The sequence below is a fragment of the Pagrus pagrus genome, assembly GCF_965226575.1.
Source record: "Pagrus pagrus genome assembly, chromosome: 2".
NCBI lineage: Eukaryota > Metazoa > Chordata > Actinopteri > Spariformes > Sparidae > Pagrus > Pagrus pagrus.
The window spans coordinates 14,241,348-14,313,159 of record NC_140186.1 but is presented as its reverse complement, the minus strand read 5'-3'; the positions used below and the strand labels follow the sequence as shown (position 1 = coordinate 14,313,159).

General features: G+C 38.9%; 4 protein-coding genes across 10 annotated transcripts; 1 reads left to right on the top strand and 3 right to left on the bottom strand.

Moving 5' to 3' along the window:
- Positions 1-20,597: 20,597 nt before the first annotated feature.
- Positions 20,598-42,657, bottom strand: suclg1 (succinate-CoA ligase GDP/ADP-forming subunit alph). Its single transcript, XM_084370089.1, has 9 exons — positions 42,551-42,657; positions 40,035-40,135; positions 37,417-37,533; positions 36,978-37,190; positions 35,910-35,967; positions 34,224-34,307; positions 30,796-30,947; positions 25,823-26,011; positions 20,598-21,064 (listed from the first exon to the last, which is right to left on the bottom strand). Exons 1-9 carry the CDS (start codon positions 42,582-42,584, stop codon positions 21,038-21,040), a joined length of 975 nt encoding a protein of 324 aa, XP_084226215.1. The 5' UTR covers positions 42,585-42,657; the 3' UTR covers positions 20,598-21,037.
- A 2,918-nt stretch (positions 42,658-45,575) lies between these two features.
- On the top strand, positions 45,576-49,960 carry cisd2 (CDGSH iron sulfur domain 2). The gene is made up of 3 exons (XM_084374398.1): positions 45,576-45,823; positions 48,307-48,521; positions 48,820-49,960. The coding sequence occupies exons 1-3, from the start codon at positions 45,721-45,723 to the stop codon at positions 48,907-48,909; spliced, it is 408 nt and encodes a 135-aa protein (XP_084230524.1). The 5' UTR covers positions 45,576-45,720; the 3' UTR covers positions 48,910-49,960.
- Positions 49,961-50,568: 608 nt separating this feature from the next.
- Positions 50,569-61,226, bottom strand: LOC311269848 (sodium/hydrogen exchanger 9B2). Of its 6 annotated transcripts, none has more exons than XM_084374321.1 (14): positions 60,809-60,826; positions 60,423-60,500; positions 59,618-59,883; positions 58,552-58,753; positions 58,269-58,439; positions 56,542-56,684; positions 56,255-56,382; positions 55,113-55,288; positions 54,579-54,685; positions 54,015-54,164; positions 53,743-53,851; positions 52,458-52,594; positions 52,096-52,279; positions 50,569-51,191 (listed from the first exon to the last, which is right to left on the bottom strand). In XM_084374321.1, exons 3-14 carry the CDS (start codon positions 59,750-59,752, stop codon positions 51,130-51,132), a joined length of 1,704 nt encoding a protein of 567 aa, XP_084230447.1. In that variant the 5' UTR covers positions 59,753-59,883; positions 60,423-60,500; positions 60,809-60,826; the 3' UTR covers positions 50,569-51,129. The 6 variants fall into 6 exon arrangements, with proteins under 6 accessions (XP_084230447.1, XP_084230450.1, XP_084230446.1 ...); XM_084374324.1 differs by lacking the exon at positions 60,423-60,500 and adding an exon at positions 60,005-60,068 and having other exon boundaries at positions 60,809-60,824; XM_084374320.1 differs by lacking the exons at positions 60,423-60,500; positions 60,809-60,826 and adding an exon at positions 61,082-61,226.
- A 52-nt stretch (positions 61,227-61,278) lies between these two features.
- Positions 61,279-69,386, bottom strand: bdh2 (3-hydroxybutyrate dehydrogenase, type 2). 2 transcript variants are annotated; one of them, XM_084374377.1, is made up of 10 exons: positions 69,330-69,386; positions 67,498-67,585; positions 66,454-66,532; positions 65,216-65,312; positions 63,474-63,582; positions 63,050-63,110; positions 62,768-62,881; positions 62,374-62,432; positions 62,104-62,196; positions 61,279-61,622 (listed from the first exon to the last, which is right to left on the bottom strand). In XM_084374377.1, exons 2-10 carry the CDS (start codon positions 67,567-67,569, stop codon positions 61,569-61,571), a joined length of 738 nt encoding a protein of 245 aa, XP_084230503.1. In that variant the 5' UTR covers positions 67,570-67,585; positions 69,330-69,386; the 3' UTR covers positions 61,279-61,568. The 2 variants fall into 2 exon arrangements, with proteins under 2 accessions (XP_084230503.1, XP_084230502.1); XM_084374376.1 differs by having other exon boundaries at positions 67,498-67,588; positions 69,330-69,384.
- Between the last annotated feature and the right edge of the window lie 2,426 nt (positions 69,387-71,812).

Sequence of the window (71,812 nt, the reverse complement as noted above, 5' to 3'; positions counted from 1 at the left end):
TCACTTTTCATTTGAAATCCACACCTAGAGAAAATATAAGCTGTTAATTCAGAATTCTCACTGTACAAGGACGACAGGCCTTGCTTCGTCTCCAGTGGGGCATACAGTGGGTCAGCATGCCCCCTAGGCTATTGTTGTTTTCTTTGCTGGCACAAATGGAGGAAACTAACGAGCTGAGGTGACCAGGTTATAATGACACCAAACAATCTAGAAAGTAACATGTGGAAGCATTCTGAATTCAACACGATAGGGAGAAAGAAGATAGAGGTAAGGCTGTTTGCTGACTTTGTGAAATGCTGATGCATCACTGTTCAGTGCCTTAGCTTGTCACTCAAGTGAGGCAGTGAAAGCACTGCGTCAGTTCTACACTGTATTTAAGGGTACATGTGTTGCATTTGAATGAATTCCAACTAAAAACATGTCCGCTCGAATTCATTAGATTCATGAGATTCATGAGAAAGTGACAGCCATATCGTACAACTTGTGGTCTAACGTGTCATTTGACCACATATGAATCCAGAAGTATTTATATTTGTTTCACCGGCTTACTTATTTGTCAGCTTCTGATGTTAGAAAAATTAGGATGGAGGGGGGGTTTAATCGCCGTTAGATGATCAGGAAAGAACCTAATTTCAAGCAAATGCATTTTTTTCTTTTTCTTTTTTTTGTTGACATTGCGTTGATTCAGCTCTGGATAGTATTTTTGATGTTTTTGATTTGGGATTGAATTATATGGTGAGGTGACTCTGTTATTTTGTCCTCCCTCCAGACTTTCAGACTGCACAGGAATTATAAAGTTGTTATTCTCTACTTTTAGAAACACAGTCAGCCACTGGAGCCTTGTCAGCGTGAGCTCAGATAAATCCATATGCATGGGCGCTCCACACACACACACACACACACACACACACACACACACACACACACACAGTCACACACACCATATGGCCATATACTGCAGACAGAAACACTGGCAATAAACTTTGACTTGCCACCACGCACTTGATTTAATTTTTTGACAGCTCAAGTTGATGCTGTGTTTATTTACAGCAAGGGAACTTCTCATTGAGAAGATGTTATCACGTTTATGATCCACAACAGGAACATATTTGAAATGTTTAACGACAAAGGAGCAAGTTTACAGTCATTTACTTCCGAGAGACGTTGATGTAGTTTCCGGGATCAGAAAGTTAAATAAACAAAGAACAAGTTGTCCAGTACAAAACTTCACCTCTACACTTAAACAGAGTAATTATTCATGTTCCTTCAGCTGACAGATGATCGCGAAGGCAGGGCCAAAATTGAGACTTTCTTTTTGGAAACATCTGCTGGGTCATGATTGATTCCCAGGATCAGCATAACCATAATGAGATCCCTTCCATCTCCTTTCTGATTGATTTAAACAACACTGTCAAACGCTTCCTTCCTGGCCAGTGCTAATTTAAAACAGATGGCATCACCCCTTTTTGGCAGGGACCTTGGAACAAGCCGAGCCATTAAAACAAGTGGAGGTATGTATACATTATAATGGTCTCCTGGGATTGTTTTTGTCCTCACAAGGACCCATTGATTACTTGTCAAACGACAGCAGAGGATGTACAGTAGACGTCTAGAGGTCATCTTATCTGAGCGAGCTCATCAGGTGAAGCACTGATCTTTCCTGGAATCTTAACGTGCAGCCGAATGATCACTTCACTTGGATTTATTGCTTTCAAATGGCATCAGTCAAAATACTTTAAAGGTGAATATATCCTGCTAACATTTGAGCTAACTGGCAGGTGTTTCAAAATCAAGCAAGGAACATGCTACATGATTCAAAGACATACCACTGACAGAGCTAAGCGATGCCAAAAGTTTCAAATACAAAGCAGCTTCACAGAACTGGAATCAAGTTTTCAGTCACAGCCATCCTAAAAGAATAACTGAAGAGTCAGTACAAGTTTGAAAACATTCACTTCTCAGGCGTAATTATCACTAATTAAGTCATGAGGGAAAGAAAATCACTTTGAACATTATCTCTTTTTTAACATAAAAGTCTGTGCAAGCACTATGCCATCAGGAAATGCACAGATAAAGGCACTTGAGCAGTCAGCAAGACGCCTTACAGAGTCTGCCAGTATCTCCCTCTGGGTGCAAGCTATCTTGTAGAGCTGCAGCCAAAGCAGTGTGATTGAGCAGGGCAGCTCAATGAATGCAGATATATTTACTCTGAGTGTTGCTCTGGGAAACATCAATCCAATAGGCGTCGTTTCTCCAAAGTTGAGGGAACATTGATCCACAAAACGTGTTAAATCATTTAAGAGTAAGCATTCCTCCAGCAGCACTTACTGTATGTACCAGCCGAAGGGCAAAGCTTTTAAAGAACAAACTAAGTTTGAGCACATTTGGAAAGAAAAGAAAGACATGCTCCATCAACTGCAAAACAGAAGCAGAATACAAATGTATGTGGTGTGTAGATTGTCAGACTTGTCTCACTCACAGGGCCATTTAAAGCTTCATGGCAAACTCACCCTTAAAGGCACAGTATGAAATTTTTGCCAATCGAAACAATAACAAAAGATGTAGTTTGATGATGTTGCAAAGTAGCGTGGGATCATGGGAGGTGTATGTTTAATGTGTTTCATTGACCACAATTTAACATTGAATTAAAGGAGGGATTTCTCTAGGTTTTAAAGATGTAATATGTAACAATTCTGCATTAAAACGTCTAAAAAAGACTAGACTTTGTCGTACATTTTGTTAACTTGTGTACTGACGTTTCCTAAATGTTTCCAACAATGTTCAAACCCAGATAAATCTGTAATTTTGTTCAAGGTAAAGGCGCTTGTTGTTTGGTTGCCTGTCGCTATAATTTCCCAGAGAGTGAAGAAGGAAGTCATCAAACATGACTTAACTTATGAACCTTTGAATAAAACTGTTAGCATTACCTCGTCCGTGGGCATTTCCGCCTGAGTCGTGTCGGATAGATTTTCATAACCAACACCATGACCCCACCCAAACTGACCAAACTCCCAAGACCCCGCTCTACTTAAATCTTTTGTTTTGTTTTGATTGAGAGACCCATAGTGGCAGAAATTATGCATTTTTGGAAACATTTGTGAAAATGTAAGTACACAACTCTAGTTGTTTTTCAGACATCTAAATACGGAAATGTATCATATTTTGCCTTTAAATAACCCTGCTGAAATCATACAATTATGTTTACAACTTAACTTAACTTAACAGAATTGTTTAATATTAGCTCAACGTAATAATAAATATATTCTTATGAAAAGGGGTCATGTAGAGGCTGCTTAAAGCTGAATGACAGAAATAGAAATAGTGGCAACTTTGCTATATTCATGAGCAGGGGATGGAAAATCAATATGAAATACATGCTGAATGTTACAAAGACTTTTTGTTTTTATTTCCTGCTGTTCAAGGCACTTAAACTGATTACTTGCTATGCTAAAATGCCCTGTGACAGGACAGCTAAGGGGACAAATAAAGACATTTCAGCAGCCGTCCTACATGCATGAGTTGTTGTGTTACAGCCGGCTGAATTATACTTTTTTTTTTTCTTTCCCAGTGATTCAGGTGAGTAGTTAGAGTCTGGCAGGTACTGTGTGTTCAAGGGTTTAAAATTGGCCCAGCAGGAAACATGTGCTTTGTGTGCTGTCTGACTCACAGGAACACAGTTGTTGAGGCGACATATTTTGTGTTGTGCCAAATGTTTTCATTTATATAAACACTTGTCTATGAGATGAAGGTATATTTTTCTCAGTACACAACTGACCATATATTTCATCCAGTGGTACTTCAGAGAGGTTTTGTCTTGGTAATACAAAGAGATTAGTATTAGCACTAAGTAACTAAGTACCTTTACTCAAGGACTGTACATTTAAGGTTGAGTACGTACATTTAATGCAACTTTCCATTACATCTCAGAGGCAAATGTTGTACTTTTTACTTCATTACATTTTTTCTGACTGCCTTCGTTACTAGAAACTTTTCAGATTACAAGTTTTCATACCCTTCCTGTCTGGTAAAAAAAAAAGTATCTCCAAATTTGTTGATTTTTCAATGGTAAACTGAAGCATTAAGTGTTCTTTTATGGGTAGAGAAAATTCACCTACTGCTTGAGCTAAATAAAGTATCCCAATTGCTGTAAAATGTTGCTGACAACAGGCTGTTATCCTAGTGATAGCTTTGCCAGGTGTTTATGTACTGTAATGTTGACTTCTGATTGGAGCTGGTGGGGAGGTGTGCTTTACTTCACTAAGGTAACTACAGAGAGGAGAAGGGAAAGAAAAAAAAGAAGAACCGGAGTTTCTGGTGAGTGCTGAGTTTAGTGATTGACCTGAATAGAAACACACAGACACACAGACCCACTGTGCTTGCAAGCTAACAGCTAATGTACAGTTAAGTTACGGTGGCTGTTTGGGGCGAATAAACAAAAATGATCCCGCAGTCATACTCACTTCGCTGGTGGGGAACACACCATTAACCAATCACCATTGCTGATGAAAATCTATCTGACATGAAATGTTCATGCATGAGGTAATGTTTGAGCTTTAGTCACGCCACATTTAGTCTTTTACGCCGACGTCCTTCGTCACTAAATGAAACGCACCATTACCTTGAGTAGACTTGTGGATCTCTCTGGGGTTGAACATTGTTGGAAACATTTGGTATAATGTGAGTACACAGCTCAACAAAATAACTCCAAGGTTTAGTTGTCGTCATCACGGTTGTCCTGACTCAGGCTTGACGAATACAAACTCTGCTGGAAAACTTGAAAGATGTTGGCATGAGTCAGGCAGGATGTATCCACTGAAAGAGCCGTGTATTACACTGTTGAGAGCCACATTAGCAAAGATCGGAGATCAAACTGAAGGCTCTAGTAGAGCATTTGAGGACACTCGTTTATTTTTATCAGCGTTAACGCCAAGGAAGACTCTTGAGTGCTGTAATGAAAAAAGTCCTCCTGCTGTATTTCATCTAGTCATGAAAAGAAGTCATCAACTCATGTTGTTTTCAAATACAGTACACAGCCATTAGCCTGCAGAGACATACGCATACACTGCTGACTGGCACATTGATGTCTTGTGCTTTTTTTCCCCCTTCCAAACATGAATCACAATAACACTGGTTCTTAGAAGAGTTTAAAAAGTTATTGTACCAGAATTCAAAATTAAGACATCAAATTGCATCTCTGTCTTCATCTCTGCTTTGTTTTATTTTACAACAAAAAAAAGCAGTGCACAGTAATGGTAACAGTAACAATACTTTCATTTTTTAATGGGTAATTAGCAGAATGTTAAAGTCTGTATGAAGTGACACTTCAGTGCCTAACTCAGCAGTTCTCCTCCATCACTTCTCATTTCCCCCGGCTGCTGCTGAGAACAGGTAATCTGAGAAATCAGTTTAGCTAATTAGCCTCATAAGGATCTGTAAACCAAAAAAAAAAAGGAAAAGGAAAAGAATATCAGAGATTTTAAATGTTCAAGAATCTTAAGTGGATAGTACTCACAACAACACTCAATAATGTATGAATAACCTTAATGTGTAAACCACAACTGTGGCGAGAAGTTCTCATCCTTTAATGTGAACAAGACGACAAGATGTCTTCAGTGCATCCTTTTCAGTTTCAGCGAGCCGGATTTCTCTCTCGGCTAAGTTGTTATGCAAGTGTTCAGCTCAGACACTTGCTCATTCACAATTCATGCTCATCGCTCGTACACCCACACAGCAAAACCTCTCCACTTCCTCCCCATTTTTTTTTTCTCCTCTCGACTGCTCCCCCAAACTGTAATTTTGAGTCCCGCAACACAAAATATGTCTTCATCATTCCGTTTTGCACTCTGCTAATGGTTTGTGCCTCCTGGTATGTGTGAGGCTCCATGTCACTTCCAGGGGCAGGCTGTCATTTATTCAGCAGAAGTCATTCTGTGTGCTCTTTGCCACATTTTTCTTCTAGTCTTGTTATCCTCTCCACTGTGGGAACAAGAAGAAACCGGTGTATTACTAGCTGTTCTAATCCTTGTCCATATATAACGGCAGGGTGAGTGGAACAAATGTTAAGATACAGTCCAGTGTTCCACAGCCAATTTTGTATAATGGTTGTAGTTATCTAATCAGAGTACTGCTCTCTAGTCACTGTCTGATTGCCTTCAAATTGCTTTCGTCTCCAGCAGAGTGCCATGCAGAACACAGTATGTACAATTCAAATGCCATTATTGAGATGCGAGCGCCCAGGGTAGCAGAAGTGATATCCTTATTAATGTCCCTAACCGATGTCAGCATTTTTAGACTTTTCCCACACATTGGCAGTCAACAAACTGTAAAGTGAAACAGAGCCTTCGCACTGAGAGAAGCAAATTAAAACGCAGTAGGAGCGGTAGCCAGCCATCCTAATTAGCCCATTTTGTTTAACACGCTTGAAAATGATGCTCGTATTTTTCCTTTTTGTGGTGTAAATGCAACATTTCAGGAGAGGGAATATTCGCAAAAACTCAACACCTGGCGAGTCACGCAGGGTCAACGCACACAGGAGAGAAGTTTGTTGTCTCTCAGGAAATGGTGAGAAAACACACAATAAAGCAAGCTGCGAGACCAAGAGATGCACCCTGGGGGATTGGAGTTGTCTTTTGATGTTAGTGTTAAGAGGTGCGGAGATAATAATCCACTTTGGGACTTGGGAGCAGCTTAACATTTTTTCCTACATCATTATGTTAAGTGCCAGGTGATGAGAAGAGCCACCGCTGAAACATGTTGTATACAGAATATAGAATACACAGACAAGACAATAATCACGGTAATATATTTGAGCAAGGACATCACTTTGTTTTGAAAAGTGGTGGAAGCATAAGGTCATCGACAAATGCGATTTTGGGCAATGTAATGGTGGGAGCACTGTGAGGTCAGAGTAGATAATTATGGCAGGAAAGAAATTGCATAATGGTGCATCAAAAGGGCATAGCCTTGACTGCTAAATGCTCAGCATAAAACACACAATAACGTTGTCTGACACAGTAACACGAATCCATGCATCACATCCACATAATCAACACCATGTCAATAGAACAATGCTTATAGTGCATGTCAGACATTTCCTGGTGCAAGCTATTTTTAGAAAAAAAGTAATGTCCCGAGTGTAAATGACACCTACTGTATGTATTTGACCATGTAATTATTAATCACTGTTCATGTTGTTTTATTTTTTGTGAGGTAAACATACTCTTTAGATATATAGGATCCCTTAATATTAGACATGCTTCTTCACAATCTGAGCATGGTGGGGGACACAATTAAGAAAAATTATCCTGGCACTACTTTCCATTAATTCAGGAGAGACAGCAGTTGAGACCAGACTTAGAAAATGGATAACCAGTTTTGTTTTTGTTTTTTCTCACTTGCCTCTCAGGGATACCGTATAGCAGAGTTTTGCATTTAAATAATACAATATAATACAATAGGCTCTTGCTTTTGGCTCGTGGTCCACTGTTTCAGTTTTGTTCCTCCGAGGCAAAACAGTCGGGCGTCCTTCTGTTTGAGCACGAATGTTAAATGATATATATAGGAGAGCATCTCTGCCAAGAAAAGAAAAAAAGAGAATCATCATCATAGAATTGATAAAATATAAAAACCAATACATACAGATACAAAGCTCAGCTACCGTTGCTTTACCTTTCACGTCTTTGATGCTCATATTACACATATGCAGTATACAGTGATAACAATAGCTGATTTACTTCTCAGAGTTGATCATTTTTAAACCATGGTGCCGTGATTTCAGTCAGAATTAGACAAAAGCAAGCTTATCATCTGCAGTTGGTTACCGTTTGCTGGCTGAAATGACAACTGCAGCAGATTTTATCAGTTGTGGCGAGCTAGCTAATTAACTCTAAGTCCATGAGTTGGTTGAAAACACTGCCTGAATTGTCTTAAAAAGAGAGCCTTGTAAAGATTAAGCTGCATGCCGAGGCAAAATATTAGCATCCTCACCAGTTGGCATAAAGGAGCAGCGTCGGTCTTGTATTGTAGGGTAGAATGTGTTATTATTATAGCATGACAAGGGAGAAAAAACGTACTTGGAAGCAACAGAGGTTAGGTTCATGCATTATAGTTTGTATTTTCACTTCTACAAGAGAAGAGGCTTTGAGGATCAGGGGCCTCATTTATAAAAAATGTTCTTTGATTTGTACTTAAGGTTTGTCTCAAGATCATTTGCAATGGTGTGCTTGCTGTATGTCTGATTTATAAAGGTGCAGTGTTTTCTGAGCATGAAAACCTTTTTCTGAAGCAGGTTATAAGAATCCTATTACTAACTTACACACCTGTGATCTATAAATCTCAACCTGCCCTGATATAATGCCAGCACAAATTAGACTTTGGTCAGGAATAGCCATGGATGAAAAGAGAAAACCCAACTTTTTGGAAGACGAGATCGCGTCAATAGCAGAGGAGGTTAAGGCCAAGGTAACACGTATTATTCAGCGGACTAAATGGTGGGTTGACAAACAAAGCCAAACACGCGGGAGTAGGAGTGTGGCACTGCTCAACGTTTTTCATAAAGCTCATACATAAAGTTGGCTCGGAAAATTGACATTGCTGAGATAATATCATTGCCACCTCAAAGACCGGTTTGTATGAATAACTTGTTTTTCCAAAACATTTTCTATTTAAGTCATACTTGCAATCAAAACTGATCCCTTAGTTGGATTTATAAATTAGGACCGAGGACTGCAAGCACTTAGCAATTACTTTACTTTACTCGGTATAAAAAGTAATAACTTATGTTACTCGTTATATTAATGTATTACTTTTACATGGGTAACCTCTCCTCCATGATATAACTTACCCAGCAACATGCTTCTTTAGATCTGCTTCATTTAAAGTCTCTCCACAACTGTTTCCTGCTCTTGAATCCAGTTTCCGTTGTGTAGCTGGGAGTAGACTCCTCATTTCCAGCACCAGTGTTTTATTCGACACACTCTACATTGCTGTGCTGCCATATCAGATGCTTCAGTAAGTTACATGTTGTATTTTTCGATTGAAAGCGTTTTGTTACTTATACAAATTGTGCAACAGACCACAGTGGTCTTTGCATGTTTGACTGAGACAAACCCCTATACTCTTTCCTCCATCCTACAGCTTTTTGGCTAGTAACCAAGGTGACCCGCCCTAAACCGCCACACGTACATGTCATCACAAGACATGTGACTACCGAGGACAAAAAACAAATTGCGTTTTGATATTTGGAGATATCTAGAGCTTGACAGACCTGCCATGACTTGTTTCTGGGGCTAAGCTAAGGCATTTTTTTTCTTACCAAATCAAAATTATGTTATTTCTTTGTCAAATTTTGGACTAACTGCATCATAATTCAGTATCCAATGAGTTTGACTGGCTGTGAAAATTTCTATTCTCCTTATGCATAACTTTTCATCTATTTATATTTTGTTTTGCAGGCAGACATGGGCTTTCATAGATTTCAAATAATAACTACTATCTCTTATCTGACCTCAGCCACTTTAACACAGACGCACACACACAGTGCAAGCACCTGGTTCTACTCCGCTTGATTCTTACAATTTAATTCAATTTGTCCAGAGATGTCCCAAGGCTGTTATGGCCCCATTGACTGATCCCCAGGCTGCGACCTTTAAGTCAGACCTGCAGCACTAATTAATCTCAGCAAAGTGATACATTCACAGGTTGAACCGACACGTAACAAAGGCTGCCTTCATCTCAGGCGCCTAGCAGAGAAAAATACATTTCTCACCAGGAAAGGAAAGCACCCAAACCCTGTGTACATATTCCAACAGCAAATGTATGAAAGCAATACTCCCTGAGCTAGGAGCTTTAAGGAGAGGTTGAACTGATAATAAAGATTTAAATAAATGTCGAGGAGAACCTATGCTCTATCTTGGGGATAGGATATCTCTGGGAACAGTTGGAAGAGAAATTCATGAGACAAATATTTGCACCGAAAGATAAAAGTAAAGAGCCAGGGATTTGAGTCCTACACCTCGCTGAGCACTGCTGGTTTGGTATTCATTTCCCAGCTGGATGAGAGCAGAATTTAGTGGACACATAGATTATTCATCTATGACTCCGGCACAACCACTTACAGCCTTATATCTCAACAACAGACCAGAATGTAAAACTGACTACAACTAGCTCGCAGATTGATGGTGAGCGTGAGATATTTATGAGGCAAACGCACTGTCCTAAAACTTGACGGCACGTCTACTTCAAACCGGAACATATTTTTTTCCCTCTGACTACTATTGATAAACACAGACTGGCATGGAAGACAGGCAGCAGTGCCCGTCTGTTCAGACACAGGGAAGTCAGACATGTTATTGGATCGAATCATTTTTGACAGCACAACTTGATTTTTTTTTTTTATATAGAGCGCGATTGGCAGGAAAAATAACGTTCACTCAATTCCATTTTTGATGTGATCTGGGGATTCTTAAGTAAGTGTGAGTGATGGACTTAAAACACGGATGAATAAGTGATGGCTGGAAATCAGCAGAAAATGAAAAGAAAAGCTCCGAGCCTGTCTCGCTCTCCCCCTCCCGCTCCCGCTTGTTGTCCTCTCTGCTTCGAATGCAGCAAAGCATTTTCAATGAGTTACCATAGAGATGATTATTGCAGTTGCTGTTGTGAAAAATTTGGCTCAAAACCTCAGGGACAGTATCAGCGTGGCAGATATGCAGAGCAAAGGAAAAAAGATAAATAAACAGACATGCTTGAGAGAGACTGGAGGTTTTTCTAGGGTCGACAACATCAAGAGCAGCCAGTCCACCCTCCACAAGAATTAAAAATTATATTAATATTAATTTTGCTTTTAATTTTGAGAACATGAATCTTTCGGAATGGAGAGAGAGTTCGCTCTCCTTCCCTCGGGTATTTATGTATATTTATTTTACAAGAAACTACATCAAATAAAAGTAAGCAGGCGAGGGTCACACCAGGCCTTGGAGAGCTTGTTACCACTTTTGCCTAGGTGCCCTTGAGTAAGACACTTAACTCGGCTGCTCCACCGGAGCCGCTCAGCGGTCAACAGTTGAAGACTGCGGCGGTGCTGAGCTGCTCCCAGGCGTGAATGTGTGCAACTGTACCATGAATGTTAAGCAGGGCATAGCTGGAAAAAGGGTGAGCATGCTCAGCTGACTTTCCCGAGATAAATAAAAGTGCAAAAGAAAAAAAGTGTGTATTTCAGAGCCGTGCCATTTTCAGCACAGCAAGATGTGAGTCAAAGGTTATGACTTATAAAACCAGTCAGAATATAGATAGAAGGTTGTTATAAGCCAGAGAGAAACAAAAAAGAAATCCAAAGGCCTTGACTTAAGCTGGTGAGATTGGAATTTTGCAAATAAAAAGCAATGTCACCTTTGTCTGGTTTTGTCTGGGTTTGGCCTCATAATATAAACAAGTGTGTGACTATGGAGGAATTCAAATTGGTTTAGGTGGTGCAAAGCCTTATGCAGCTGCAGCAAGTAGGTTTAAACAACAAGAATAAGGTTTCACATTAACACCTGTGTTAATAATGAATGAGCTACTGGGCCACCATTAACCCCTCCCACTCTCTGTGCATACATAATTTTGTTATTGGGGAATATTACAAGGTCCCAGGCACTTAAACACTAAATTTACCATGCGAAAATATGCGCTGAAATAAAGTTTCTCTATAAGAAATAGTTGAACTAAGTTTGTGAAGTATGCTTTACTCGACTAATATAATTTGACACTTAGGCAGTTAGCCTAGCTTAGCATAAAGACTGGAAACAAAGGGAAACAGCTGGCCTTATCTCTTCAAAGTTCAAGAGTACTGTTGCCAACATCTCTCAAGCACAATAATTAACATTTTCTCTAAACCGCCATGCAGAAACACATAATTGTGGCATTGACAAAAACGTTTTGCCTTATACCTCCTGTCCGTAGCCCACCCTTTCTAGATAAAAGAGAGATTCGTCCCCCTCAATAACCTTTATCAATGAAAACATATCATTTGAAAGTATATAACAATATACAATGAAATCACTTGTGCTGATTGTGCAAATTAAAGTGTCACGTTTACAAATGTTGAAACACCACGGAAACTCCAACTTTTCTCTGATTCTGAAACATCCACTAGATGCATTTTTTAAAATATTTAGTCCAAAACACAGTATTTTGTGCATTAATGGTGACAGATAAATCACTGATGCATTTATCCATCAAAAAAACACTTATTTCACAGCAGATGCCGTTATCCTTCTACACCGGCTAGATCCTGAGATGACAGCTGTTTCATTGACAGCTTATTTGACCAAATAGGAGTGTCTATGCCCGCCCTAGAGCCTACAACAGTCAATGAGTGATCATGTACAATAGAGACCCGCTCTCTCTTCTTTCCCCTCTCTCACACGCAGCCTCCAGATGACTGATATATTATGTAGCCAATGAGATTTCAAATCCAGCAAAATATAGTTTATATCAGTTTTCTAAGGCCTGAACATGGAAAATATGCAAGTTTATGTAGTTGTATGCGTTTTGCCCTTTGTATGGACTGTTAGCACTATAAGCACTTATTTTTGATTATTTTATATTCACAAAGTTAGTGTAACTGAGGAAATAAAGAACTATAAAGGTATTTTGGGGACCACTTGGGGTCTTGCGTATCAGGCCAATTGCCCGCCTTGCCCAGTTGGTGCTTTCGTTGTCGCAAAACAGAAGGAAAGTGCGAGAGCGAGGGGGGGAACAATATCTAATTCTTTGAATTTAAGGAGCGACAAACGGCCACACACAGTATAGATCTTCCCCCCTTTTTACCTTGAGACACACACAGAACATTAACCACAGCCCAGACTGCTGCGTCAGTTATTGCTCAGGTTTACTCCCCCAGGAAGATGGGGTGTTATAAGACTCCCTGTAGGGTTTAAGGCCAATGAAATTCTGCCATTTTCTTCCTTTTGTTGGCATCAAACCTGTGACCTTTAAATCACTGGAGATTCTTTCTCAGCCTTTTTCCAAAGTGTTGTTATACAGGAGCTGTTTCCTCCTTGGATTTTTGTCTACCTATCAGGCTGCCCATAGAGAGTCCTGACCGTACCTACAAAGGCACTAAATTCAATAAAGGCACAACATAGAGAAAAGCTTAAATTGTGTTAAGTCTTACATTACTGGGTCTGTTGTGCTCACTCGGGGTGTGATGGATCGGCAGCGGTGACTCCCTGCTATAAGGGACTGGATGAGCTGCAGGAGGAGATCACTGCCTTTCTGATGAGACTCTGGGCTGTTAGGAAGCCATTATGTGGCAAAATGCGATGTTCTTCAATCCTCCTCTTATCGAAAGCACAGGTAAGCTTACCTCTGTGCTGTGAGGAACTCCATGGCTGAGATCGATACATCAATCGAGAGACGTTCCCAGCTTGATGCAGCTCTTACCAGTAATCATCCTCTTCGGCTGCCTTTTAGTGAACTAGAAGTCACAATATCTTCATCATCAGTGGGACATCAGTGTTTATGACGTCCCATCGGGGCTCTGAAGAGGACGGCAAGTGAAAGGGCCGAGCTCAGCTATAAATGTCCACAGAACGGCAATGGATCAATAAAAGCATGACACAGTCGAAGAAGCATTTCTACAGAAGTTCCACGGATCCTCTTGAGGCCCGGGCTATTTCGGCTGGTCTCTTTAAAGTTGAAAAATTAATGCACTTTATGATGTGCCTCATCTTCTACAGTATCTAAAGTCCTAGAGCATCGCCCGGAGCGGCTAATCATGACATGTTAAGAGATACATCCATCCTCCGGCAGCCGACAAAAAAAGCGAGTAAACTGAAATTTAAATAAGCATTAAAGGATCAGAGGAACTTAAATTCATTATACATCCCTCTGTAAGCTCAGTTTAATGCATGCAAGCTTCAGTAGTATCTTTACAGCATGAGCAGTATGAGCCGTCCTGTAACCAGGCTCAGGCTTTTGTGTTTTAGCACAATTGGAGGAAAAAAAAAAGAATAAAGATGACGGGACAGGAACACATTATAAGAACCACAATGATCCCGTCAAGGCCTAGCTCTGCTTCTTTAGATTTCATATTCTTGTCAGTCGTGTTCCTATTTTTGCAAACACTATTTGTGTGTGACAAGCGAACTAAAGGCCACCCGTGTACATATCACAAAATATACCCCTGCACATCAAAACCCATCTCTCCTTGGGATTAGCCCGCTCTGCCGTCCTTCCCACTGGGAGGAATCCTGATGAGGCGACGCAGCACCGACTGGTCGCACATGATAACCCAGCATGTGAGCTTGCCATAACAGTCATTATATGGCCACCAGCGGAGACGCATGTAAACTCATTCCTCTGCTTTCAAAACCTTCTCTCTGCTGCGGGGAAGAAACACGAACACGCTTTACAAAGGTATTCTATGTTGTATCTAATGCCTTTAGCCCTTTCTTGATGCATTATAGATGAATTATAAGATATTAATAAGCCACTAATGCATGTATTTGCATCACACGTTTAACAGGGCAATTCAAAGTTCACGTAACTCAAAAAAGTAATTAAGACAGACAAACGAGACACTGAAACATGGTTGAACAGGTTGAAAAATGCATTTATTTTCTCACTTTCCAATTATTAAGGGTCACAGATTTCACTTCAGCGAAGCTATGTGCAATTATGAATGCTAATAAGTCATTAATTGTTTTTCAAGGCTGATAAATCAAGTCTGAAGTTGTAAATGTTAGTAAGATGTTAATAAATGGATGTTGGTCCGGATGCTCGGCAGCTTCTTTCCAGACGTTAAAGGCTCTAAAAACATATTTTATTAGCCTCTTACTATGAGCAATGGGGTCCAACATGAGAACACAGTTTTCTTTAAAAGTTATGACAGTTTTGGGTATATCACAGAAGTGGTTTCTGTATTTCCTGTGTTCTTCCCACTCGTCTGAAATGGACAGAAGCTCACTTGTTAAAATATGATGTCAGGGTGCTTCTCACTTTTTTAGCGAAATATGTCAAATGAAATATGTGAAATATGTCAAATTTGAAGTTTTGAGGGGCTTTACTAAAGGTTTTCCTGTGCAAAAAAAGGAATTAGTGGCAACATTATGAGTACAAAAGAATCGTAATGAAAGTCATGGCCATGAGAATACAAGCCAAGTTGTAATAAGCCAAATATTTCCTCTAATGGAATAGTTCAAGATGCATCTTTTCACTGTTACTTTTTCCAGCAGACTTTGAGACGATCTCTGCCCATGGCGTCCAACAACCATTCCTCCTGACCAGACGGACCGCACCATGGAGGAAGAGAGACGGGATAAGAGCCAAGCTAATCCAGCTTGGTTTTAAGGCTGCTCCACGTGCAGGAAAATTAAATGGATAAATTTGGACTCAGCTGGCCAAGCAAAGGGACAACAGGGACTGTTGTGCCAACATCTTTACAGAGACCTGCCTCCACCACGACATCCTGGATCAAGCAGTCGCAATCAAACGGGGCCGACAGTGTTCTGAGCCAACAGATCAGGACTACAGCTGGACAAGGAGAGGTGAACTGTGTGTTTACAGTGTTGATGCTTTGTGCTCAAATGCTGTCAAAGTGGATGGACAGTGTTCACCTGATGTTGAACTTTTAATGTGAAGATGCCAACCATGTCGTCATCCCCCACAATGCAAATTTAAAAAAGGCACTACGTGTTTCTGTATATATGTATCTTTAACTGTAATAAAAGTCTAGTGCTGGTAAGCCTATAGTTTTTACCGGCAGATTGAACCAGTCAAGCTGTTTCCCTTTCTTTCCAGAATTTGTGCTATGCTAAGCCAAGAGGCTGTTGGCTTTAGCCGTATATTCAAAAGGACAGATATTACAATATATTGTAATGAATTATAGCATATTAATAACTTGAAGGCACAGGTTTGCCTTGTTAGAAAGAAAGAATATTATTTTTATGAAGTATTTAAAAAAAAACTGAATACGAAGCAGCTCTCGCATTGATCATATGCCAATAATATGAATGGATTTATTGAAACGCCAATAATGAAGGAGCAGCTTACTCTTTATATGAAACATTGTCCTTTGTTTTTTTTTTATCATCGTAAGCCAGACAAATAAAACCTTTCCTGTCTGAAGAGGAAACCAATCCACAGATGACTTGGAAAAAAAGAACGGGGCTCTGTTCCAGGATCCCTATACATCCGCTCCTCCATCCTCATCCTTGCCCTCAATTCCCAAAGCAATCTAAAGTCAGCGCTTCTATTAAAACAATACTGCCTCATGCAAATTGCTACTGTCAAGCCCCTTGGTTTTATTTCTCGTCCTCACCGTGGCTCTCCGATGCTTTAATGGAGATCGTGCCAAACACACTTCACAGCATCAGGTCGGATCAATGGTATCAATGGAACAATCTGACAATGATCGCCGCCACATTCAGGCTTAAAAGAGCAATATGTGACACTGAATGAACGAGCACTTCATTCGGGCTGCTGCCAACAAACCAGGTAATTTCAAAAAGGGGCAACAATCTGAACCGCACCTGTGCAGCTTCCACAACTTTTTGATACAGCAACATAATTATCCTAATTGTCAGGTGGCAGCCTGTGCTATTGTTACATTTCAATGGCAATGTTAATGACCTGTCTTACACAGCATGCTAGCGCCTACTCATCCCTGAACACCGCGTGGAAATGTATAAAAAAGCTGTTGCCTCTTAACATAAGATTTATCTTGTCTCTTTCATTACAAACCATTTAATTAAATGACTGATTTACATGCTGGGCACTGTTCAACTTCTCCTCACATACATTAGTCATAAGGTGTTGCAGTGTGTGCAAGGGCACTCGCAGAGTACCCTGTTGAGTTCATTAAGACTGCCGTCTGCTCTCTGGAATATTCTTGTTTCTTTGACTCAGACGACTGACTCGGCCGAAGTCTGCACTTTCTTCGTAATGAGGCCTTTGCTGTGGGTCTGTGGGTGTGTCCCAGTCAGCCATTCATGGCTTTATGAATAATGTTAACTCGACCTAGGTCAGAAAGAATAAATTGTCGGCTCAAGGTCTCCATAAATACACTTGTGATCAGTGATTTGTTAGTGAAGTCCGAGGTCGGAAGTTGTAATGAGAAATGTTCTCCATGTTTCATTAATAGCTCAATGCAAACAAACAGACCTGAACACTAAACTGAGTGCACTCGACTCCAGACCAATTTAATTTCATATGGAGCTTAAAAGGTTTCCATCTCAAGCACAAACTCTGTTCCTTTGAAGGTAGACAATAAAGTATGTGGTGGAGATTTTTTTTTCTACATGACACAAATCCTTTTGAAGTAGTGAGCTTGATCTCACATTGTCTTTTGGTCTTCGGTGCAGCACAAAATAAAACACAGCTCATTTATTTTCTTCAGTATGCTGTAGCCTAGTTATTATCACACGTTGCCGAGCTTAATCTCAAAAGTAACTGTTAATTAAAGTTAAAGTATAAAGTACCAGAAAACTAAAATAAAAGTAAAATTGTATTTCAGTACAGTACTTGTGTAAATGTACTTAATTACATGTACTTACTTAATTACTCAATCACTGCCATTGACCCTGTTGCCACATTCATATCATAATCAAGGTAATATTTCCAACTGTAGAGTGTTCGTCATTCTTGTCATCATTTTCGGAGTCTTATGTGGCGGAAAAGTGAAACAAATAAGAATACATCATCCATCTAATATGACATAAACATGGCATCTGCGCCTGTGTATGTACAGTATGACACTCATTTTCATATTACTGTTATTGCAGTTAATATACAAGAAGTCACATTGCTTTTCCATTTTGCACTTGATGTACAAGATGTGTCACCTCCATCCACAAGTTGTTTCAAGGTTCTGCAGCTGTGAGTGGCTCCTCCTGTAACTTTGGAATTGCATCGTGGGTAGGGTTGCAGCAATATGCTTTATGAAAATTGCTGGTTATCGTACCCACTACATTTGCTTATTTGTTTGATTATGTACGCACACACACACTGTATATACTGTATATATAATTAATGTAAATCAGTCTTGGTGTTGTGTTGGTGTTCATGTTGTTATTTATTGTGTTCTGTCAGAGTGTTTGGACAGATGCTTTGGCAACATTGTTGTTAAACATTTTTCATGCCAATAAAGCCCCCTTTGAATTGAATTGAAAAAAATAAATAAATTATATATATATATATATATATATATATATATATTTAGATTAAAACAGTGAATTACTCACTTGTAGCTGTTTTCATGCAGCCTGTACTATCATAACCAATGAAAACTATAATTCATTTACTTTTTTTCAGGACCATTTTGGTGCCACAGTGAAAGTTTCTTTTTGAACCTGTAATTAATTTGCGCTAACATTGTATTAAGTCAAAAAACACCACCAGAAGGCAAACTTTGGCCTCCTTTACATCTTACATGGGAGTCAAAGCAAAGCAGGAAACCGCTTGGCAACTTCAATGCGAGAAGGAACTTCTGAGCCTCTAAACAAATAAGCTTTCTGTTCCACTGTCAGTCATTATGTTAATTCGCTAATGCAGATTAAAAAGTAATTGTTAACAATGTGTACACAGAATAATCTGCCTTGGCCGACTGCTGTTGAGCAGATAAGAATAGGCTGTAGAGATGTCCAGTGTAGGGCATTATATGCTTCATTACACACTTTTGTTCCTTGCATGTTTATTTAAAAAAGATTCAGCAGGAGCAGAACCGACTGTAACCTTATCTTCCCCTTTCATTTTCCTCCACTCAGTCCAATTTTCAACCCGTGTGCAGTAATGAGATGTTAATTTAACCTATAGCTTTTACGTGCAACTTGGAGGTTTGTCTTAATTAGAGCGCAACCTGCAACTTTGCTCTGAATATTCACACAGGCTGCTTGTTTACAAGCTGGGTTATTAGTGGTAATTTTACATTTTAGCTTGCAATTTACTGTTATTTTTCCTCTACATGTGAAACTTTGGGGAAGAGTGTTGAGAACAATACCTATAATAGCTGTGGTGTGAGCCTTGACAAAAATACATAAAATACAGGATTATTATGAAAATGTTGTGGGTTGAAAAAAGTACTATCACTGCAGCTAATTTCTATTTTTATATGCCAATATATAATATATATTGAAAATGCCTCACCAATTTTTTTTCAGAGCTTACGTTGTAATCATCAACTTACTTATTGTGTCCAAAAAATTCCAAAATGTAAGACGTTCAGTTCCCAGTTACAGGAAACAAAGAAAAGCAGTGAGTCTTCTTCGTTTTTGAAACTGGAACTCGGAACACATCAGAAATGTGGCACAGCAAAATTCACACGTGTCTTGAACAATATGCGGTACGTGAAGCTTGGTGATAAACTGCTGTAGCTGGCGAGCTAACCACCAACATGCTAGCAAGCCAGGAACCTGCTAGCACACATTCACAACAGCTGGCCAAGCTTTTGACTTGACCTTTGGTATGTTGAGTTTTTAATGTATCATTTTGCACATGCAAGCAAAGACAAATTTCTGCTTTTTGCATGCAAAAGGTATGCAATAAAGTATTTTCTATTCAATGGAGGGTGCAACACATTTAATAAGCTAAAATGGCATCCTTCATTTTGGACACAAAGTCAGCATTTGGAACAGGCTGTTGTGGCTGACTGGGTTAAGTCTAGGACTCTTGCTCAAGAGACTGGCATTGGTATCCTGTTTGGAACAAATTATGATACTGTTTCCTTTATTATTTTTACAATATGTTTACTTCCTGTTCTGCATTTCTATTCAGTTTTCTGTAACCGTTTGGTTACGTTAAGGCAACAAAAATTCTTGGTTAGGTTCAGGTTAAAATAGACCGTTGACAACGTTAAACACGTGTTTGAAAGGATTACTATCCCATTTGTGTATTTCTACAGTTTTTTTCCCAAAAGTTACAAAGCTGTGACATCACAAAACCGTCAGTTGCAATGACAGTCCTGGAGCAACATTTCCTATGATGTTCAACACAGCGATATCAGATTGTGCTTAACATGAGTAATCGACTATTTATATTTGTTTCCAGTTTGTCTTCTGATCGACTTATCAGTGAGTTTATTAAACCCTTTTACTCTTAAGCAATCTAAAGATCTGGTCTGCATGGCCCGGTCAGCTAGTGGTACCCAGAGTAAAAACCAAGCATGGTAAAACACCTTTTAGCCATTATGTTGCCCACCATTGGAACCGTTATATTTATTTTATCACACTCGCTGTACTTCCATTACATTTGTCTACGTATTTATCTCTTTATTTTTTATTATTTTGACTGTAAAACACTTTGGATAACCTCTGTGTATGATAAGGTGCTATATAAATAAACTTGCCTTGCTTAACGGAATGAAAACGAAACCAAATGCTATGATTTCACATGTCAACCAAGCAAACTCTGAAGCTTAAGATCCATGTATGAAAAGCACCTTCATCTTAACTCCTCTCCTGTTAACCGATTCTCTACATACAATATGCGACCCACACAGGTTGTGCTGGAAGGCATGTAAACACCAAACCCACTCAACATGTGATACCTTTTGCATTCCCGTCTGTTCTCAGACATATGTCCATTTTTACGCTCACGTTACTTCAAAAAGGAAGGAAACTTGATGAGACCACATCTGTTTTATGAACAAGTACAGCAGGAAAACGATATGAGAAATATTTCTTATTTAGATGGACAGCCAGTGAAATGGGTGATGCATTACAGCAGGAGTATAGCAGAATGAAACAGATCACCAAGGTTACCATGGCATCCTTCCTTTCAGCTGTCGACATTGTGTGGAGGAAGAGAAAACATCTATAAAGCTTTTACATAGTGTAAAATGACTTCTTTAGGATACCATTAAGCCACTATGTTTTATTCTGTCGTTATGTGCAAGGTACAAGTTCATGGCAGAAATTACAATATAAACACTGGCTGTGCGCTTGGTGGTTGAAATAATCAGGTTTACAGATACTGTAGGGCATGTCCACCTACAGAATCAGGCTGCTCATCTCCACTTCTGGGCAGGGAGGGGGGTGAAAGGTCGGGTGCCTCGTCGCACAATTTACAACATCTTCCTCTTCTCAAACTCCTACAGAGATGGACGAGAGAGAGAAGGGAATACGCAACGTGAAATGAAGTGAGATAGACAGAAGTGAATGATTTATTCATGCAGAATTCACACGGCTCTGTTTTGATCCTGTGTATCAGATCTGCTGTTGAGACGGGGGGAAACAGAGGCGGCTCGAGCTTTTGAGAGCCTGTTGTTTTTTTTTCCTGAAGAGTGCAAATCATGTAGCGCCGTACGTGTCACCAAATTCCAGTTAGTGACGCTAAAAACAGCTCACTTCCTGTGATTGATAGAGGCTACATGTGCACAAAAAAAAAAAAATCTGATTTATGTGAGGATACAGTTGCTGGGCTTATCAGCACAGTCCAACCATGTGGCTACAAAATGAGAGAGCATTACGATAGCCATTAAAAACGATGTCGATGATGATAGAACATGTCGTTCCCAGAGAATTTTCCATTCCACAGGGGGAAAGTAACTTAATGCAAATGTCATTTATCAGCTCGTCAGAACACACAAGTACTCCTGCACATATTGGCCCATTCCTCTGTGGCTTGTGGATACCTGAAGGTCTACTGCCACCTAGAGGAGGAAATGTGTTCATATTTCTGAGACGCTTGAAAAGGCAACCTCAGCCTCTCCAACCTCGACTCTCTGGAGAGGTTTAAAAGTATGAGCACAGATGAGTTGGGTTAGAAGAGGGAGTGGCAGAGGGTTCAGTAATTAGGGACAAAGCTGTAGAGGAAATGAGAGGACGTGAAAAAAAGGTAATAGGATGGAAAGGGTGACAAAGAAAAGGAGGAGCAGGGCATTCATTACGTAAAGAGATAGATGCTTTGTTGGCCCAAGGCGGCAGACAGTAGCTCAAGGGTACAAGACAGGAATCATAGCTGTTGTTTGTATGTGACAGAGAGGAGGGAAAAAAGAGCAGACGCCTTGCGTGAGACAGACTGAGACACATGACAAGACGAGTCGAGAGCAAGAAGGGGAGTAAAACGTAGAAAGTAGAGGTTGCCACTCAAAAAGGATGGGTGAAAACACATCTGGATCGAAACTGTAGCGAGCGCAGGAGAACATGACGTGAGAGAAGAGCGAGACATTTACAACAACAGCTTTGACACACCTGAAGTCAGGTGTATGAGGAGTCAGGATCGTAAACAAAAACTTGAGATTAAACACGTTCGCTTTGGTTTTCCTGCATACATGTGCATGCAGGCTACACTGTGAATACTAAGCAGGAGAGGATAAAATTATCTGCTGTTTATGATTATGAGTTCCAGATATTTTGTAAACAAGTAAAAAGGTCATAATTATTCTTCCATGCATATGAATTAAGTCCTGCTCAGATTAACATAAGTTTTTCTGGTATCTTGTCCTTGCACCAGTGCCACTGAAAGCACTGCATATTTAATTATCTTTCAGCATACTGTATGTCATTTCTAATTGTTAGAGGTTTTTTATATATATACACACGTGTTTTTATCCTCTCTTTTCTTCTGGTTGCTTGTTTTTGGTTTTTTTTGATGACGTCATGTATTTCCATGCACCAATCAAGCAACATTTGAATCAGAATCTGATGACAGTTGAGGGGTTGCTTGCTTATGTTATCAGTACTGTCAATCACATAAGATCCAACCCCACCCACACAGTCCTGATGAAGCAGAATCAGTTGAGTTTTTGAGTGTCAAACTCTTAATAAATAATATAATAGGGATGTTTTATCTGAGCTTAATTAGTTATTTAACTGGATAATAAATACTCATTTTCTGAAAACAATTTTTCAAAGGCTTTAGCTTTTAATGGGAATTTTCAGCCAGCTCTGTATCACAGTTTTAGTAGTATATGCAAATGAACAATGTCAAACTCCTCCTGTTTTGCCTGCACACAGAGCACCCCCATCTTTTTTGGTGACAAGAAACCAACAACAGACTTTAGGGCTTTTGAATCCGCATTTTGTAAGTGTGCATCCACGTACACAAAGACTTCAGACCAATCTCAAGAGAGAGTGCTGCCACGATCGAGCGAGGTGTCTCACTAAACACCGAGCAAACTGTCTAAACGAGGCAGTGCTGATAAACTATGAACCAAGATGCAGGGACTACACTGCTGATTGACTGCCCAACATGTTTTCAGAAACATATTTTTGTGTACTGTTTAGAAGCAATACGGAAGATTGTGAACCAAAAGTGGCTGCCATATTGTTTCTGTACTGTATAGAATGGGCTGAAAAAACTCTGATCAAACCATAAAACAAGGCAGAGCTGATCAAATATGAACCACAATCCTGTTTGTTGTCAGCTCCTCTCCTTAAAATGTTTAAGGAACGTATTTTAGCGTATGCCTCAACTATAAAAACAATGTTGTTTGTTAGAGGCTGGCCGCCTCACTGTTTCCAGTTTCAATTGAAATACTTCTTAAAATTATTCCAAATGCTTCTAACAATGTTCAAACCCTGAAAAACATGTAATTTTATTCAAGGCAACTGTGCGGTTATGAAGATATTTCTGGTTTAGATACAAAAAATTAAACTTCCTCCTCCTTTCCTATGAATTGAAAAATTACTTATTTTTCATTTTCCTGCACCCGAGGTCCATGACGAATACAATGTTTCCTCTAATAAATCAGTACTGACAATGTAGATCCAACTACTTCTTTTGACTAATTTCATTTTCCCAGGGGTGCATTAGACAACACAAAACCCAAGGTCTCGGGCAAAAATATAACTTGGGCCGCCAAACTTTTCTTTTACAAAACTGTCAAATGGCTACAAGAAAGTCCTGCATCCTGGTCACGCTAAATTTGTGTTGTGCTTGTGTAACTTTGTCGACGAAAACATCTGCTCAATGCACTCGGATCTAAGAGCCTTATTGTTTTCCAGTTTTAGACCTCTTGTGAAAACTCCAACATCCAACTGTGGCTCGATGTATAATTCATAAACCTTTAATTAAACATGATGATGCATGTATCCACCTTACACAGATACATGTTGTCACCGGTGGTGTCAAGGCTCGTGCAGGTCGGTGACAGCAGAGATGCTCTTCTCACCGAGGTCGTCGCTGTTTGAGCCCACACCTGAAGCGTCTTGTCTACTCGCGTCTCTCTCGTTATTACTTCAATTACGACGGTCAATGAAATTAACAGAGATGTATGAACACAATGTGCAGCAAAATGAGCAACCACGTTGCACGTTTTTCATCATTACACACAATGATTATGAATTAAACTTTGGGGGGGAAGAGGTGTGTAAATCCATATCCGCATGCAGTAGTGCCAGCACTGGTAATGAAAGTATAAGATGATGAATGGGTGTAATACATGCTTTCACTTTTTATACATCTTGTTAACAGTGCTTCCCTAGAGATAAATTGAAATAAAGGGGCAGTGGCGCCAACTCAGCCACTGTCAACACACATTTATTAATTCCTGCCCTTGTCGTCTGCCTTTCTTTACGGCATATTAAAAGTTTAATCTCAACTTGCTACTCCTGCTTTTCCTGTTCCCAGCAAACCTTGTATCGGCTCGGTGATGAAAGACTGTGCCACAAGTTAGCAGCGTCACCAGAGATTTTGCTCTGAAGCCGAAAGAGAAGCATCATTACTGTGTAGCATCTTTATTGGTTATGTGGACGGTCTGCTTTAATTAGCTTTTCATGTGTATAATGCAAATGTGACCTTAGTATTTGTTTGGTTTATTTGTAAGATGGTATTTCTATCAATTTACGCAGTTATGAGTAAAACAGTGGAGCACAGAAATTTAGAGTTGACTGTTTAAATTAAATGAAATATTTTCTTGTATTTTTTTATGTTTCTCAAGCAGACATCGTGTCACATTTTAATTTGGAAGCAACAGTACAGACAGGGACTGAAAATAAAGACTGAGATAAGGAAAAAGAAATGAGATGCAAGTCAGACAGAGATAAGATGAGATTGATGGATGAGGCAGACAAAAACAACAACAGGGGGGAACATCTGAGCCTGATATATTTGGGACTATATTTTAGTGAATAAAACATTGTTTGGAGTGTGTGACTGAGCAGTTTCAAAGTGTGCATAAGTAATGGTGACGAGGCAAAACACAAAATGTGACAATTGAATTTTGGTAATGTAGGTCTCTTGTAAATAAAAGCCTTTTAAAGACAAGGAGTATCTATGTTAGTAATGTTAAGTAATGGATTTTTATTGTTCGCGGGTAGACGTCTACAACATAAAAGTTTGTTCAGGCTAACAAGCTTCACGGCTAACTGAGCTAACTAGCTAAGCAACAAGGTTTTTTGTTTTTTTGCAAAGCAACAAGTAGAGTGGTAGGTCTATCAGGACACTGTGTTATTTCCCAGTAAAATAAGAATCAGTTTAACCAAAATCAGGTAATACCATTATGTAGTCATTTGTATTTTGTACAGTAGTCAGTGAAGTCCGGCCTCAAATTGACTGCAAGAGGGTGGAGCAGAGCTCATGTCACTATCCAATTTGACAGTGGGTGCTGCCCCTCGGCAGGCTTCTGGAAGTTTATCCAATCAAAATGAGTACTTGTGTGTTCTGAGGAGTGTCTCAGACAGAGGATGAACTGAGGGGCTGCATAAAGAGCCACAATAAGATACATTTTTCGGACTGTGAGTCATGCAATACTACTTAAGTGGAGGCCAAGAAAAAAATAAAAACCTGTTAATGAGCATTATAGATCCCCTTTAAGGCACCAAAAGTATATGTACTCATTAGGCAGAAAAGCCCCTCTCGCAGTGTTATCATCTACAACACTATCTTGCTGGAACAAAGGACTCACCTTGAAAATAGTGCTGCCCAGCTGGGCAGGGGACATGCTGACTACAACTCCAGCTGACTGGAGGGCTGCAATCTTCTCTTTGGCTCCACCCTTTCCACCAGCGATGATGGCGCCGGCGTGGCCCATCCTACGGCCGGGAGGAGCAGTTAGCCCTGCGATGAAGGACACCACGGGCTTTGAATTAGCACCCTGGACGTAGACAAGGGAGAGAAAGAAAAACATTAGCGTAAAATGAGTCGAAATGGACAAGGAAAGGTGAAGAAGCTTGAGGGAAGGTGTGAGGATGTGAGAACAGTTAGCAAAGCAACAAAGTGAATAAGAAAGAGGAAGGAATGGAGCAAAAACAAGGAGGACGGACGGATAGTAGAACAGAGAAAATTAGTTTTCTGCACCTGCATTTTATTCATTCATTATAAATTAAACACCTCATGCCCTCCCCATTACAGAGCACCCATGGTAACAGGCTTGTCTAACCAGCCATCTCCGTCTCAGCCTGCATTATTAAAACAAAGGGTCAATCAAGCCATTTAATTGCATGGGTTGGTGTATGACCAGATAGGGGCTCAGGCTCCTGCCATTTCATATCATCTCATTTCTGAGATGGTAATTAGTCATGCAGGCACTGATTAGCTCAGCTGCTGTCTATGCTGCTTGCTCATTGATGGATGTTACGTTCAACAGTTAAGATCATTTCCAAGGTGAAGAGAGCTAATATTTCATCTTCAGCAATAACATCATAACCAGCAAGTGGGATGGAGTGCGTGTGTGTGCACACGTACGGCAGCTAATATTTCATACTTAGGAATAACAACATAATTGTAGAGGACGGCTTCGTGCGCACACATACACACACCTCGTCCTGAGCTTTTAACAAAGGCTGTGGCTCATCTGGCAGGCTGCTTTTCGGAGAGTGAATGTGACATATTCAACAGCCAAAGCAACACAGCGAGGTCCTTCAAAGACACCCACTTCTGCAGACATTCCAGCTCCAAACTCAGACCTGACACTGGCAGGAAGAAGATGGCAGCCACTTATATAAACTGGAGATGACTTTCAATAATTAAGACTAGCAGGACGTATGTCAGCCAGGGAAACGTTGAGGACCTTGGCTAGAAACGCACCGTTAATGAGACATTAACACTTGCACAGTTAGCAGGGAGATGAAGAGAGGGGGAATATCACTTTTAAGTGCTCGAAATATGTTACAAGCATCTGTTCTCTGCGTTGAAAAAAAAAAAAAAAATGTAAGCACAACACAAATTAGCACCAAACCCCGACTCAGTGTTGAGAAGTCAAATCACGTCCTGAATAAACAAACCACCCTCATGTGAATCAAGTCTTAAATCTACCTCAAACGAAAGGGGTTTAATTACTCTATTAATCCCTGCCTCCCTGGATACTAAGTACTCACAATGCATACAGGGAGGGAAGTCATACTATCATTCACTTTACCCGTCTTTTGTCTTCCACTGTTAGCAGTTCAGATATATTACCTTAATTATGAGACCAATAGGGTAGTTCCCCCACCTCAGTTTGCCAACATGACCGGAGGAGGGCTTTGTTCTATGAACACAAAAACAGCCTGCTCCAAGGAGCTGTATTCACAAGTCCAACTGAGACACTTAACGCCCCTATAAACATGACAGACAGGTCGATATGAATAAAACCGGCACGAGCGTGTCCACGTGACGCTTCTCTACCCTTGGTTTTCCTCCTGCCTACAACCTGCGCTCGTCTTTAGTCTTGTTTCTGGAGAATTACAAGGGGTTTAGCTAAGCTCAGTGGAGACAGGCTTGGCTGAAATAAAATAAATAAAGAAATAAAAAAAAAAAGAATCAGTAAACCTCTACGGTAGCTTAGGTGCCAAATACTCTGACCTACTTGATATGCATGAAGCAAATTGTAACATGGTTGTTCTGTGTAAAACCTATTTCTGACTTGAGAAAGCCTGTGAAACTCTGGCGATGACAGGCAGACCTTTGATACAGGTGACTCTTTGAGACCGTATTATGTTGGCAGACACTGATGAAGACTGAACCTTGAAATATGCCCTGCATCATAAAATCTGACAGCACAACCGAGCGGGAAGTATAAGGTTGTTCTCTTGAATTAAGGCTTCAGGAGATAAACAGTCTGCAGTAAGTCAAGTGTAACACTGATGGATACCGAAATCAATACTTCTTCACCTTCTGGTATAATGTGTGTTTCTCAAATAGGAATTCAATATATTTAATGTTGCATGACACAAATCAATCATGACACTGGACCTTTAATTTCACTGAGCAGCCTGTACTTAATGTCTCTCCAATGTGGCAGTATTTGTCAAGTCAATGGGTGGAAAAAAAAATTCTCAATTAACTTCTTCCTGTGAGTAATGGCGTCATACATGAACACAGTTTAGTTTATTTCACATCAGATCATTCTGTCCTTTCCGTGCTTTTGTCATTGGTCTGAAGCGGCCAGGGCTCGGTTGAAGAAAGATGATGTAATGTACTTCTGAGCACCAATCAGGATTGAGCAAAAACTGAACCAAAATCTGATGATAGCCGATAATCGGATTGAATTCTTATTTTGTTTCACTCAGCCTGAATTTCTGTTCGTTTCTCTACCATTTTTATTTCCTTTTGGGTCAGGGAGTTTAAAATGTTTTAATCCAAATGACCCATCTTCCCCATCAATGGCATTTTCAGTAGACATGCTGTGAAATGTTCATGTTATGGTAATTTCTATAAGTTGACTTTCAGGAACCAGTGCAGCTCTCGTGCATTCAACATTTTTGTAAACATTTTCTGTTGCCGTTCTTCATGGATGTAGCCAAGTGGTCAACAAGCTATGATCAGAGTTGTAGTGTTATTACACTACTACTACTACCACTACTACTACTAGTGTCTAGACATTTAATTACTTTATCTTTACTTTACGGGAACACGAAATAATTTTTTTACTATGTGCGAATTAACAAGAGAATTGAAGCAGACATGTAAAAGGAGGGCAGCACAATATGTTCAAAACATCACAGTGTGATTATTTTGACAGATATTGTGATGTGAATTGATAATTTGTTGGAAAGATTATTTTTCAATGAAATTCAAATTTTTAAAGAAAAACTAAAATCATGATGTTGATGTGGCATCTGTTGGGGTCTGTGCAGAACAAGATTCGTAGGCCAGAATCTTTGCAGCGCTACAGTACTTCATTATAATGCTGTTTTGGCACACATTTTACCTTTGGCATTTAGCCGCACTGTGATTACAATTATATCTTGATTAATTGTTTATTTAAAAAGGAACACAAGAGCTACTTTCACAAGTAACTAATAACTTTTACATGCAATTATTTGGTACAGTTATTCAATATCTTCAGAGAGAACTAACAACTGTAACTACTTTTAGCAAACTTGCACAACACTGGCTATGAAGGAAGATGGAGTCACAATTTGTAATCCCACCCACAAAGCTCTGATTTGTCGATTGTTGCTTGAACTTGGGAAATTAGCCTTCAACGGGCACAACACAAGCTGTGTGACCTATTCAAAAAAATTATGAACAAATCTGAAATGTGAGTGGGAGGTCTTATGTGGGCCACAGTCAAACAATTGTAATTAAACCATATCTACAGAGTCCTAAATAAGAGGTTAAACTCCTAATAAATAATATCTAAGAGATGATTTTCTCCAAACTTTAACTCAGTTTTCAGAGGCTTATATGAGATGCTCAAATGAAAGATGAACAAGTTCTGAGTGTAGCTATCAATAAGGCCATACAAGGTGATAATATTGACAAAAAAAGACATCTACCTCTGAAATGCAACATTTTTCTATTAACATTTGCCTTCTAAAAGCAGAATAAAGTTTTTTCCACTTCCAGCTTTCTGTGCCAGTTCAAGGTTACGAATTCATATCACAGGTAAGGTATAGAAAGTTTCTCTTTACAGGAGATCAAAGTGCTAAATCTCATAAAGAAGCGCACGTATTGGATAAATCTTTTTGATCATCAGAGAGCAGATATAATCTATCATCAAGTTTAAGTCTTCACTGTTTTGCAGTATTTATTGATTTTGGCTGAGCTATCCTGCTGCTCTTTTCCAGCAAGACTGTCCTCCACACTAATACAAAATTCACATGAGGGAGCTGCCCTAGGTGAGTGCATCGGTGACGTGAATTCAAATGTATTCAAATTTAGTAAAGTTAAGTTTGCTCCGGACTTTGTGCTCATATTCAAAATAAGGTCCAAACACTCAATTTCATGTACAATGTTCTAGGCAACTGACTTTCAACGGAAGATCTGCAGCTTACTCCCACGCTCTGCTGGGCTTTTTCATGCACGTGTTTCATTTGAGCTGTCCCTCACTGTCGATACTCTGGGTGACTGGGTGGGGGGTGGTTCGTGTTTGTACTTTATTTGTTGAGTGAGAGAAGTTATTCTCCTGAGAGGCCAGCGGGAGATTTGCATTCATTAAAGCAGCCGAGGGCAAATCAAGTCCATTTCTCAACTCCAGAGAGCCATAAGCACGCTCGCATACACAGAAACAAACACGTGCACGCTGAAAACATTTATAGATTACAAGTCATCTGCAAGGAGCAAAATGGCAAGAAGAGGCCTGCTGAAGTTAAAAATGTAAATTACAAGTTCTCAGCCTGTGTAAGCCGAGTGGCCCTGTGAATCATTCCTTCATCCCATCTGTCACTCTTTGTCTTCATCATACGGATAAAAAAAAAAATTCGGGAGGAAGCCTGAAGACTGAAGATGCTACCAAAAAGACACTTTCATAAAGTTCCACTTTGTTCTAGACTTATAATAGTTTCCAGTATTCACTGCAGCTGATAGATCTGAAAGGGCATGACTAAGAGCTAAATCAGAAAAGGATGAATTTTTTATACGAACAGATATATCTGCAGAGGTGAAGCGCTGTAGCAGACATATCACAAGGAAAGTGAAGTAAAATAATGGGTGTCCAGTGTGTTATTTTCTTACAGAGTTGTGCTGTTTGAGATACTCTGCTGCATTCTCCTCGGCGTTGCCTCCGATTTCTCCAATAAGGATGATGCCCTCCGTCTTGGGATCCTGCAGAAACACCTCCAGACAGTCTATGAAGTTTGTGCCGTTGAATGGATCGCCGCCAATACCTTGCAGGAGACAAAGCAAACACTTGCTGTATACTCGAGACTCTCAGAGGAGGATTCCTGTGAATATTTGAGGATCACATAGCTGCTGAGTTGAATAAGAAGCAGCTTTATGCCTGTAACATATCACTTACTGGCTTGATTTAGTTCTAGTATAAAGACGTAGTGTGAATTTATTGTTTGTTACTGTTTTAGCTTATCTAAGTTTAGTTATTCATACTGACAAGTATTTCTTAAAATGCACAGGCTGTAATTTTTGGCACTAGGGGTCTCTCAATAAAATAATAAAATCAAAAGTCGTAGTTTGTTGATGTCATGTTTAGTGTGAGAACATGGGATTTGTTGTGTCCACTGTCAGACAACCATCACTGCCAATAAAAATCCTCTCAAATGACAGATTTTGCTGGGTTGCTCAATGTTGGAAATGTTTAGGATACTCAACAAAACATGTTACAAAGTCGAGTCGTTTTTAGATGTTTTATGTGGAAAAGTTACATATTTATCTTTAACTTTCAGCAGCAACATATATTCAGAAGCTTTATAAAGCTTTCAGACCTCGGGATTTAAATACATCTTTGCCCACACCTTTACAGAGACCTGTCACCACCACAACATCCCAGACCAAGATGTTGCACTCAGCGGTTGGACCATGTCCTGATGCTAACAAAGCTGCTGAATCGCTGAGGGGAACTGCATAAATTGGGTTATAATTATCTGTTTGTTACTACAAGTGACTTCATTCGCAAAAAATCATGTGATCCATGTTGATATAAAAATATCGATTATAGCCGCTATAAGTTAAATCTCTACAACAATAAAGGATGGAAGAAATAATATTAAACTGAGGTTAGGCAGAAGAAAAAGCATTTTACAATTTTTAATTCAAAGTCACTTCAAAGTGTGTTTAATGACATAACTGCCCCGATACACGGTTATCTCTGCATGGTAGTTTAATTATGCATTTCCTTTTAAAGCCAAGGAACATGATTTACGCAGCTTTTTCAAATCACAAGGGGCCAATAATAATTTTTCAAAATAATTCCCACAAAAAATGACACAAGGATCTATAAATCAAGGCCAAACCTCCAGAAGACAAATCTCTCACAGACAAAACGTCCCCTAAATTCATAGTCACACTATTTAAAAAACCTGCCAACACCAAAAAAAAAAAGAAAAATTACATGAATAATAATCAAAGAGAACCACATTACCAGCAACAAAGATGACAGTGATTTTAAATATTGTATTAACTGTAATTTGCTGTAGCCCGTGGGTCATGCTCAGACTGAAGAAGTTGCCAGCAGAGCCACCAATAAACCCCCTTTAATGAACTCTACAATATTTAATACTGTTGCCGCACTGGTTTCATGAAGTCTGGCTAGAGGACATGCCATAATTAAAATGTCTAAATAATAATGGAGCGGAGTTGTTTTTCAGTTAATTTGGGTGTCCAACCATCCCTTTAATATGGAGTTTCTGGTGGAAGATAAGTTGGTCAAAGGAATTTGTTTTTGTAAAAAAAGTTAATCTTATATTTGCTGTGTTGCCAAGAAGTAATAGAACTGGGTATAATGGTCACATTGCAGCATGTCTTGACGGTGTGGTGAAATGAAAACAGTTAATATTCCTATATGCATAACTGCTTCAAGAGAACAGGTGACAGACATGGTAGCTTAACTGATCATTTCACTGACATCAAGGAGCAATTAAAGATTGATGAATAAAGAAGTTAATGTGATATAGTTTTCTGGACAGTAAGAAATATTTGTCTATATGGGCTTCAGGCTGTGCTATTAAAGTGTGCGCATGTGCTGTTAATCTATTACAGAAACAAGGCTGTGAAACATTGTGTGGAAGGAAAGTAAGGTAATAACAGAATGGGTAGACAATGGAAAGTTCTACATCTGTACTAGAAAATTGCAAAGATCACAGTTTTACCTGCAATTCATATAAAACATATGTATGAAAATAGCACTAACATATACTGGAATCACTTAAACCTTACATTTTGTAAGGAAAAAAAACATTTTCATTGCATTACAGATAGGATACATAGGATTGTGAAAAACAATCAAAGACTCTTACATAAGTCATCATAAATCATATGTCTTCCTGCACAAAATAATGGTGGTAAGCTCATTTCTCTGTCATTGGTAAGTTTGGAACCTGTAATATTTACACACATACAATTTAACTTGTCTTGGTGTGGGATAAAATACAAGCAGGCTGGTGGCAGCCTTAGGAAATATAAAATAAATCAGGAAACCAATATCCGATTGTACGTCAGTGAGCTAGACAGCTTTTTTAAGTCATTCATGTGAGGATATTCACAATTATCTTCATTCATGTTAATGCTGATTACAAAATTCACCACGATCGACTTATTTTGAGTGTTTCTCATCCTGATCCGTGATAAAATCTTTTATCATCCCATCCCTATTTGCCAGGTTTGAAAACATTTACAAAACAAGTGCTACTCCTCAGTATAACTTTGTTTGCAGTTACGTTGACAACTACAGGAAAACTTGCTTCAGGAAATCCAAGTTCAGTGCAATCAAAAAGGTACATGGCTGAGGTAAAAAAATGAGCAGCAGCTAAAAAGCATTTATGATATTAATTCATTTTGAATGCCATGGCCTGTTTAAAATATTCATAGAATGCTTTAAAACAAGGTATTTCCATTTTGAACCTCTCTCTTCCAAAGTAGTGATATAGAACCAAACGTTGTACTCCTCTGGTTTGTGCACTTAAAAAAAAAGTACATTTCCCCATCATGGATCAGAGATGAAACATGCTTTCTTTAGGACAAAGACATTTTGCATCTGAGTCACTTGATCAGTCTATTCAATCTCACTAGTGCCCTTCACAGATAGCAGCTACCTTAATGCTCAGGTCCGATAGGAGTAGTTTGAGCAAGGATCAGAAACTGGATAAGTGCTTTCTCTATACAAAGTGTCAGTCCTATTCCCGGGAATGCATCAGCATTTGTAAGAGATCGCGTAAAATGAGTTTTGATGTCCTCTGGCATTGTACGAGACTGAAGGTAACTCGCCATCACAAAGAGGCTCAAATTAAATGCAGGCATGTAATGTTGAGTGGCCATCCTGTCCTCCTTTCCTCTCTGAAATTTCTTCAAGCTACTCATGAAGCAATAGGTTGTTATCAGGATCAGTTTGTTCCTTCAGTCCCAACTGCTTGTTTGAACTAGATACAAAACTGCAAACTTTGTTACTGTTTGCTAATTTAAATTCATAATGCCACATGTCATTGGAAACTTACCAACGCAGAGTGACTGTCCCAGGCCGACCTGTGTGGTTTGGTGCACAGCTTCGTATGTCAGGGTACCCGATCTAGACACAATGCCTGAAAGAAAAGATTTAACCAAATTATATTTCATAGTGAACCCACTTGCAACATATGACAAAACAAAAATATATAAAGGATTTCACAAAAGGCCCTGTTGCTATTACCAAAAGCTCAATGATAAGAAGCACTATACTGTATGTTCCTGGCAGGAAATTACAAAATACTGTGGTAAAAATAACATCTCACCGTATCCCTTTAACAGGAAAAGCTGCATTTTTACCAGGTATACAGGACACCATGTTTAACCATAGATAAAATAAAGGAATTTAGATTATTGACATATTGCAAGAAAATAGTCTGCCATTTTATTAGATTCAGACGATTTATGGAATATCTTCATCTTAGAATGAAGATGATTGGAATGACGCCATACACTCAATTAACTCTTCAAACTTGACAGAATCGTCACTAAAGCCTTTATTTCTCAGCCTCCGGAGCAGATGGAAACCTGAAATTAAGACCATTTAAGAGCTTAAGCATCTTGAAAGTGAACACATCATTCAAAACACACTTGCGTTGCATTTTATCTATTTATAATGGGTTAATAAGGGGTTGTTACAGCTAAATAAAACTGAGTTTAAAAATTCTGGTGAAACCTTTGTCAGGACATGTATATTATTCAAATGGATTAAGTCTGCTAGCCATACAGTTAACAAGTGGTACAATAAAACACTTTGGATTCTTCCGTTAGAAAAGCTGTCTATAGTCCTGAGAGGCAGTGAAAGGACAATGTCTACCAATTTTCCTTTACATGTCAAGATTGTTAATTGTCAAAATATGACAAAGGGCATATACCTTAACACTATCTTTTTTTTGTTTTTTAGCTTCGTTTTAACATGGCGATCTTTCATCAGGCATAGGACTTGTTTGTTCACAAAGCCATGACTGGGCATGTTATTAGTTTGTACTTAGCGGTGTTGTTATCTGATTTGATGAGACTCGATGGAGGGGAAGGGTACCGTTATAAAACATTTTTTTTTTTTCTTTCTTTCACAAGGTATAAGACAAATCAAAAATATATTGATAAGGTTTTTTTTTTTGGAAAATCAAATGCAGAACAATGCTCCAATCAAGGATGATAAGTTGATATAAAATGCTGCTTTAATTTCTCTGTCCAACTTTGGCTGAATTGTTTTATTGTTACAGCACAAACAAATGAGATCGCTATCACAGTGCAGCTCCGTAACAGCTGTTCTGTCTGTGCTTTGGGAATGATGGCAGTCGAATTACTATAAAAACAGCCTTCTTGTAAAGGTTCACTGGTCAACAGCATCACACACTGCTTATCAAGCTGTCAACAGCAGAAGCTCCATTTAGTGGAGTGCAGAGCTGTAAAAAAGTTTAATTTGAGAAGAAAGGTATTAAAGTTTGTTTTTCCTTTCTGTTCCATCACACTTCAGTCTTTTCAAGATTGTTGTTGAACAGTCAGTCAGCAGGTGAATCTCTGTTTATACACAAACATGTAAGCTGTCATTAAGCGAACATTCTCAAATAATATAAAACCATTAGCATCTAAAAGGTGACTTGTGCTTTCTTGTATCAATAAAGTGCATAAACATTCAAACAAATAATGTTCACAGACAAATTAGAAAATCTCACCGACTCGTCCTTTCTTGTGAATGTGGCCTGGCATGATCCCGATCTTGCATTCTCCAGGCTGCAAAAAGATTAAAGATTAAACGATTAAAATAGAGAACATTTACCTAGACTTACCCACATATGACTGTGGTTTTTAACTTTAGTACTTCTGCTCAAAATCACTGGAAATGTTGTAACCTGTTGTAATTGTGTAGTGAAAATCTAATATTGTGACAGCGCTGTTGGGAACTGATATACATTTGCAGTAAAAATGAAAATCTTTGTGTCAAAATTTAGAAATGGAATTTAGCTTACTTATTCAAGGATAAGTAACTCAAGTACAATTTTTATTTTCTGCTTCTTTATACTTCCACTCCATTGCATTTATTTGATAACTTTGGTTAACAATTACTTCGCAGACTCAGATTAAATGGGGATCATAGGCTATTATTCATGATTCGTGACTGTAGCACGTTTAAATAATTTATTTTCAGAGCAATAAAAAACACACCAAATAATATCAATAATCAAAAAAGTGGGGAATATCAGATCTGATAATCGGTTTATCCCAATGCCAAACCTTTGAACTCAGTGTTGAGTTGAAGATTTTTCTTGTTTCATGTCTCTACAGAACACAGTGATTCATTATTCAGCTTTGTTACTATGTCACAAGATCATTTTAAATAACCAGAACAAATTCAATGATGATTCACTGGAAATATTTGCATGAGTAATGATCATTTCATAAACTTTGCAAATTTTGATAAAGCCTAAAATCCCCAAAACAACAGGGATATTCAACCCTAATAATGACATTTTTTTAAAGAATGCCAGTTATTTGTTATATTCAAAAACATAGAAAACACAAAAACCCTAAGTATAAGTGAATCATGCTCCTTTAACGTTTTAGTTTCCTTACTTCACCGTTTAAAAAAGATAACAGAATATTAATGTGTTTAATCTGAATGACGCCTAGATCCTTGAGAGCGACTTTTTTACTTTCATCTCTCTCCCTCTGACAAAATGTGTCAGTGTATATATCTGTGTGTGTGTGTGTGTGTGTGTGTGTGTGTGTGTGCGTGTGCTTACATTGATGACTCCTGGGCAGTTGGGGCCTATGAGACGGGTGGTGCCCTGGCGCAGGAGCCTATGTTTGACTCTCACCATGTCCTGCTGGGGGATGCCCTCGGTGATGCACACCACCAGAGGCATCTCTGCGTCAATGGCCTCAATGATGGCCGCTGCCGCGAATGGAGGGGGTACATAAATCACGGTGGCATCTGCCCCTGTGCCCTCCCTTGCCTGAGGAGAGTAAAAAAAAAAAGTGTGGTGCATTTAAAATGGAGATTCTAAATTTATGAAATAGTGCCACCTAATGTTTCTTTAAAAATCATCTTCAGCAGTCCTTCACAGGTTATTTTTCAGCAAATCTGCCAGATCCATAGCACATATTTCAGTTTTTGTATTTAATATATTTACAATAAATTTTTAAAGGAACAATCAGGGATTGGTAAGATATCATACATACCTCCTTGACTGAATTGAAGACAGGCAGGCCGAGGTGTGTCTTACCACCCTTGCCGGGGGAAACACCTCCAACTAACTGGGAGCCATAGTCGATAGACTGCTGACTGTGAAACGTTCCCTACAAGGCAAGAGGAGTCAGTGTGTATGAGTGTGTAATGAAGTGGGGTGCAGCCACTTCTGTGGTGTCAACCTTGAGATATCATTACAGACAGAGAGGAAGGAGGAAATATGCTGCCATCCAGGATTAATCACCTGTGCTGCATGCAGAGTAAAGGGATGGATACAGAGGTGAGGCTGGGTTCTTCTCTGGGATGCAGCTACTGGTAAATAATATCCAATGAGAAGGAATAGAAATGTTCTTGACACATAAATAATGATGTAAGCTGGGTTTAATCTGCTTGCAGAACATTTGAAAAACAAATCAAAAGCAGATTTTGGATGTTTTCCAACACCGACAGTAAAATATCTGCCAGGGAAGATAGTTTGCAAAAATATTTCACGTACTGTCAGTCCTATGAAGGCTATAGGGAACCTGTCAGGGCTGTAACACTTCATTCCTCACATTCATGAAGTCAATGCTTTCGCCTCAACCGAAACAGAAGCCCATCTAATTCACAATCTTACATTTCAGAAGTTTTGCTTATCTGATATCTTGACCTCAGAAGATTCTTGTACGCATCTATTGGTATAACTGTGTCCATGTAAACATGCTATACTGATTTCTTCTGACATCAGATTTGCGTTGTAATTGCACTGTAACTTATGTATTCGAGCTAAACAAGTTTTAATTCATCTATTCATCAAAGTGAAGATGGACCAGAAGTCACTACATTAAAGGGGAAAGGAAAGGGAAAGGAAATTTAGAGGTTAAAACATGTAGGTAAAGAGAAAGGACACTGGTGTTGGGTAATCTCTGTTATTACTTGCTGCTCTTAGTGTTCCGTGTTTGGTACAAATATCTCCACCAGGCCCCATTTGAAATGAAAAACAAGATAGAGCAGCAATAACACTAAAGGGAGCAGAATGTGTTTTGGGAGGTAAAAATCTTCTGAGTGAATCTCAGCTGTACTTTCCCAGAAAATTAGTGCATCAAGGCGGCGTTAATTGATTTTCTGCTGAACAAATCCCATCAGTCTGTAGTCAGTTAATTATTACTGAAGATGCTGAAACAATGTAGATAAAGTAGCCAGGGGTCATAACTACAAGTGCAAATAAATGACCTTCCTGTAAAAATTATAACTAGCCTATTAAGAGGAATTAGAAGCTATGAATCAGCATTTTTATTCCAAATTGGAATATACCCCTTCACCCTGCTAACTTTGCCGTTTTTGCCGGTCATTACTATCGCAAATGTTGGGACAATAAAGTTGAAGAATTGCTTGCTTATCAAGCCAGAAAGACACCACAATGTGCACTCAATAGCACTTGCTTCATTTCTCATCCTTTTCTAATTACCCGGAGTGTTCACTGGAACTATATTTAACAACCTTTTATTACGTTGAAGAGAAAATGGAGGATGAAAAATGGAATGTACGCAAGGACAGAGGGGGGATATAAATCTGTTAAGTCCACGTTTTCTGGCTTGTTGAACACACTTGCCAAGATTTTTATTCTCCTTGACTGGACACGTTTCAAAGTGAATCACCTGAGCTTTTTCAAGGTTTTGAAAAATAACTGGGAGGATCAACAAGCTGCCACACAAACATTACTATTGACTAAAACAATGACTAACAGTAGTCAAGGTGAAAAAAATAAATTTGAACTCAAAACCAAAAAATGAAAATCTACAAAACCAGCAGTATCCAAACAGGAACAAACATAATTTACAGGCCTTTAAGGCAAAGAAACAACTCTTGCAAAAATTGCACTCAAACAACAGGAAACTACAGGACAACAGTGTGAACTGATCCAAGGACGAGTTTCACATTTACACAGATCTTGAATAACACTCTCTTCACATTTTTCAACTCTTTTAATTGTACTTATTCAATTAATTCCTAAAACGTTGTACTTAACATGACCTAGTACTGCAATTCTGTTTTTCTCTATTGTAATTTTACAAGACTGTGTGCAAAAGTTGGGATTTTGGACTGTGTAAATAAAACTAACCTGACTTATTTGACATAATTTATGTATCTGAATAAATGAAAATAGTCTTTCCCATCTAGGGCTGCAACTAATGATTATTTTCATTATCAATTAATCTGCCCATTATTTTCACAAATAAGCGATTGATCGTTTAGTCTTTACAATGTCACATAATTGTAAAAAGCGCTTTTCATAATTTGCCAAAGTATCGTCTTCATATAGCATATTTTGTCCAACCAACAGTCCAAATCTAAAATATTTCTTTATTTATCTTTATTTATCTTTATTTACTACCATAAATGACAAAGAACAGGAGCAAATCCTCACATTTAGGAAGCTGGAACCAGTAAAAGTTTGACATTTTATGCTATTATCAAAATAGATGCTGATTAATTAATTAATCATTAATTAATCCTCTCTGGTGATCTTACTCCTACAGAAAGACACACTAAGAATGAGGTATTGTGTATGTTAGTGAGTGTAAAAAGTGCAAGGAAAAACTTTTAATGGTAATAATTGGTTAGTACAAACCTGCTTCCCTGTGAAACCTTGGCAGATGACCTTCGTGTTCTTGCTGATGTAGAGGTTCTGTCTTGACCCTGTATAACAGTGCCTGACCCCACTCTGCTGCACTGAATGGACAAAGAGAAAAGGGGGTGACATTGTCACGTTAAAATAAACCATCAAAACCTCACACAGTGAAATCTTCCTATTCACTCACAAGGACATTAACTGCATTGCTCTATTTTGTGAAAATGGCTTGCTTTATTTAAGCTGTGCAAATACACAGATAAGCTGTCACTTTGGATTTGAAAAAAACTCAGATAAAAGCATCTTTCTCTTCACAGTCAATAGTAAAAAGTTCAAATAGAAATTGTCCATTTTTCTTCCAGGAACTCAAAATATTTTAGCAATCAACACTTATGCAATCATCTTTTATTGTTGCTGAGCAACAATTTCAGCCTCTCTTCAGACTTGCCAGCTGACTTTCACTGCACCTGTGACCACAAGCATTCTTCATTTTCTAAGAGGTACTCTGAACATTTTTAAATTACAGACTGTTGCTTGTGCTTTGGAGCATAATGATGTCAACCACTGAGGGAAATGTAACACATGGAGAACAAATTATGTCTAATTACACTGACTGATTGGAACTGCTGTAGTATAATTTACTACTTAGTGTGGTAATTCTATTGATTAAAGAAATAGGTTATTAACAGCACATGTTGTATACAGTGGGCTAAAATGAAACATTCTTTAAAGCTGCATTCATTTGTGTTTGATACACTGAGATTGTATTATATGACTATATGTCAAGGACAAAACCCATGGAGAACTGTCAACCACCTCTCCTGTTTTAGCAATGCGTTTTGCTTTTCGAGGGGACATGTTTACCGAAACATTTTCAAAGGTCAGGCTTATACTGTACATGCTTGTATGACCGAGCTGCAGTAGAGACATTCAGGTCAAAGTGCAAGTGAGGAGGCTCTGTTAAGTTTTACTTCTACTGTGCGACAAGTTATTTGACAAATACTGCAGGTGTTGTACAACAACATTAGCTTACAGGTGAAACTAGCAACATGCTGCGCAATTTCACTACCACACAGGATACTAGACATATGTTTCAACTGAACTTGAATATAGCTTTATATGCATAACATTATAGCTGCTTTTCTTTAATCAGTTTTCCAGGGACGAATTCTATTGTATTTGCACAGGTATGTTGTACGGGTCATATTCAGTTGAGGACAAAATATGCACCCAAAATGCCATTCTTGGACTTTCACTTTTTTACATAACTAAGTAAATTTCAGGTATAACACTTAATTGTACATTAAGCTGAAATAATAACCAGCTGAGGGGCTTGAACATCATAATGATTTAACTAATCTAATGCTGAAATAATTCGCTTAATTATCCATTTAAAGAAGATGAAGCAACATAAACGTGATAAAGATGCAAAAAAGGTTGTGCCTTTGCTGGTTCCAGGGTGCTGAGAAGTTGTGGTAGCCTATATACACTGCTTTCTGACACTTTGTAACTACTAAACTAATCAATAAAGGGGGGAGGGGGGTCACTGTGACCCTCAATTGATTGCCTCTCCTCCTCAGTGCACTCGTCTGACACACACAGATGCTTTAGCACTTTAAGCTAAATTGCTTTAATTTATTCAACCAGGTGTTCCCTCAATCACATGGACACAGGTTCAACTCTGCAAGAAAAAAAGCATCAAACAAAAGCTGCTGCAAGTAACAAAATGAAGACAAAAACTCGACCTTGAAAGGCAAGTAGCTTGCTTCACAAAAATTATAAACAAAAACCTATGAAAAAATTTGGCAAAACAGAATATTTTTGCTCTGAGGTTACTGACTAACCTAACGCAAAACAGCCGCAGCAATCACCTTCACTGACTGAACTTTGGTCTTTTGTCAGCGCTTCAGTCAAAGACATAATATCAATGACAATGTACAAAGTTCAGCTGCCCACTTGAGCCCCATGTCCGAACAAATTAACAACTCCTGAATTACGATCACAGCCAAATCACGCAGCGATGCCAATTGGAGTCTTGTCATTGCATCGTCTAAGGCAACATTTTCATACAGGCTGTTGACAGACAGACAGTTAGATGCCTCCACTGCTGGGTGCAAACTACACATGAGCTAGTTACTATTTAAACAAACAGGACAGAGTGAAATGGACATGCTGACGTTATATTTAGTGGAGAGGACACGCAAGGTCGAAGATCAACACTTGCTCGGGTCTTGGAGGTTAAAGTTAGATTTCAGCTGGACGTTAGCGAAAACCTAGCTAGCTGTCATTGAGCTATATCAGCATATACGTTTTCTATGGGCAGGCTAACGTGGCTAACTAGCCTGGAAGCTAACTGACAGCCAACCATGGGGAGCTTTGCTAGCCAGTGCAAGTCTGAGGGAGCCTGAGAAGCTGTGCTCATGTACCGAACAGAGCCACCGAGTGCACGTCTGTTACAGAAACTAAACTGTCAAACATTTCAAGTGGTTAAAATGAGAATTTAGTTCAATACTTACAAAGCAGCCTGGCAAACAACCTGCTGTGAGACATCTTCGGTCATTCACCAATGACACCGGAGGCTTAGGACCCGACACACGGATTTTAGCTGACTGCAAATATATCCCCGTCAAATCTGGATTTTAAAATGTGTTTGAAAACATTTTCTTTTTTCTCAATTAACGCCATGGTTTCCGCATGTGTTTATAAATGCGTGCCTGTGTTTTGTCTTGCGCTATGAGTACGGTACAAAAGACAGATACGGGCATTAAAATTATTCCAGGCGAAATAGTGGGCTGCTTCATCCCACAATGAATTCTGGGTACTGTAGGCCTCTACAGAGTAAATGGAAAACACCATACCAGCACTAGAGGACGCGTCAACCACATGGATAACTTTAGAAAACGTCACCCTGAAAGCCCTTAGCTAAAAATACTAACTAAGCTCGGAAGTTACTTATTGACCCCGGAAATAGTAATTAAGATACGAATAAGAATCTTAAACTAAGGTCCACTTAGCATTTCCAGAGCTTTCAATGGCACAATGTATGTTTTAATGAAATAAAAACACTGAAAAATAACACTGTGCACTCATTTAAAGATTTTATTGCACTCATATAATGATTATTTTAAAACTATATAGCCTATATATGTATCTGCTGTAGAACTATTCACAGAATGCACCCGTGATGGCTTCAAACAATATTTAACTGAGCCATAGTTGTCATAACTTAGACTATCATCAAAAAATAAATGCTTAATTAAAATAATAATTGTATTGTTAATATAGGCTCCTTGTGATTTTGCTCATAATTGCCCTACCGTGCATCTACATGTCTGAACTCCAAAATCCAGCTCAGTGAGCAGGATTTATTTGCCATGACCACAAAGTCCTCCACAATATTACCTTGGAGATGTAACGAAACATTATAGAGAGCTAATTTATTTTAGCTTATTTAGCTAATATACATTGAAATGCATGAAAAATTGTCTCTTTGGTATCTGAGCAGTGTATGTGGGTGATATGAACTGAAGAGTCGCTGATTTTTTATGTTAAATCCTCTTGTGAGCGTGTCATGACATGCAATGATTGTGAGTTAAGTTTTATAAGAGAACAGGATTTCCTGGAGTTTGCCAGGGATTTGGTTGGCAATCTACCATATGTTGAATGTACAATTACATTCATGAGTCAGTGATTGCTAGTGGCTATAAGTACATTTACTCACATACTGTAAATAAGTTTTTAGGTACTGGAGCTTTCCATTTTGTGAGATTTGTTCTTCCATCACAGGAAAATACTGCAAGATTGTTGCCTAAATATATCAGACAGTAACTTGTATGTAGATCAACCTTCATCAAAAATTTCTCTTGGTATATTGTACAATCTGAGAATCATGCTTCACTGTTTTAAAGAGAAGGGGTTAATCCATATTTCTTGAAGTGTAATGAATTCATGGTGTCCCAGGTCTTAGTCCTTGAGCCTAAAAAATTGCGCTTGGCTGGTTTTCTGTAACAGAGCAATTTATTCGTGCAGGCTGAATCATGGGAATATACAGAGTTTTTCCGTTTTCTTTTATTGGATATCCAGATTTACCTAAAGCAAAGTTAGATTTGTTGTGTTGCAGTCTCAGTTGCAACACCCAAAACCAGCTTACATAATTGCGTATAATTAGTCAAAGCCAAGCTTGTTTTTTTAAGACCAAGAATTTGAAGTCTCAAACTACAATTGGAGCAATTTCATGAATGTAACTTGAAGACATTTTTCTCTCATAGACTTTATGTCTGTGGGGCATCCAGATGGTTAATCAGTGCCTTACAATGTTCGCAGTAAGTAATCATGGTATGTTTGGAAAAAAAACACTCATGTTACTACATTTAAACATACAGTCATCCTTGATTATGTTTCTCTGTTTCTCTTGCACATCAGATATATGTATATAATAAACCCTGTTCATTAGTTTATCTGGTTCATATTTCAGGTTTTAGAATTAGTACGTGGATATAATCCTCTCTCTACCTCTGTATATGTCATTTTACAGAATACTGTAATATTGATGCATATAATTTTATGGCAAATTGTTGGATAAATAACTCAGACATGAATGACTATTGACTATTTCAACAAATTACATAGCTGACAAATCAAGGTACTCAAATTGGTGCAAAATCCAGCATCAGAATCGCCTACAGTGGCCTCATAAAAAAAATTATATTAAAAGGATAGCTCCAGTGTTAGTGGCAAACTCTCTGACACTACACAAATCTAAATAAAATCGCATATTAGCCCTACGTAATGTCATATATGCCAACCTTACTAGATGTGGTCTGAGATACCTGGGACAAAAGTTGATGTACCAGTACTTTCACTCTGGGATGTGAAGGCTATGAGTGAGAAGCAGTGTGGCAAATCATGTAATACACTTAATGTAGTCAATTACATTTGCAGCTCTGTAGATGTTTGCTCTTTTCAAAAGGTTTCTGCAACACTGTTTTTGTAAAATTATGTCAAAAAGGCCAAACTGGATCATCCACAACAACGCTGCCTTTAGTTGCACCTCCAATAATCCGTAATTATTGTTCTTACCACATGAAACCTGAACCCTGTAAAGTGAAATGCATACTGTGAACATGAAACAGTGATCAACACACTGCTTAGAGGTGACTCTAAATAATGGAGAGTATGCACGCCCATTCAACAGCTAATGGTGAAAAAGACTAACATATGCCGTAGCAACATACACAGGCTATGCGTCTCATTTTGTCAATAAACTTTATTAAAACATAAAATACATATTAACATATGCATTTATTAATACCGAATGTCATGAACTGATTTGATCTGGTATAATATATAATATACCTGTATATTTATTTATTTGACCTAATTTTTGTATTTGAATGCGAAATTTACGAGGAGCACGTGAAGCAGGCAGACACAACCGGAATTTAAGTTGACCAATCAGCAGCCACCAACTCTTCCAACGCTGATTGGTCACGCTCTCCAGCGTCACAGGTCTTGGTTACGCGTATTCACGAACGCGTTCCCGCGGCTCCTCGGTGGTTTCCCAGCTGCACGGTGAGAGCTTACGTACCGGGTGACAGGCTGCGCTCCGAAATGAACGCAATGACATGAACGAACCTCAGGAACTACTCGAGTCAAACACAAAACCTGCCGCATTGAGCAATTCAAGATGGTTTTGGAAAGTATTTCAAGGATAATAAAAGTCCAGCTTCCAGCCTACCTTAAGAGGCTTCCGCTTCCGGAGACCATCGGCGGATTCGCGAGGTTAACAGGTAATGAACCGCAGCACTTCTCGGCTGTCCTGTGAAGATGACTCCTGAACTCATCGGGGACACTTAACTTTACAGCACATAGCTCTTCACCTTTAGCTAGCCTGCAAGCAACAACTTAGTCCTAGTCATGCTGTGGACGGCAGTGTCTTATATCCTCAACTGCTGCTTTAAAACTCCCCATTAACGTTTGACTTTGTTGTTCTTATCAGCAACATCAACTGAGCAGTGACCTAAAATATGGTAGTGCTTGCTACCCCCCACAGTTAGCCAAGTTTGCTCTTGTGTTTAAATGCTAATATGATATTGACCTTAAACATAACGTGTCTGCATAAGTTGCAGCCCCGTCCCTTGCTGTGTAAGTGACACCGTGCTAACTCCAACAATTGAAATGTGATGCTATGTCTGCCTGCAGCACAAACTGTAACCAGCTCAGTCATAAAGTGATGCACAGGCACGACAGTTAGAGGGAACATACAGTCTCAGAACAAAGCCCACTTCAAGATCACTGTCACTCCATGTTAGGTCCCAAAATCTAAAGGTTCAAGTCATTTAAAGTTTAAGAAAATTAAATAAAGGCAACTGGAATCGTTCCAGCCTCTTAAATCCGAGAATCTGCTGCTTTTTCTTATAATACATTTTAGTAAATTGGATTTTCTCTCAAGTTTGGACTGCTGCTCAGACAAAATGTGGCATTCAAAGACCTCACATTGGCCGTGGGAAATTGTGATGAAAATATTTTTCACCTTTTTTCTGTTATTTAGCAGAACAAATGATTAATATGAGAACTCACCAGGCTACTGAATATGAAAATAACAGTGTTCTACCCAAAAGTCATACTGAAAAAACTTAAAAGGTAAATATATCGCCTTAAAATATTACTTTACTAAAAGTGAAAGTCACCCATACAAGTAGTACTTGAGTACAAGTCTTTAAGTATCTGACATTAAATGTACTTAAGTATCAAAAGTACGAGTTAAAATACGTCAAAGTTATAGTAACAAGTATGTGGATATACTAGGGATCAATAATCGGCCTGGCCAACTGTTGAAGCTGATATTCAGAATTTTTCTGACTTTTGAAGATAGATTAATTAAAAAAAAACTTTGGCTCTGATGCAACATTCAGTATGCTACATGCAAAGTAACTAGTAACTAAAGTTAGCAGATAAATGTAGTGGAGTAAATGTTCAATATTTGCCTCCAAGATGTAGCAGAGTAGGAGTATAATGTAGCTGAAAAAGGAGAACTCAAGTTAAGTACTTGCACTTAACTATTTGCTGTCTCTCTGCATCTACTGCACAACAGTTCCCCTCAACCTCTCCTGGACAGGATCATAGCTTGCTGTTCATGTGTTATCACATGAGGCATCTCTTGCACCTGTTGAAATGAGAACACAAAAGCTGATTCATGAACTTATTTGCAAGTCTTCAATGACAGGCCTCAACCAAACACTGGGGAAAAAGTTCACACAGCTTCTATTTCAGTACAAGTGACACCGTGAAAAAGAAAGCAGACTAAGTGCAGCAGGGGTTTAGAGAACTAGTGAAAGTCTACTTCAGCTTGACCTTTTGGCACACAGATCTGTGTAAAGTATCAAATGAAGCCTAAAAATAGCTCAAAAAGGTAGAAAAGCTGAGCTAGTCGTGCATTACTGAAATGCTTTTGTGACAATTGACATGCTAGAACCATTTGAGTAGCAAAGGCAGTGATATCTAAAAACATGGAAGATTATAATGGTTGTGGTGCTTAGTACTAATCACTACGGCTTGTGAATTTCTCGCCATGATTGGCTTTTAAGTGTAAACCTGTTTCTGAAGTTGTGTTTTCTGTCCTGAATTAACAAACAATCAGTGCAGATTAGAAGATGAAAGATGTAAGTGCTGCTACATGTGAGATATAATTCCTTTAAAGAGATTAAGGATTAGCAATGTCCCATTAGGCATCAAATCCCTTTATTGAAAGTATTTCAATTGCCGTGAGAATATTGTAAGAAGTTCTGGAGTAAAACTGGCTGCTAATAGTGAAATTACATAACGGTTTAATCCTCGCTGTCCTCTGTCCTCTGTCCCCTCCATGTATGGTGGATCAGATGATGGGTTTCCCCAAAGCACTTTTCTGGGCTCAGCAGGGCATTCCCCCCCCGATAGCTGCTTGAGAGTAATAGAGTAAAAATGCAGATTTACTAATCGTTGCACTACAGTGTACATGTTTGAATGGTGTACCCAAGAACTTTTTTTATTTCAAAAGTCCTAATTACATGTGATGAATCTTGTCTGTTAGTGGGGAAGACTAATTGTTTTCCAAAGTGGAAATTGGCTTTGTGATTATGAGTACAGCTTCAACTAATGGTTATTTTCCTTACTGTAAGTTATCTTCTGAATAAACAAATAATTCTGTTTATTAAATGTCAGAAAATAGAGAATAATGCTCACAACATTTTTCACATTTGTTAGTGTGTGTTAAGTGCTTATAATTTGTCCGCAGTGTCCGAGTGGCTCCGGTTGCTGCCCCTCCTGGGTATCCTTGCTCTGCTGGGCTACCTGACCATTCGCCCGTTCCTGCCTAAGAAGAAGAAGCAGAGAGACAGCCTGATCAACCTGAAGATCCAGAAGGAGAACCCAAAAGTGGTGAACGAGATAGACATCGAGGACCTTAACAGTGCAAACGTGTGTTACTGTCGCTGCTGGCGCTCCAAAACTGTAAGTTGACGGGTTATTTTCCGAGAGAGATATCACAGTTGATTGGCATAGTTATTTTTATTTGTCACACAGATCAGCCAGTGTGTTATTAATATATGTGTGTATATATATATATATTTATTTATGTGTGTGTATATATATGTGTGTGTATATATATATGTGTGTGTGTGTGTGTGTGTGTGTGTATATATATATATATATATATATATTTATATATATTATATATTTCAGGATAAGCAGGAGTTTAGTGTTTCTGCATCTTGCTGATCAGCTAACATTAAGTTGTTTCCTCTTTTAGTTTCCTGTTTGTGACAAGTCACACTTAAAGCACAATGAGCTAACTGGAGACAACGTGGGACCGCTCATACTCAAAAAGAAGATACTGTAATCGACCACTGATGGGAGTTTTCCTTTTACGTCCCCTGCCTTGAGTTTTCTTTTCTTAACCATTTGTCTTTTTTTCCTTCCTTTTTTTCTTTTTACAAGAATCTCTGTCTCGTCTTGGTGTCGTGTTAATGTTTTCTTACATGAGTCTTTATTTGAAGTGGTCCTAACGCACCTTGAATACATATCTCCACAGTCTGAATGTGTGAAAACGTTATATTAGTTGCGTCTTGTGTCTTTTTATGTCCCATTCTTCACTGTTCACATATGCTGGTTAACAGAAGAAGCTTTTATATGACTGTAAATTAAGTTTCACTCATATTTTGGTCTTTTTCAAATCAATCACAATTCATCATCGGGACCACTTTGAGGGGAAAACTTGAAACGTAATTGCAGTGGCTTTTTGATGACTTTCAGTAGTCTGAACCCATCAGGGAAAAGTTTGTTCCCTCTTAAATGGTTGTTTAAATGAGATACTTAATACTCGTCCAACCTGTAATCAATATGATATACTGTTTTTCTTCATTTTGGACGGTTCTTTGGTAAGATTTCACAGCCAGCCTTTGTAAACGATCTTCCTCCTGTTTCAGTTTGTCTGTGTGCCAAATATTAACACGTCCACACTTTACGGATGTGAAATATTCTCTTCTAAGTTATTGTGTGTATGGGAGGCTTCTTCTTCTGCTCATAGCCTTTAAAAATTTGAGTTTGCATTGTATTGAACTCCATCGCTTTCAAACATTTCAAACCACTGTCTTCACCATTGATTAATACCCCGTTATATACAGTTTATCCTCGCAGTCATATTGAGGGTTCTGAATGTAGCTTCTGTAGCTTGAGTTTTTTGCTATGTATTTTCATAACAGCTGTATATAGTTGACTTCCTGCTAGAGTATTTTCTTTTTAAGTCATCTGCAATATTTTATAAAAAAAATGGCCTTTATTGTCAGATCATGATGTGTGTTGTAACCCTTTGTCAGAAATGGCTGGAATTTATTCATTCTGCATTTGAAATGTAAAAGGGATAATGATGTTAAACCTCAACTCAAACACAACTGCAGCTTCATTCCTTTTTTTCACTTTTATATTCATAACTGTGTCCAAGATGTGTGTTGAAATTTAAAATACTTTTCTATTGTTGCTAGGAAGCGAATGCTAATAATCCATCACTGTACAACTACAGCAGAAAGACAGAATTCTTGGTATGTTTTATATTTTATTGTTCAAAAGAATATTTTGTATAAAACTAATGTTCAATCATGTAAATCTATCATAAATAATTGCTAAAAATAAACAAGAACCTCTGTAAATGTAAATAAATTCAAACAAATCAAAAACATCTTAAGTTACACTGCATACGTCATAAAAAAAAAATCAAATACGGAACAAACATGAAAAATCTATCTTCATTATCAAACTAGAAAAAGATGGGTTTGCATGAATGATTTGATCCTCATTGGGGTTCATGATATTGGAAGCGGACATAGTGAGTGCAGTGGTGGATAGGAGTTTTAGCAGCATTGTGTATAAACTAATGGGAAGCATAGTGGATTATTTAGATCTTCTCCTGAGTATTTGTAAACTACAAAACCCTTTTCATCACCAAGACATACAGCTAATACGCATTTTATGAAAACATACTCAAAAATACACAAACACAAAGTGATCAAAAGTATTGTACTGAGTGCAGAACACCTAAAGACTTAAGTGTGTGTCAACTGTGTTGTCTAAAGTAAAACATTAAAATATACTGTCAGTACATTCAATTACATAGCCCTCCAGAGGAAGCTACAGTCAATAGTTGTAGTTATGTGGTCATAACAATGGGAAAATAGCTGATTCGTGACAGGCAGCAACAACATCTACCCTTATGAAAATGTAAACCATATTCATGCCTCACACTAATAAAGCTGATTGGAAGTTCATTGAGGACCAGAAAACATAAAAAAGCACCTCATGGTTTGTGTTCACACAGCATGGAAGTGCAGACGCTGGGGTGGAGGTCATTTGTTTCGAAGCCCGAGGCCTGGAAACCCCTTGAGGCTATAAATACAGTGTGGGTGATTCATGAGTCCCTGAAGCATGGCAAACATCAGGAGCTGACGGGCAGATAAAGAGACAAAGAGAGCCACTTGGTGGCCAAAGGAAAGCTCAAATGTCCGAGGTGTGAAAACACACTGGAGGTCTCTTAGTGTCCTCGCTCGCTGGATGAAGACAGGTGATGTCAGAGTGTACTCTCATAGGTGATGGGAGTTTCATTGTCGTCTTCACCTGCTGCTGCCGTGCCTTTGGAAGAAGGAGAGGAGACAGAGGGAGAAAAGACTGATTACATGCTATTCAGATTTATTCAAAAGGGGTAGTTCACCCAAAAATCAAAATGACATTTTTCTTCTTACATGGTAGTTTTATTTATCCATCTAGATTGTTTTGGTGCGAGTTACTGAGTTTCGGAGATACCGGCTGTTAGACTGTCTACATTTGAAAAAACTCCACGGCAATGTCTCTTTCCAGAAATCATAACCTGGTTACTCAAGATAATCCACAGACCTTGTGGTGGCCAGTTTCATTCAGGCTCAAAACTATGTTCTGTCTACCAAATTACACTGTATAACCGTGCAGAAGGAAACGAACATCTACTCATGGACAAGAGGCTTGTGACAGTGCTGGATGTAAACTTTAATGTCATCCCCCCCCACGTTAGCTAGCTTAGTTAGCTAGCTTAGTTAGCTAGCCTCGAGCCGAATGCCAACTTGTTCCATTATATTCGATTGAAGGCAGACATTTCAATGGCCGATAACTCCAAAACTCTTTTATGTGTATTATGATTTTGGGGTGAACTGTCTCTTTAAAAAACAAACGAAACAAAAGCTGAAGACTTGTGTACAACCACGAGTTACTCTTTTGCGCTGTGGTTTACAGCCACAGTGACACTGTTGTGTGGATGTAAAAGACGTGACAGTGTGAGTGACAGGGTAAACAGAAGCATTCTAAAGCTATGCAAATCCTTGTCTGAGCGGACGCATCTACCACAAAGGTGAGGCAGGGAAAAGCTTTGCAGGAAAGTATACTCACTACTCACGCTACTACGAGGCGAGCTTCGACGGGGGTGTTGAGCTGTGTTTGAGTTTGTGAAATGTAAGACTTTACCTACCTAAGAAAAAAGCTGATAAAGTGGGTTTGACTCGCTCACCACAGGCTGAGTTCTTTGGTTTTTGGAGCAGGCGAGGCCCAGCGAGCCCTATGATAAGAGCTCCTACAGGAGCTGTGAGAAGTATGGACAGCACAGCCACGGTCAGCACGTCCATGCCGTACTTCTGCGAATCTTTGTCGTCCCTCGACCTGGCCATGTCTAAAGCTGTGGAGCCTATAGCTGCCTGATGAAGACAAAACACAAGAGTTTTTCTCTATGTATATGCTCACTCACAAATGACATTAACCATCAATACGAGGAGACACTTGAAGTTAGAAAAGAAAAAGACATTTGCAGATATGTACTACAAAAACCCTATAAACTGAGCACAAAGTAAAACTCAGGAAGATGAATGCACATACCTGCACTGTGGCTTTGGGCATCCACGCAAGAGCTATGAACACTTTCTCTCTCATGTTAAAGCCGGCACACAGCACACAGACAAAGGTGAAGAGGACTCGGACCAGCAGGGCGATGAGCAGAGAGGCTATACCCAGGCCTAAACAGACAGACATACAGAGGTGATGCACTATGTGTATATTTGAGATATACTGCTATAAAGCAGCAACCATTAATTCATCACCAGTATTTCCTCTTAACAGCTGTGGGCAAGGAGGGGTGAGAAATAGAAAATTGCAGAAGCTGGCCGAGTGCTGCTTTTATGATAACCTACTTAGAAATATCTTGTAACTCTGGTGCACATACTCATAAACCAATCATTACGCATCTCAAGCAATTAAAATACAACATAAAAAACTAGTCCTTGATATACATATTAATAATATATGACATTTTCTTTTCGAAACAAACCTATTCTTAAAAGTAGCATCTGTGAAGGGTCATGCATTTCATGAAAGAAATACAGTAATGAAAAACAGACATTTATGATCAATTTGCCTTATTCCATGTGTCATAACACTAAGAGCTTAACATAAACTGGACAGAAAACTCGAAATTAAGGATCAGTGAGCGTGTTTTTCAGCAGAAGTACATGTGCAACGATAGCATAGCATGCAGCCATCTGGAAAAACAGAAGTGGAGACGTATAAAAATTTCTGAGTTAAGGTTTTTTAATAATTTGCGTCACATCTGCTTGTCTCATCTCTTTTAAAAGAAGCACGCACTTTGTAAAGGAAAGAGTTAAGGTGGATTTTTCCTAAAACTGTTTTTGTGGTCGAGACACAGAGTCCCAAATGATAATTATATTGTACACCATTCCAAATATATGTTTATCTAGGAGAGGACTGAGTGAAATTAAAAATAAAAAACTATTTTGCAAGAAAATAATGTATAATTATGCTTCAGCTATAGCTGCCTGCAGAGCATCAAAATATGTTATTTTTTTTGTCCTGGCACAAATAAGATGACGTTATTGTGAGAAGTCTAAGATCTGTTTCCCAACAAGCTCTCCTATTGGGACTCCTATGGAGGTGCAGTATATGAATGCTAACACAGACGAAGGTTTCTATATCTCCTGGACACAGACTAGAGAGGTAAAACTCTCCAGGGGCTTCTCTTTTGGCTATGCAAATATATTTACATCCATACAGTCACATTTGAATCTCTCAGTGATAACAGCCACCTCATTGTGTGTGTGTGTGTGTGTGTGTGTGTGTGTGTGTGTGTGTGTGTGCGTGTGTGTCTCACCAACTGTGTGTCCCTCAAGCTCAGACACTCGAATCTCTGCTCCTATTAGTCCGAAGAGAAGAGGCTGAAACACGTCCCACGCCCACCCCACCACTTCCTCCACACGTGCCTGAAGACGAGCGAACAGAAATGTTTATCTTTGACATGCAGCAACGAGCACGCAATTCTCAATCTGAGTAATTTGGGAAAAAAGTATGCTTCAATAAAAATGAAGACCTTCCTGCCAAGTTAACCTTGTCCAAATGTACTAAATGGCTGGCGTATGTTATTACCTTTTCCCTCCCCCAGCCAACGCCAGCCAGGAATGCCAACACCAGGGTGCAGAGGCCTCCAGAGCCAGGAAACCCTGCCACACTGCTGCCAAACACCGCAAAGACGGACAGACCCAGCACCAAGAAGGATCGCTTCATCACCAGGTGTTTCTAGGAGAAAAAGACAGTCATTGATTACATATAGAATATTCTCATTTAACGAAATAATTACAAAATGCTCCATATACAGAAATATATAAGATGTTTATTCAGTATTAGGTAGCAAACCTTAGGTGGTGGTTAGTCTCACTCATGTTTAATCTACACTTATTCATACAGAAGGGTTTTTTGACAACTCTTGAGTCTGGCAGAAGTCTCTTCCATTATATCTCTGTATACTCATCGTATACTCAGAGTTTACCATTTTAAATCAGAAGCGAAACACTTCACCGACTTCTCTCCCAAGCTTTTATCCACTCTCCCCAACTTGGGACATACACAGGCTGTGGTGTCAAGTGGTGTAAGGATGACTCAGCAACAGTAAAACTGGCTAATATCGTGGTAGTGCTGCAAGAGCATGCCTACCTGGTCAACACTTGGAAAGTACTGGATGAGGAAGCCAAGAAGAATCCCAGCAACCATCCCACCAGCCACCTCCAGTACACCTCTCAGCAGGTTGTACCAGGTGGAGCCTACAAGGGTCAACAGAGGAAATATATGATTAGCTGAGTTCAATTAACTGAACTAATTACCCTAAAAATGTAGACACAATGACAATTTATGAAAGTAACTGGGTAAACACTGATTGTTTAATTACACAGTGTTCGTGTATAGCCCAGGAGAGGCTGTTTATTTTTGTTTACTGGAGTCATGAAACACTGGCACAAATAAGCCCCTTACTGTTTTCACCCAGAGTATACAGCACACTCACGCCCCCTGCTGTGCTCATGACTAACTACAGACAGAAGTTATTTATTTCACGTTGACCTTCACTGCAGTACACTGAACTTTGTGCCACTCCCCTGGAGATTATGCTGGTGCTGTGTTCAAGAAAAACAACAGTGAATACAGCACTTTTTCTTGTCCTTCACCTCTCCACACACGCAAAAACACACACACCTGTTGCGAAGGCCATGCCCAAGCATGTGGTGAACCCCGTGATGGCAAGAATGTCATCAAAGCTGCCTGCGGCCATCAGCAGGGTAGGGATGCCCTGTTCAATGCCGTAGCCGTCCTTCTGCAGCAGCAGCATAGAGGGAACCACCACTGCTGGAGACACAGCGCCCAGCACAAAGCTACAATGTAGAAGAGATACATCATTTACTAATTTATATATTCCTACACGTAACAAGTAAAGACTTTGCACAGTATCAGCGTTTAAATGCACTTTGAGAGACGCAAAAGCAGAATATATAGTTTATACTGTAGCTGGGATGTTATACCGAATTTAATACAATGATTTTGAGTCTTTATTGATGGTTATTTTACTGCGCTTCAAACATGGACTCTTTTTTCTTTTTTTTAATTGTATTAATTGATAAAAGCTATATAAGCTATATAAGGGTAAATAGTAATATAATAATAGTAAATAAGACATTTTTCACATAGTGAACATTTAAATCAAAGTCGAGGACGAGGTCCATCTGATATCTAAAGTTCCATCATAACTTCTGATGGCACATGGATCCTGACGAGGCAGAAATAGTGTTAAATTTGCAGAAAAAATTCAAACATAGATTATTTTATCAGTGGTTGATGTATTAGTCCATACTGTACCTCACCTTCCATCATACAAGAGGTTGTAATGTGAGCTGGTGGCTCTAGTGAACAGCATGTTGCTGTTCTCTGCTTCGTGGGAACATTTTCCATCAGTGTGCTGTACAGTTGTAAAGTCTCACTTATCTTTGTCATCACAGTTCAACCTTCCGTGTCGTATTTCTAACACTTGACATTCACACTCTGCTGCTGCTTCAGAGGAGTTAACTGTTTCTGTAGCACCAAGAGCTGAACGGTCTGCTCTTTTTGTCTTTTTGACAGAAAAATGTAAGAAATATTACAGAAAAATTAGAGCCAGCGAAGTTGAAAGACTTTTAACAAAGATTTCCTTGCTTGGCCCAAGAGTTGACATCGAAATAGGTTTCACAAAAGAAACCATGACTGTCCGTCTGTCCTAGAATACTGTATGGGTAATACAAAGCTTGTTTTTAAGTAGAAACTGGAGAGAGGAGACTCAAAAGGAGAGTAAGTAGTGTTGTATTTACCCAAGGATGAAGCCCCACACCCAGGGCAGGCCCATGAGGAAGTGAGAGATCAGAGCTGTGGTGCAAGCCTCGATGAGGCAAGGCCCACATGCCACACGTAAACACACCGATTTGAGCTTTTTCAGAGCCTGGCAACACATACAAACACATATAGAGTCATTAGCTTGAAGGGAGTGAAATGTAGTGATGTCTAGTAGTGCTGAGGATTTGTTGAGTAATTGACTGAAACATTCAAACATCTTTCTTTATGTGTACAGACACTACGCAGATACAATAGTGTGGCATACCGTGGGATCCAACCCCAGACCAGCTCTGGCCAGAATTACTGCCAGAGCGATGTTCCTCAGTGACGCGGACCACCTGAAGTTGATGTACACCCCATCTGTTACAACTGGGATGTTTCTCAGCATGAAACCCATCAGCAGCATACCTGCAACACAGCAGAGGGTGTGAGAGAGGAAAGATAATCCTTCAGGACTGTTTCTCACACAGATACAGAGCGAGAATTAGATCACCTGTTGCTTATTGAACTTACAGTCTTCATGTTGGACACCTGAGACTCACCGAGGGACTGCGATCACTGTCTTACAGCACTGATAAATCAAGTTTAGACAATTTCCAAACCTTCTCTACAAATTCACACGGCACCTGTCAGTTCTTATGTTCAAAACATGCAACATGACTGAGAATATTATATTACAATGTAATGATACCTATACCTATGATCTTAATGATTATGGCTGCAGGTGCGTTGTTGTTATTATATTGTTATATCATCGCACAGGAATCCTGTTCCCAGTTTGTGTCAAAAACAAATTTCATAATACAGAAACAGACTGAGCTGGTAAACAAGAGTACTCTTTAGAGGAAAAGCACTGGAAGATAAAGTTTAGAGAGAAGCCGACTCCCAGATCTATCTTATTTGAACTTCAATCTACCGTTTGATGTTATTTGCAAATAAGGAGTGGCTCCAGCGTTCTTGATTTTAATCTTGTTAGGAGCGCAGCCAGCAGATGATAATTTTCAAGTATCAGATTCATAATTAGTGACAACATGTCTTTGATAAAAGAAATAGGATCACTGACTTGCATTTTCAAGCTTACAGGATTATGATCATGTAGGCTAACAATTCAACATAATAAAACACAAAACAGACAAAATATCAGTACAATCCGGTGCACCAGCAGCTAACGTGTACTTGACTAAGCATGGAACAAGTGAGTAACAAGATTGTACAATTAATCATGAACGCCCTTTTGACCCGATGTCCTTTTTTACATGAAGGTGAAATGATTCAGTCAGTAAACTTGTTTGTTATACGTCACCAAATGTATAGAGTATTTTGTGGTATTTCTATTAAATCATTAATATTTGCTTTGCCAAACTCAGAACTCAAAAGCTTCTGAAAGACATTTGAGATTAGTTTTAGATTATTTTAAGTGCTTCTACTGCGACTCATGAAACTCAAAGTCATATTTGAGTCTCAGATTTTCTTAGAACGGCACATACAGAATACTCAGTAAAGGACTGTTACACGTATTTGTAGGTATTTGCAGGTATTTGTAGGTAGCTGTATATTGTAATTTGCTTTATCAAAGAGGTAACCATTAGACAACTGCCAAGAGACAGTTGTAGTGGCCTGTAAGCCACTGCTAGCCACTTTGACTTATGCTTGGGCGGAAGACTTACCTGGAAAAGTGAGATTTGAATCACTGAGAGTATTGGCATGATGCCAATCACCACCTCTACCTGCCATTTGCTAACCTCTCAGAAATACCTCCTGATGTATGTTCAAATATGTGTCTGATAAATCCACATCAGCAATAGCACTGAAACAGATTCCATATTCTTGTTTAGAAAACAAGTAACAGCAGGAAATTCCCTGGTCAAATAAGCATTAAAAATGCTTATTATGTATTGTGTTGTTAAATATCACCCTGGTGGAGGCATCTGTGTAACTAAATATGATATAACGGCAGCACATAAAGCATAACCACTGAATCCTCAGCCTTACCAAGGAGTGGTGGGAATGGTGGAAGTTTGGGCAGACGGATGAGGGCCACCAGTTTGCCTCCGAGAAGAGCGCAGATGAAGAGGATTGTGATGCCAAACAGGTTGCCCCCTGGAAGACATTCTTTCTCTGTGATGGACCACACCACTCCAAAGAGCACAGCTGCCAAAAGAACTGGAGGGGACACCAGAGACGGACATTAGTAATTATATCACTGAGAATTGAACAAATGGAGCTACTAAGAGGTCAGTGTTTTTTGTAAAGAAGACTCCCACTCGTCACTTACCTTTTGTGATAAGAGAGGCCAGAAGGCCTCTTGGTGGACATGGGCAAAATCTGTGGAGCAAGGGGCAGCAGACCACCGGCGGGTCTGTGTTGGTGCCGGCATCCACCACCGGGTTTCGAGGAATAAAATAGGTGGTCTCCTCTGTGATGTTTGGAGTAGAGCAGCGCCGTACCACCACCTGGATCTGGTTCACGTTCAAGTGCTGGAGACGGAGAATCAGAATGGAAACAAGAATAATGTTTTGTTAGATGTTGTAACACCACATCTGTAAAGTCAAGACATGAAAAGAAGTATTTTTGCTTGAAAACCTTCAATTTGATTACACTTTTTAGATATGTTGTAACATTTTACTTAATACTTTAATCAATACATTCATACTTTTTAATGTCTTAAAAATGATTATCCACATTAATGTGCAATACAGAACATATATTATTTAAGATCCAGGCCTTAAACACGTAGCTGAGCAGACAACATGAATGACTCACCTTCACAGAACACCAGATCTAAGGTGCCACGCTGACACAAATATGAATACAATGCTTATTGAAAGATTATAATACTGTCAGGATGTCCCTGTAGCCTCTTTAATTGCCTAACCCTTATTAAGTGTCGTGCCCTATCAGTGTGGGTGAGGTGCGTCATACCAGCAGATAACAGGCCACGGTTTCTTGGCAAATAATAGAGTGAAGATATGAACTTGCACTGGAAGCTGATAACTGTGACTCCCAGAACACCCTCTTTGTCATGTTGCTCAGGTGGGCACATCACACACAAAGTTGTGCCTTTGCCTCTGGCTGCATTTTAATTAATTCTCAAGTTGGCGTCACAGCAACAGATGATGAACAAATTATCTAATTAATTTAACAAGGTTAGAGAGCAGTATATTAAAATAGATCAGACTCCTACGAGAGACAGAGAGTGGCTTTAAATGTCTTATATAGTGACTACAAGAAACACCTTTTTCCCTCCAAGAACCAGGCTTATAAATACACTTTTTTCAAGGCAGTAAAAACTGAATATAGCTAGGTTACACTGAGATATTCTTGTTAGTATAATACTATACCTCCACATGGTTTGCTGCAGGCAAAGCGATCCTCTCCAGCAGTGGGCTGGGTACTGGACTGGGTGCCGGACTAGGTGCTGGACTGGGTGCAGGGCTCGGCTCCGGGGTGACAGGTTTGGGCTGGGTGTCCTCCATGGCAATTGACTACAGTACTTCTGATCCACTGGTTTCTCTATCACAGTACAACAAGCCGAGGGGTGGGGTTGTCCATGGATGGGCAGTTCCTTCACTTCTGCTTCTGTATGTCCAACTCTGACCACAGGCTCCTATTCATACAACAAGGTTTTATCAGAAGGAAAACAAATTATTATTGACTTAATAGTGGAGAACAAAGGTGTTGGCACAGGTGTGGAAACTGGTATGAAATGATAAGTTAATCTCACACACATGCTTGTTGTGTTTAGTTTAACAGATACTGTGCTGGGGTTGGGAAAAGCCACATGGGTCCTGTCTACATGAGGAGGATGTATGAGGCTAATATGAGGCTACGTGCTGGGAGCTTAATTAACACGTCAACATGGCGTTTTATCGCAACGTAACTCAGCTGTAACTTATTATAACGGACAAACCTCTTTGCTATTTCATCAGCTTCACTTCGAGGTATGTTATACACAAACTTTGACAGGTCGTTTACATTAAGCTAACGCTACTACAATGTTTTGACAGCCGCTTATGGCAACAGACGCTAGTTAATCCAATTCCGGACAGACCACACTAATCAATGCTTACAGCTCGACCATATGGCACATTTAGCAAGCGTTAGCTCAAGTAGGTTAGAGTCAACCACCCACTGCCAACAACAGACCTATTCAACTGCCATCAGCAGCCATGTAGGTTAGCTCACTGATGTCTGAGGCTGGGTTGTCTTCACCCTTGGTTCTGTCTACACACGAACAGGGACAGAGTTAACTGGACATGTAGCGTTAGCTTACAGTAATTAGCTAACGACACTGAAGAGGTAAATCCACGCCGGTGGACCCATTATCGGACATCAGGTAGCGCTCTCAGTAGCGACAGCACATCATGTTACTAACTAGCTACACATTTTCTAATATCAGCTTAAATATTAGCCTGTCACTGATGTGGGAACGCCCTTAAAAGTCTCCGTTTAGCAATGTTTCACAATGCGCCGAGTAACGTAGCTAGCGTGAAACTACCGCCATGGACTGTCGTATGAACCCGTTCACCTACATTGTCTGCGGTCGCTATTTAAAGCGAAGCTCCTAATTTCACTTCCTACTCTGACACGCTGTTCAAACAGGTAAAAATCTTTAAATGTCGCGGCAACAGGCGCCTCCTTGTCCGATATCGGATTCACGTCCAGTAGCTGTCCTTGTGCGCCCCACGGTACCAACAGCTGGTCAGTGAACGCAGCATGGTAACGTTAGCTCGCCAGAGGGGACCCGCTCTGTTGGGATTCGCTAAATAAATATATGTATTGAAATGAAAAAAAAAGCAGCTCACCTTAACAATGTCATCGCTTGGCAGCGGCAGCGTCTCTGGCAGCCCTGTGGCACAGAGACCAGCTGGGAAATAGGAATCAGGCGGATTAGTGATGGCCAAGCATGTATGTACCGCGCACAGGAGCGCTGCTCGGCTGGGGAGGGGGGTAAGGTTAAATGGAAAAGTCACTCAGAGGTATTAGTGAGGACGTTTATATAGATGTTTAAACATATTTTATTAATAATAACAAAATTCAAACTTTGTGACAACATCTTACAATTGCTGTATTTATTATTATCAGATGACAACACAAGTACACAGTAGTTATTTATAACAATGTCAGTCAACAAGTTCATATTTTGGCATTGCACACATTCGCAGCATAGATTTAAGTTGGAAAATGTCTCCCATAATATGCAAAATCAAAACAAACAATCAAGTCAAATTTTGTGCACTTCATTTGTGGTTAAAAATGAGAATCGAAGCAACTGCCTCCGCTGCAGTTTTCTCAGAGTCTCCAGCCTCCGTCGATGATATGCTCTGTCCCAGTCACATAGGCCGACTGTAGAGGAGCAGAGAAACATCAGATCACTGGGTAATGATTTCACCACTAACCAATCAACAACAACTTAATTTGCAGTTATAAACTATGGACTATGCACTCGGGTACGTAGCCAGGATCTCAGAGGTCACAGAGGTTGAAAGACTAAATAGCTCTCCCCTCTCAAAAAGACACAGAGAATAAAGTCTGTTTCAGGATTATTGGAAAAAAAATGGTTGCCAGAATACAATTCTGGTGAATCTTATTTATTTTCTCTTTATTGACCTACCAGTTAAAGTTAAGTGTAATGAGCTTTAAAATATCCATCAGTATCCAAACTTTAATGTTAACTTCCACAAGGTTGCCTCAAATTTCTACAACAAATAAAAAGCACCTGGACTTCTGTGTCCTGTGGTAGCTACAGCCTTGAAAATACTGCCAGACTGCTGATATGCTGTGCCACACTCAGGCATTCATTGCATTGTTATCTGCAAGCCCTCACCTCATCTGACGCCAGGTAAACGCACAGGTAAGCAACCTCTTCGGCTGTGCACATTCTTCCAGTTTTCTGTCTTGTCATGAAATCCTTATAAGCCTGAGAAGTTAGAGAAGAACGCGAGAGGGGAGGGTTACCGTTGTATCATTCATTATCTTCAAAGCATCAGGATTTGTTCATGTGGAAACAAGGATAAGTTGTACATGTTAAATGACTCAAGCAGGTATTACTGTCAGATTACGAATGGAGAAAATGACAGAGTTGAGTCTAGCACACCTGTTCTGGGTCAGGTTGGGCCTGGATCCTGCCCCGCAGCGATGGAGTATCAACAGTACCTGATGAAATACAGAAAATATTGAAGACAGAAATACGGACAGCTTTTGATTAATTGGATGATTTTGATTACCAAACGGGTATGAGTGTATTCAGCTCATGTCTGCTGTTCAAATAAAAGGCTGATAAAGTCACATAGCATTTGTACATACAATGTTTTGAAGGGACAAACTCAAGGCCTGGGTATCTTTGAAATACACAATGTCCACAAACATTTATCAGTTGTCTTATTTATCAGTCATCAGCTATCTTTTGAAATGCTGGTAACCTTGAGTCATACTTAAAAAATGAAAAAAGGACACACTGACTTTTATTTCGTAGGGCGTTCTGAACTCACCAGGACAAACACAGTTACAGCGAATGCCTTTCTCAATGAAATCAGCGGCTATAGACTTGGTGAGCCCGATCACTGCAGCCTTAGAGGTACTGTAGACACACCGGTTCACAACACCTGTGTCGAGGAAACACATATGTCACTCACACAGACACACAGACACGCAGAGCAGTTATCTGAGATAAGAGGATTACAATGAACATGGTCATACTTCAACGACTTAATGTCCCATGAAATTTGTTCTACAGTCATCTACAGCGACAAGATCTGTGGAAGATCATTTACCTTTTATGCTTGATGCAACAGATGCCATGTTTATTATGTTTCCTGACTTCTTTGCCAACATCTAGAATGACAAAATCAATTAGGAAGGTGGCATTTAAACAGAATTTAAAAGGTAAAAATGAAGAGTAACATTACGCAACAGGCTTAGGTCTTAATTTTTATGTAATGACAAATGGGCCAAGATCCAAGCTAAAATTCCTCTTGGAGACACTTTGGTTAGCTTGTGGCTAAAGCTGGATTAGCGATTGGGCAGTCACCGCCCATCATGCCACAGGCTCACAGTAATACAGCTAATCCCAGCGGACAAAGGATGGGAACAAAATAAAAGCATATGTCGCTCAATTTGTAACCGCACCTATTTCATTCTCCCTCCCAACAACAGGATAAACAGTGTTAAGCTTTTAGTTAAGTGGGCAAAGGTCACCTTAGGCAGGAAAGCCTTGATCATGAGGTACATGCTGCGGACGTTCACATTCATGGTGAAGTCCCAGTCGGCCTCTTCGCAGTCCAAGACGGAGCCATGGTGCACAAACCTGTAGACGGGAGATGACACGTAAACTTGGACTGTAGCAAAAGCAGTCACACGGTATTAAAATAAATTATCTTGACATATGGCTTTAGCTAAGAGGTTAAAATATGTCAATCAGAACCAAAAACGTAAGAGCATAGGAGATCAATATGCAATGAAGATTTTTAAACATGAAAAACTGCTGTTTTATACCCCTCAGAATTTGTCCAAAAGGGGTCCATTTAGAGTTTTGTTAAGGGGATTGACAAAAGGTCAGGTCAGGGTTAAACCGCGAGGTATAGGGATTTTGGAAATGTAGTTAAGCAGGAGATGGATAAACGTGCTTAGTGTAGAGACAGCATATTGGCAAGAAAAGCAGAACTGCTATACACTAATTGTGTGTCAAAGGAAGGGTAACACTTTATAATAGCTATCATTAATACATGTTAAATGTACAGGTAAACTTTAGATAATGGTTATTTCACTGTTAAGAAACAATGAAAAGCTTTATAAACCATTTAATAGGCAACTATATTTTGTAAAATTGCAACTGATGTTTTTGATCGTTAATAAATACTGTGTAGTTATCTATAAACATTATTTAGATTGTCATTAAGAAACCTCATTTTAGAAACCTTTACAATTAATAAATGGCTTACAAAGCATTTCGTTGTTTGTTCAAAGTGAAATAACTATTAACTAAAGTTTAATTAACTAGCATTATTAAGGATGCTTTCATAAAGTGTTACCAGGATAGGCTGACAGTATACAAACAATAATATATACATTTATTGTTGTCAACAAATCCCATGAATTGAACAAAAACATGTTTTTTCTGACTCCCCTCTTAAAAGCTGCAAACAATTGTTGTTTCTTAACAAAAAGAGGTAATTTTCTAAAACAGGTGGGCACTGTAATTTTTAGCATATATTAAATACACAAACAGATTTAGACTTTATCGTCCTAGAGGGAGATTTGTTTTCACAGCCCGGTACAGATATAAACACAGCAGCAAACAGATGGAGACAATACATAATAGTATTAATATTTGTTTATAGTTTGTGCTTATGCATACATTTCTAGTGTATATGTTAAGTAAATTGTATAACATGTACACATGCATACATAATAAAATGTTTTATTTTTATCTTTTCATCTCTATGTTTTATTACTATTGTCTTTTCTTTTCTCCCTTTTCACGTGCATTTCACTGCACATTGTATTGTATGGTCTGTGTACGTGACAAATAAAGCACCTTGAACCTTGAACTATAAATGCTTTCATACATCCCAGCACACAACAATGTCAGCGAGACAGTTTGTTCAATCCTGCAATGGCAGAGGGGACAGAACTGCTGCTGAAGCCTCAGTTTTAAGTCCTGTATCTCCATCCAGATGGCAGTAATATGAAGTGATGATTGAGGGGGGGATCAGTGTCATTGGGCTATTGCAGTTTTTGCAGACTATTTTCCGCCGTGGATCTGATGCTAATGCATATTTGGATGCATATGTAGGCTAGAATCGAATAAACTACAGTTTCCATTAAAATGTAATGAAAGAACTGTCACCCAGTGCAATAGTCTGGCTCGTTGATTCATGAGATTTCCTGACAATAAAAAGAGGGATATGGTCAGATAACACAGGAAAGAAGGAAAGTACCCAGCAACGTTGAACAGCACGTCTACATGCTCGTGTTCCTTGGCCAGGGCTTCGACTTGTTCCTTCTTAGTCACATCCACGACCTTGGTCTTGATCCCTGTGTGTGGAGAACAAATGAGCTTTGGTTCAGGAGAACAAGTCACATTTACTTTAATGGAAATGGCACAGATTTACATAATGATAAAAAAAAGCACATTTATCATGTAACATTTTTTTGCAGGAGACTTAATTTAAGGAAGGGACCCCACCCCCGACCCAAAACATGAATGCTTTTAGTCCTATTTAGAGCATGGGGTAGTGGTGTATTCCAGCCTCTTGTAGCCAAAAATAAGTATTGAAAAAACAAACACGTGGTAAAATTATCATGGCAAAATAACAAGGAGACAATTTTTCTGACTTGCCTCTCAGGGCTTCCATAAAAGTGTAAACAAAGCAAAACTTTATTGCCCTTGCATTCATCATATATCATCTTTAGAAATGCTTTCATAAGAAAACTACCTGTTGGCCATATCAGCTAAACTAAAACTTACAAAACATTTACTTATCTAGAGTGAATTAAAGGTGCAATGTGTAAGATTGACCGACTGTTGAATTCATACTGCTAACAAATAGGGAGAAACAAATCAACAGAGAACTGCAAACTGCTGCTAACTCTAGCTCGAGCTTACACCACTAGCACAAGAGTTTTGGACCGAGACCCAGCAGGGAATGCTAGCAGGGAGTGGCGCCATAACATACTGTCCAACAGTTACTTTCAGTTGAACATTTTAGTCAATTTTTGGATTGTTTCAAACTAAATTTTTTATAATATATAAACTTTAATGAGTGATTTTTGAGCAAATATTTCCAAAACAATCCAGCTAGTCTGATATAATATTTGCTACATTTTTGATGTTGCCTTAAGCTCTAGAAACCAGTGATGGCTTTTTTAATATATGTGTATATATATATATATATATATATATATATATATATATATTTTTTATAGACCCTATGATTAATTGATTAATAATTTTAAAAAAGGAGATTACCTGACAATAGTTGCAGCCTTAAAAATGGCTGGAATCATCACAACTGTGCCTTGTTTGGATTAACTATGGAGATGTATCAAATTAATCTTGTTCTGAGCTACCAGAGGTTAATACATGATCAAGCCAAAATGAGCCTCTGCCTTCTTGGTTGCGAAGCACTGGTTGCCCAGCAGATGTCAGGCTCACACCAGCAGAAATGAATCTTACCTTGAATGGCGTCCAGCTCTTTCAGCTTCTCTCCATTAATGTCTGTTGCTGTGACTTGGGCTCCCTCCTTTGCAAATGCCTGAAGTTGAAATAACTTGAGTCAGTCCACAACGTGTAACAGCTTGTATCCCCTTTTTGAAAAGGAGCGTTGACAATGATGCAAACACAGGCAATAATTCAGATCTCACTACCACGTATCTACTGACACAGAATTTCTAGCCCTAATCCCTCAGTCTTTAACATTAATCCCTTCTACCTCGGGTCAGGTGATAGCTAATGGAGTGACTGCCTTATTGACCAAAGCAGACCACATCAGCAAGATACAAAATGCTCGATACACCCCTGACACCATGTGCCAATTTTAATACTTATGTGATTTGAACCTAGTGATGCGCGACGTAAATATATGGCTGCATTTGAATTCCTCCACACTACACAAATCTCTGCATATAAGGCACACTTTCACACACTTGAAGACAACACTTGAAGGGAATGGAAGTGACGATGACCCAATCTTCACAAGGATGTGTGTCTGATTTTCAAGTGTTTTGCTGTCTCTCTGGCAAGTATACCACCAGAGGATTGTGCATAAGGATTGTCCTGAACCTGCGTTTGCTTCATCTCGAGAATCATTGTTACAGCGGTTATTTTCACCACATGCATATAAATATTCTAAAAAACAACGATTTAAAAAAAAAATGTATACAAAGTTTATATACTGTAGTTTTTAGTGGATATTTTTGGCATAAAGATGGAGTAAGGTAAGAGTAAACATACGCATGTATTGTATGTTTTTTTAGCATGGTAATTTGGAAGATAATGTATTTTTTGATGACCAATATTGTTGCGGTGACAAAAGATATCATGGGATATCTTGAGCATTAAAATCTGCTGTCTGCATTGCACACAAACTGGTTGAAATATGTAACAAAGCCAAAAGATACACTGCATTGAGTCTGCCCACAGGCACAGGCTATTAAGTCAACAATTTTCCTCCCTTGGTGGGAAACATATCAGTGAATAGTTCTTATTAAAGCTCATTACTATTGCTGCTGCACGTCCAATCCCCTGCGCGGCAGCTGACAACACAATCACTTTTCCGTCCAGACGGCCCATGGTGTACCTTTCACTGCTGCTGTGATACGGACAAACAAACAAAAACAGAGTAATGGACAGTCACAACAGGTTACTTTTCATGATAGAGGCTCTCTTTCTTAAGAAGAAAGATCATCTGCTGAGCATTCATTGGATATTTACAAATGTGTTTATGAGAGATCATTGCAGCTAAAAGGTTGCAGTAAAGAATGACGAATAAAGGAATATATTACATATCTCTGTATATGCATGAGCAGCCAAAGCTGCTTTAAGACAAAAGAAAACAGCTCCAACTAAAGAAACTCAATCTCTACCAGGAGAATAATTCACTAAAAATGATGTCAAAACACGCTGACAGATGAAGTGAACGCTCAGGAGTCCACGAGACTTAGCTCTTACCAGATTTACCACTTGAGGTTTGCCTCTGGTTGCATTAATCAATCACAGAACAATCTCTGCTCAACTGTGAAGTAATGATTGACAGGCTATTTCTCAACAGACATGTGCAGTGACACCTGGAATGTGCTAAATGGTTTTTACGGCTTCAGAGAAAAAATCTCAGACCCGCAGCCTACACTACTGAGCGTTATGAAACCTAAAATCAGACGTTATATGGAATCAGAATGTATTAATCTGAGCTCATTGGGCAGCTGTCCATTATTACCGTGTCCTTAATAGTTAGTTGTAGGAGATGGTTATAAAGTCTGAGGCTATAAATATGCATGACAATTTCATTACAGTTTTTCTCACAAGGCTCTCTGAGGACATGTCGCTTTATATTTTTTGATAGGACTTAGTGTGTCAAATCCTTGTACTTGTTTAGCTTTTAAATCAAAGGTATACTTATCAATACCCCTAAATACCAATGTAATAGTAGGTTAAATATTTTCTTACATACTGGAGTAAATGCATGAATGTACACATGCCAATTGGGACCGTATTTATCTGTGAAGTCAAACTTCCACTCAGGACTCTAATGGTGCACATACAGTATGAGTGACAGCTGCAATTATCTGTAGTATAATGTACAGTGACAGCCTCAGTGGGACGTTAATACACAATGTCAATCAAAAGCAAATATTTACAAGAATTAAATGACTTTGTAAGCTTCATATGGAAATCCTAACACATCCTACAAGGACATTTGAAACGGTGTGGATCTAACTCTTCTGGCTAGTTATTCAAGCACAACACCTTTGCCCACTTGGAAAGACCTAAGTTTGGCAAGCTGGCACCTTTAATAGTATGCCGAATTAACCACCGGCTGTCCCTGTTTGCAATGTTTTCAATCCATGAATGTACAAACAACTACCTACAACTTATACTGAAGAAAACGTAAAAACATGAAGATTCTTAGGCAAGTTCCGTGGTGAGGACCATCATCTTTTTCTACCACTTACAAGCGGATTTCTGGGTATATAAAAACCCTAAAGTTTAGATTAAGGGTGTGAGACTTGATTGCAGATAAATGCTGCCTTAACTGCAGTAGTAATGTATTGTTGTGGTGAACATGGTGACAGCTGCATTAAGCTATTGTTGCCTCTGCTTCCGTGCCAGTCTGCATTCCTGCTACTCCGAGTCGCACTTTCCCTGCAGGCCTGTATATCTGGAATGGCTGCGTTTCATTTAACTTGTCCCACCAACTCCACACTTGATAACTTCCGCACGGAAATAAGTGCAAGTTGTACTTCATTACAGCTGAACTAACTGTTAAGCACTGCGTTGTGGTATTTGTATATTTACGACGCATACTTTGCAAAGCCACACTTGGTCAAACTCACCCTCTGCTCAGGTCACGTCCAAGACGTTTAACGGAACGCAATCAGAGCAGCTGAACACGTGACCTTCTACTCGTACCGCGATTGGTTCTCTACCCGGAAGTGTGCATGGCAGATGAAGTTGAGAGCAAGCGTGTGTTTTTTTTGCCCAGCAGGGGCACATTTAGTTATTACTATTCTTTATTACACAAAGAGTGAATAGAAGAAGAAAACTTTACATTAAAATTTCCATAATGAACAGACACTACAGAAGAGGCATAAACCATAAAAAACATTAACACAGACAATATGGTGAATTAAAAAACATCAAGATAGAGAAATCAGACCATAATATAACGTTATCACGAAAAAATATATAAAGAAATACAATTTTAAAAGAAAACTTGACTAAGACATTACATTAGTGAGATTATTTTTCGTATGCATGGAGATTTTTGGCACTTTTAATTAATTTCAGGAATTTGAGATTGAGTTGAATTTCATTATAACACATGAAGATACTGTAGATGGTCAAACATCGACCATAAGGTCCGATTTTGTGTCTTCCAATACTATCTTCTGATCTACAGCAGGCATTGTGGTTTTGAGGTTTGAGGTTCCAATTGAAGTCACGTTTAAGACAGAAGTCATTGTCAAGTGATACATCTTTCCAGCCGACCAGTTTCTATTAAAGAGAGATTTTCTTTCGTGAAGTATATCTGTTTATGAGGTGCAAAGTTATTATTGTAAAATAACTTCCAGAAAAAGTAGCGCCTGTAGGTGACATTTAGAAATGTGAGGGGCAATTTGGTGACATTGCAATCACATTTTAAGATAAATTAAACAGCAAACATCTTATCAGATATAGTTTGAGGGAATATGTGCCAAACTGCCAACGGACTTCACACATTGTTTCAGCCTTCTTAAAGTTTCATTCATTCAGTCTTTTGCCTTTATCCCACCTTTAGAGAGGTCTGTGACAGTAATAGATTTCTTTGATATAGTGAGTTTGATTCATAAAGTTAAAGTTGGGTTGGTTTAGATGTCATAGATGACATTCTCAGCAAGGAAGAAAACATTCAGGTGACATCAATCCATCACAGAAGATGAGCAAGATAAACAAAACTAAATGCCAGGGGACAGACAGCCAGAGGATGTTAATTAATCAAAGGAGGCGCACAATGTCTTCATGTATTGCTTGGTTTCTTTTTTTCAAATATAATAAATGATTTGTGGATATGACATTTTGCCAAGAGATGATAAGGTTAATAATATTGTTACGGCCACATCAAAACACACAGTTGGCTCTGACCAGCAAAGATGAGTCCATACCTGAATTATTTTTATTTACAAATAATACCTAAATTAACAAAAAACCTGGGCAGTAGCATGGCAGTCTTTCATTTAGCTGTTTTTACCTTTAATGAAACCCAACAACACCACAGACATAAAGTCAAATCAAAGTTGACATTATGACTAATGAAGCTATTAAAGCCCTTCCATCCCTTTTGGTATAGACTTTCACAGAATGAACAGTTTACATCTGTATCCTTCATCAGCTTGACAAGATAATGATTTGCTGGATAATATCCGTGCATGATGAATACTTATGGGGTAAATTAATGTAATTAAGGAGCTGTTTCAGCCACCTCTTCAACCCTTGATATATTTTTTATTTGTTTTATTTTTTTACTGTCTTGATAATAATTTGACCTTTGAGATCTGCACAAAGTTCTAAGGCCTGACTTTATTACCACTAAGGGTTTATAGTTTAACTTATTAAAGCTGAGTTGAATAATTGGTTGCAGGTTTAGATTGCAAATCATCCTTCATCTGTGATTTGAGAACAGCAACCTCCTAATCTAAACCAGACAATCACCAGCCAGTTGCACAGTAATGGTATTACAGTATTTTTTATTTTTTTGTCTTTAAAAGAAAGAAACGCCACTGTACATCTGAAATGTGTGGCTAGAGGTTGATCTTCAAGGTTCGGCGTTTAGTTAAAAAATCACATTATCAGCTCATGGAGTATGACCAAATGCTGTAGTAGCTTCTAAGTATTCATCACAACTCTTCAAACTTTGAAGCCAACATTTATTTAAATAGATAAAAAAAATAGCTAAGGCATAAACAGACACACATATAATTCAGACACACATTATGCATTATCACAATTAAGAAATTTACAAGTCTTTTTGCAAATATATAGGTACAATGTTTTAAAAAGTTTAAATGAAATAAGAGAATATAACTTCATATTTTTTTGGAGTTTTTTTGGTCAAGACTTAACTTTGTTTTTCACTGTTTTTCATTCAAAGCACAAGCGAAACACATTATTTATGAATCTAAATACATTTTTTTATTGAATTCAGTGTGTCTTCTGCTACTTTTATACCTCAGAACCAATTATTTTCCACTGTGTCCTTGTGAAACGTCCTTGTGGTCAATGAGAAATACAAAAGCTGCCGCACAAGGCTTGACCAACTGAATGCATGGACCTTTCTTGT

Excerpts from the sequence above, each read along its gene's own strand:
- cisd2 (XM_084374398.1), top strand. The coding sequence starts at position 45,721 with ATGGTTTTGGAAAGTATTTCAAGGATAATAAAAGTCCAGCTTCCAGCC. Across the intron at positions 45,824-48,306 it reads CGGATTCGCGAGGTTAACAG|TGTCCGAGTGGCTCCGGTTG; the intron begins GTAATGAACCGC and ends ATTTGTCCGCAG. Across the intron at positions 48,522-48,819 it reads GCTGCTGGCGCTCCAAAACT|TTTCCTGTTTGTGACAAGTC; the intron begins GTAAGTTGACGG and ends TTCCTCTTTTAG.
- suclg1 (XM_084370089.1), bottom strand. The coding sequence starts at position 42,584 with ATGTCTCACAGCAGGTTGTTTGCCAGGCTGCTTT. Across the intron at positions 40,136-42,550 it reads GTTGTTTGCCAGGCTGCTTT|TGCAGCAGAGTGGGGTCAGG; the intron begins GTAAGTATTGAA and ends TTGTCCATTCAG. Across the intron at positions 34,308-35,909 it reads TCACAAGAAAGGACGAGTCG|GCATTGTGTCTAGATCGGGT; the intron begins GTGAGATTTTCT and ends CTTTTCTTTCAG.
- LOC311269848 (XM_084374320.1), bottom strand. The coding sequence starts at position 59,752 with ATGGAGGACACCCAGCCCAAACCTGTCACCCCGGAGCCGAGCCCTGCA. Across the intron at positions 52,595-53,742 it reads GCTTGAGGGACACACAGTTG|GCCTGGGTATAGCCTCTCTG; the intron begins GTGAGACACACA and ends CTGTCTGTTTAG. Across the intron at positions 51,192-52,095 it reads ACCAAAGAACTCAGCCTGTG|GCACGGCAGCAGCAGGTGAA; the intron begins GTGAGCGAGTCA and ends CTTCTTCCAAAG.
- bdh2 (XM_084374377.1), bottom strand. The coding sequence starts at position 67,569 with ATGGGCCGTCTGGACGGAAAAGTGATTGTGTTGTCAGCTGCCGCGCAG. Across the intron at positions 63,111-63,473 it reads TCAAGGCTTTCCTGCCTAAG|ATGTTGGCAAAGAAGTCAGG; the intron begins GTGACCTTTGCC and ends TTGTCATTCTAG. Across the intron at positions 62,882-63,049 it reads TGTTGCATCAAGCATAAAAG|GTGTTGTGAACCGGTGTGTC; the intron begins GTAAATGATCTT and ends TCCTCGACACAG.